General features: G+C 42.8%; 2 protein-coding genes and 1 pseudogene across 3 annotated transcripts in view; all 3 read right to left on the reverse strand.

Annotated features, from left to right (window-relative positions):
* Window positions 1-1,202: 1,202 nt before the first annotated feature.
* HDAC1 (histone deacetylase 1) lies at window positions 1,203-44,008 on the reverse strand. Of its 2 annotated transcripts, none has more exons than XM_067460598.1 (14): window positions 43,890-44,008; window positions 27,845-27,957; window positions 26,338-26,455; window positions 23,238-23,312; window positions 20,988-21,126; window positions 18,639-18,780; window positions 18,434-18,526; window positions 17,044-17,152; window positions 14,983-15,123; window positions 13,277-13,385; window positions 13,057-13,187; window positions 10,593-10,739; window positions 5,425-5,473; window positions 1,203-2,468 (listed from the first exon to the last, which is right to left on the reverse strand). In XM_067460598.1, exons 1-14 carry the CDS (start codon window positions 43,936-43,938, stop codon window positions 2,438-2,440), a joined length of 1,446 nt encoding a protein of 481 aa, XP_067316699.1. In that variant the 5' UTR covers window positions 43,939-44,008; the 3' UTR covers window positions 1,203-2,437. The 2 variants fall into 2 exon arrangements, with proteins under 2 accessions (XP_067316699.1, XP_067316698.1); XM_067460597.1 differs by having other exon boundaries at window positions 1,203-2,471; window positions 43,890-44,007.
* On the reverse strand, window positions 8,535-8,629 carry LOC137095030 (U2 spliceosomal RNA; annotated as a pseudogene).
* Window positions 44,009-47,467: 3,459 nt separating the features above from the next.
* Window positions 47,468-72,089, reverse strand: part of LCK (LCK proto-oncogene, Src family tyrosine kinase) — a 28,211-nt gene continuing 3,589 nt past the window's right edge. The window contains exons 3-12 of the mRNA XM_060784141.2: window positions 69,785-69,875; window positions 68,085-68,183; window positions 59,373-59,476; window positions 58,244-58,393; window positions 56,896-57,048; window positions 55,552-55,731; window positions 50,731-50,807; window positions 50,324-50,477; window positions 49,688-49,819; window positions 47,468-48,195 (exon numbers count right to left, since the gene is read on the reverse strand). Coding sequence (XP_060640124.2) covers window positions 47,993-48,195; window positions 49,688-49,819; window positions 50,324-50,477; window positions 50,731-50,807; window positions 55,552-55,731; window positions 56,896-57,048; window positions 58,244-58,393; window positions 59,373-59,476; window positions 68,085-68,183; window positions 69,785-69,875 — 1,343 coding nt within the window. The 3' untranslated portion in view covers window positions 47,468-47,992. The remainder of the gene's footprint in view (window positions 48,196-49,687; window positions 49,820-50,323; window positions 50,478-50,730; window positions 50,808-55,551; window positions 55,732-56,895; window positions 57,049-58,243; window positions 58,394-59,372; window positions 59,477-68,084; window positions 68,184-69,784; window positions 69,876-72,089) is intronic.

Genomic DNA, 72,089 nt, shown 5'->3' on the forward strand with positions numbered 1-72,089 from the left:
ACTAGAGCAAAATGTGCTGCAGGATGTCCACATTAGGTTTTTGCAGCTTAATAAATATTTCCCATGTTTTTATGATTGAACCAATTAGGAAATGGCATTTATAACCCAGGAATAAAAATGTTACATTGTGCAATGTATTGTTATCTATATAAATAAAAATGTAATGTTTGTTTGTGGGATTAACAGAACTCAAAAACCACTGGACGAATTGTCACCAAATTTGGATGCAATACACCTTTCAGGCCATCGAGTGACCATCACTCATAAAAACACTGAAAAACACAACAGAAGAGACTTAGAAAGCTAAAATAACAAAAAATACATTACAACGCATGTGCAAAACCACATATATACACAAACACACAAATATATACACAAACACATACACAGAAAGGGAGAAGGAAGGAGAGGAAAGAGAAAAAGAGGGAGAGAAGGAAAGAAAGAAAGGTTGAGAAGGAAGGAGAGAAGGAAATAAAAAAGGAAGGAAGGAATGAGAGGGAAGGATGGAACCAAAGAGCAAAAGGAGGGAGGAAAGACACAGGTAGAGGATGAAGAGAAAGGAGGAGAGAAGGAAAGAAAGAATGGTAGAGAAGGAAGGAAGGAAGGAGAGAAGGAAATAAAAAAGTGAAAGAAGGAATGAATGAGAGAGGGAAGGATGGAACCAAGGAGCAAAGGAAGGGAGGAAAGACACCGGTAGAGAAGGAAGAAAGAAGAAGAGAAGGAAAGAAAGGTAGAGAAGGAAGAAAGGAGAGAAGGAAATAAAAAAGTGAAGGAATGAGAGAGGGAAGGATGGAACCAAAGAGCAAAAGAAGGGAGGAAAGACACAGGTAGAGAAGGATGAAGAGAAAGGAGGAGAGAAGGAAAGAAAGAATGGCAGAGAAGGAAGGAAGGAGAGAAGGAAATAAAAAAGTGAAAGAAGGAAGGAATGAGAGAGGGAAGGATGGAACCTAAGAGCAAAGGGAGGGAGGAAAGACACAGGTAGAGAAGGAAGAAAGAAGGAAAAGAAAAAGAGGGAAGGAAGGAGAGAGAGAGGGAAGACTGGCCACAGCAACACGTGGCAGGAACAGCTGAGGACCACAAAAAGTGCATTTTAAACAACTGCCATTCTTTTAACCTCTTAGCAAAATGCATCAAAAAATGTCGACTTGCAAGCGTTGGATCAGCTTCCATTCTCCCAAACTGTCAAAAAGGCACTCTTCAAAACCGAGAAACAGACCCATTTTATTACAAAGATTTTCCTTTCCAAAAAAACCAACAAAAATAAAAGTCCATCTTTTTGTTGCATTTTTTTAAAAAACAAACACCACAATATATATATCTCCCCACCCCACCCCACCCCCCAAAAACCACACAAATGCAATGATCCATCACCAAGACTAGTATCAAAGGGAACAAGGAAGAACCATCTGGAACTTGCATTGGAGAGAATAGAAAACGGCAAAGACTGAGAGAATTACAAAAATAAAAGGCCTTTTTACCCCCAAAACCCACCATCCCCACTCCCAAAAAAAGGCATGGCTATACTGGGCCTCTCACCCCCCATAATGTCCCCTATGGTTACTCGCTGGGGCTTCTGGGGGTTGAAGTCCACAATCTGGGAATCATTGTTTCCCAACTCTAGTTCTATAGCTTTTTGGACTTTAACTCCCAGCAGCCTCTATTGCTTTGTCCAGTGATTGAGGATTCTGGGGATTGAACTCCAAAACCCCAGTGTTTGGGAAGCTCTGGATGCAACTGTGGACAGACTTCACATTGATGAGCACTCAATCTTGTTCAAACTGCACAGCTGTAGCACTTTCATCCCACTTTAACTGTCTATAACATTCAGGGTTTTGTGATATTCAACTCTCCAACAAAGAAATCTGCGTTTCTCAAGTTAGATCAAATTGTAGGATTTCTGTGCAAGTTAGGAAGTGGTGCCCAAATGCTGTAACTGCATAGTGCGGATCCGAAAACGTTGATCGTGCTATTAGTCGGCTGCATTTTAGGAGGCCGACTAATTGTAAACAAGGTGAATCCTCTCATAGGTGCACAACTTTCAATTCTATTCTCCCCCTCCCCCCAAAACCCTAAAAACCCACATATTTCCCCCAAAGTTTTATGGCTGTATCCATACCTCAGGAAGACTAAGGAAAAAGCAGGCAAAAGCCCCATAGAGAGTGTCCTGAGGGAACGGGAGTCCTTGGAAAAGAAGAGGAAGGGAAAAGGAGACGGTTTAAAATAACTTTTTTCTTTTTTTAAAAAAAAGCAATGGCCGCCGGAAGGAAGTCCCTCCGAACCGTCCCAGAGGGATCCCGCCTGGTCCCACTGCCTCCAATATATTTATATAGAAATATTTACAGAAAAGTACAAAATAGAACTCTCAGAACATGAGGAAGGGAGGCAGAGAGAGCGAAGTCAACGTTCGGGGAGGGTTGGGTGGCCAAAGGGTGGCCTTCTAGGTTGACTTTGTCTCCTCCTTGATGCTGCTGCTGCGAAGACAGAAAGAGAAGGCATGTTAACAGCGGGGTCTTGCCAAGCTCGAAAGCAAGGAAACAGCTGACATTTCGAATCCCCCTTCCATCCGTTTGGAAAGTTTGGCTGGTTTGGTCAAGGCCGAGCAATAGAACCAGCTAAAATCTCCCAAAAGACAGAGAAGTGTTCTGCATTTTGCAGTCCTATCTCCAACACAGGGTTTCCCATGATGCTGCCCAGATCTCTTCCCAATAGTCCTTCATAGAATCATAGAATCAAAGAGTTGGAAGAGACCTCATGGGCCATCCAGTCCAACCCCCTGCCAAGAAGCAGGAATATTGCATTCAAATCACCCCTGACAGATGGCCATCCAGCCCCTGTTTAAAAGCTTCCAAAGAAGGAGCCTCCACCACACTCCGGGGCAGAGAGTTCCACTGCTGAACGGCTCTCACAGTCAGGAAGTTCTTCCTCATGTTCAGATGGAATCTCCTCTCTTGTAGTTTGAAGCCATTGTTCCACGTCCTAGTCTCCAAGGAAGCAGAAAACAAGCTTGCTCCCTCCTCCCTGTGGCTTCCTCTTACATATTTATACATAGCTATCATAACTCCTCTCAGCCTTCTCTTCTTCAGGCTAAACATGCCCAGCTCCTTAAGCCGCTCCTCATAGGGCTTGTTCTCCAGACCCTTGATCATTTTAATCGCCCTCCTCTGGACACATTCCAGCTTGTCAATATCTCTCTTGAATTGTGGTGCCCAGAGTTGGACACAATATTCCAGGTGTGGTCTAACCAGAGCAAAATAGAGGGGTAGCATTACTTCCCTAGATCTAGACACTATGCTCCTATTGATGCAGGCCAAAATCCCATTGGCTTTTTTTGCCGCCACATCACATTGTTGGCTCATGTTTAACTTGTTGTCCACGAGGACTCCAAGATCTTTTTCACACGTACTGCTCTCGAGCCAGGCACCCCCCATTCTATATCTTTGCATTTCGTTTTTCCTGCCAAAGTGGAGTATCTTGCATTTGTCACTGTTAAACTTCATTTTGTTAGTTTTGGCCCATCTCTCTAATCTGTCAAGATCGTTTTGAATCCTGCTCCTGTCCTCTGGAGTGTTGGCTATCCCTCCCAATTTGGTGTCTGCAAACGTTGCCCCTCTTCTCTCTCTGGATTGTGAGAATGAAAAACTCAGGGTTGCAAGAGGGCCATTCCGCCTTTCTTTCCAAAAGGATGGAAAGGATGGTGGCTTTCAAATGCTCAAGGCACTCTCTTTCCTTCCTCTGTTTCCTTCACACGCATATTCCCTCTCCTATCCTTCCATCTTCCCTTGCTTCCCCTCACACACCCCCTTTTCTATCTCTTTCCCCCTCTCCCTCCTCCTTTCTTCTCCCTTCCTTTCTCTTCCTCTTTTTCCCCCTTTTCTTTCTTTCCCTCCTTCCTCTCTCCCTTTTTTCTTTCTTCTCCTTTTTCTCCTTCTTTCTTTCCCTCCTTTTTTGCTTTCCCTCATACACTTTCCTGTCCCATTACTTTCTCTTTTCCTTCCCTCCCTTCATACCTTTTCCCTTTCCATTCTTTCATACTTTCCCTTCTTTTTCTTTCTTCTCCCTTTTCTCAGTCTTTCCTTCCTTCTTCTCTTGCTTTCCCTCATGCACCTTCCCATCCCATTTCTTTCTCTTTTCTTTCCCTCCCTTCATACCTTTTTCCTTTCCTTCCTTCCTTTCTCACTTTTATTTTCTTCTTTTCCTCCTTCTTTCCTTCTTCCCTTGCTTTCCCTCATGGACCTTCCCTTCCCATCCCTTTCTCTTCTTTGCCTTCGCTCCCTTCATACTTTTTATCCTTTCCATTATTTCCTTCCTCTCTCCCTTTTCTCATTCTTTCCTTCATTCTTCCTTTGCTTTTTCCCCATGCACCTTCCTGTCCCATTACTTTCTCTTCTTTTCCTTCCCTCCCTTCATACCTTTTCTCCTTTCTATTATTTCCTTCCTCTCCCTTTTTCTTTCGTCTCCCTTTTCTCATTCTTTCCTTCATTCTTCCTTTGCTTTCTTCCATCCTCCTTCCCGTCCCATTCCTTTCTCTTCTTTTCTTTCCCTTTCTTCATATCTTTCCCCCTTTCTGTTCTTTCCTACTTTTCTCTCTCCCTTTTTCTTTCTTCTCCCTTTTCTCATTCTTTCCTTCCTTCTTCCCTTGCTTTCCCTCATGCACATTCCCATCTCACTCCTTTCTCTTCGTTTCCTTCCCTCCCTTCATACCTTTTGCCTTTCTTTCCTTCCTTCCTCTCACTTTTATTTTTTCTTCTCCTCTTTCTCCTTCTTTCCTTCCTTCCTTCTTCCCTTGCTTTCCCTCATGCACATTCCCGTCTCATTCTTCTCTTCTTTTCCTTCCCTCTCTTCATATCTTTCCCCCTTTCTTTTCTTTCCCACCCTTCCTCCCCTCCTTTCTTTTACCTTCCCTTCTTTTTCTTTCCTCCCCCCCCCGATGCCTTTCCCTTCTTTTCTTTCCTTACCCCCCCCTTGATGCCTTTCCCCCCTTCTTTTCTTTCCTTCCTTCCTCTCACCCTTTTTTCTCCTTTTTTCCTTCCTTCTCTTGCTTTCTCTCATGCACATCCCCTTCTCATTCCTTTCTGTTCTTTTCCTTCGCTTCCTTCACACCTTTCCCCTTTCTTTCTTTCCTTTTTCCTGCCTCTCTCCTTCTTTCTTCTCCTTTCCTTTCTTTTCCTTCTTCTCTCCCTCCCTTGCTTTCCTCCTTCATACTTTCCTCTCTCATTCCTTTCTCTTCTTTCCCTTCCCTTCCCTCTCTTTATACCTTTCCCCTTTCCTTTCTTTTCTTTCTTCCCTCCTTCCCCTCTTTTTTTCTTTCTTCTTCCTTCCTAGCAGCAGCCAAGCTGGAAACTGACCCCAAGGGTCCTTTTGTGGCCCAAAGAGAAGGACAAAGGTAAGCGACATTGATGGGCTCCAGGAACAAAAACCTCTCACCCTTTGGGCTCCACTGTTTCTTCTTTTGCTTTATCTTCTTCCTTGACTTCTGGAAGAGATTGCAAAACACAAGAGGTTTAGCTGCAGAAATGTTACCTGGAGATACATTTATTCATAAACTCTAATTTCCTCTTGTTATTTCATAGTGTTCCCCGTTGTTTCTTGTTACCCCCCTCCTAACCCACCATTCAAGGTTATGGAAATGTGGAGAATCTAGCAGCAAATGACATTTAAGCTTCCAATTAAAAAAAGAGGAAAGTTCCTAGTCTTCCTGGGTATACCTGAAAATAATAATACTGATAGTAACAACAACAACAACAAGAAATATAATAATAATATAATACTAACAATAATAAATATAAATAATAATGAAAATAATAAATGCAATAAATATGTTTATTATTACATGTATTATGTTCATTATTTTCATTATTATATAATAATAATGAATATAATCTATATAAATAAAAATGTAATGTTCGTTTGTGGGATTAATACCCAATATGTCCAAATTTGAATACTGGTGGAGTTGTGGGGGATTTATTTTGTCATTTGGGAGTTGTAGTTGCTGGGATTTATAGTTCACCTACAATCAAAGAGCATTCTGAACTCCACCAATGATGGAATTGAACTAAACGTGGCATACAGGACTCCCATGACCAACAGAAAACACTAGAAGGGTTTGGTGGGCATTGACCTTGAGTTTGGGAGTTGTAGTTCACCTACATCTAGAGAGAACTGTGGACTCAAACAATGATGGATCTGGACCAAACTTGGCAGGAATACTCAATATTCCCAAATATGAACACAGATGGAGTTTGGGGGAAATAGACTTGACATTTGGGAGTTGTAATTACTGGGATTTACAGTTCACCAACAATCAATGAGCATTATGACCCCCACAAACTGCTTGCCCACAAGCATAGAGAAATTACATATATTAAAAACCAACACTTTCTCATTACTTTATTTTCGAGATCACCAGACTGGGCCACAGCAACGCGTGGCCAGGGACGGCTAGTAATGAATATAATAATAAATATAAATATAATGATAATAATGATGATGATAATGCTTTATCATGTGATCTTTTCATTCACTGGGAATGAAGGTCCCACGCTTCAACTTTATCTGTCCTTAGTGAAGTTGTAAAGCAAAACTGGCAAAGATAAGGATATAAATAATAAAAAAAAGTTTTTGTTTCATTCATAACTGTTGCTGGTTAAAGAATCGCACTGTTCCTGATAAAGAATATCAGTTGGCAAAATGTACCCAAAAGCCCAGCCTCAAAAGCAAACCTCCACAAAGAAAAGTAAATACCAGATAATGGGATGGGAAAGCTGTTACCCCAGGATCTAAAACTTTGGTCATTGAATCCCCCCAAAAAACCTGCAAATCCTAAAAATTGATCTTTTAATTAGTGTTTTTGGAGTGACCCTTCATTAGAAAACTAGGGAAATCTATTAAAAACTGATTGGAACTGCAACCTACCAACTCCACTCAAATCTTGAAGATTAAAGATAAAGGACCCCCATGAAAAGTGGGGAAAACACAATAAAATACCTTTTTTAAAACCATAGTGAACATAAGAGTTTCTATAAGAGTTTCTAGATCAGTGGTTCTCAACCTGTGGGTCGCCAGGTGTTTTGGCCTACAACTCCCAGAAATCCCATGCAGTTTACCGACTGTTAGTATACCTTTCCTCCTAGGGTTTGTTTCCAGGCTTTCAGGATAGATAGATAGATAGATAGATAGATAGATAGATAGATAGATAGATTTATCTATATAAATAAAAATGTAATTTTCGTTTGTGGGATTAACAGAATTCAAAAACCACTGGACGAATTGACACCAAATTTGGACACAAGACACCTAACAATCCAATGTATGTCCTTCACTCAAAAAAATTGATTTTGTCATTTGGGAGTTGTAGTTGCTGGGATTTATAGTTCACCTACAAAAAGAGCATTCTGAATCCCACTAACGATGGAATTGAATCAAACTTGGCACATAGTTCTCCCATGACCAACAGAAAATACTGGATAGGGTTTGGTGGGCAGTGTCCTTTGGTTTTGGAGTTGTAGTTCACTTACATCCAGAGATCACTGTGGACTCAAACAATGATGGATCTGGACCAAACTCTACACAAATACTCAATATGCTTAAATGTGAATACTGGTGGAGTTTGGGGGAAATAGAATCTTGACATTTGGGAGTTGTAATTGCTGGGATGTATAGTTCACAAAGCATTCTGAACCCCACCAATGATAGAAATGGGCCATATCTCCCACACAGACCCCCCATGTGGGCCACAGCAACGCATGGCAGGGGACGGCTAGTATATATGTATAATTGGAAGCTTTTGAAAGAGTTGGAACAGCTGACGATTCCTTTAGTTTTAAACTTTCTCAAGACTTCTGAAGATGGTACAGGCATTAAGTAACTAAGCTTCTCAGTCACATGTAGATTTCCGCGTGATGCCGATTTTTATTTAAAGCGACATCAAGGAGACAGAACTGTCAAATTGCAAAAGCTGCGAAGACTCACTTTGCTGTTGCCCTGAGAACCAGGAAGCAACAGATTGAGGATTTGCAGGCAGACGGCGTCTTACGAAATGACATGTCCACACACTTAAAAGTTTACATAACTTGGGATACTGGGACCCCATTTTCTCAGAAATGTGTCCCCAAATGGTTGGATTTTGAATAGGTTGAGACTGAAAAAGGAGTTGCATGGATGACTCAGTTTGTTTTCTGCTACAGTTAATATCTAAGATACTAACAAGATGAGACTTTGAAGCTACTCCCCCGAATGTGTAAGAATACAGAGATAGGGAGACTGGGAACTTGAAGACAGACACACTTTGCACATGCTCAGAGCACTCAATGCTACTGGATACATTTCTAAGGTCTAGCTGCGGTTCAGATTCCGAGAGCAGCTTCTCCACAACAGCAAGGAATATCCCATTTACTCAAATCTAATGCTCACCTTTTTTGGGCTAAATGACCCCACCAAAATTAACCTTGTCTCTTTTTTAATGGCCATGGCTCAATGATATGTGATCCTGGGATTAATAATTTGACAGTGTAGATGCATCTTAAATGTGTGGTTTAAGGTATTCTGGCTACATGTGTATGTATATATATATATATGTAATATATATGACATATTACACTTGATCTTAGCCAAAAGGCTGAGAAGCGATATATATGACCTATATATGATACAAGGGCCCCCTGGTGGCGCAGTGGCTGAGCTGCTGAACTTGCTGACCAAAAGGCTGGCAGTTCAAATTCAGGGAGTGGGGTGAGCTCCCACTGTTAGCTCCAGCTTCTGCCAACCTAGCAGTTTGAAAACATACAAATGTGAGTAGATCAAGAGGTACCACTTCTGTGGGAAGGTAATGGCTCTCCGTGTAGTCATGCCGGCCACATGACCTTGGAGGTGTCTACAGACAATGCCGGCTCTTCGGCTTAGAAATGGAAATGAGGACCCAAGAGTTGGACACAACTAGACTTAAGGTCAGGGGAATGTTTTACCTTTACCTATATATATGATATATGTGTGTGTATATATCTATATATCAATATATCGAGATATATATATATATATATATATATATATATATGTTATTTCCCTCCACTGTCAAGGGGTGCATCTATACTGTAGAATGGATGCAGTCTGGTGCCACTTTCATAGCCATGGCTCAATGGAATGGCATAGCCGGAGCTGTAGTTTGGCAAAACAGCAGCACTGTTTGACAGAGAAGTCTCAGGATATCAAAGAAACACAGATATCTACAACAATGATAAAATTCAAGTTGCAAATTGTTATCCAAACAAAACTATGTTAACATAAACTGTGTAAATACACTGCATATAAACCACACAAAGAAATTACAAGTCTAAGTGCTACTTGGTTATCTCGTAGTCCTTGAAAAAGGAAACTGTCTTCAAAATGCAGTCCAAATAAAGTCCAAATAGTACACATTCTTGTCCAATTCAAAATATTATCCAAATTATAATACTTGCTGCCCAGTTCAAAATGTTATCCAAATTATAATGTGACAAGGATCCCCGGGTTGAGGTTGCCTTGTCCCCTGAAACAAGGCAACCTCAACCCGGGGATCCTTGTCGCATTATAATTTAGATAATATTTTGTATTTTGTCAGAGAAGTCTCAGGACCCTGTGGAACTACAACTCCATAGCATTCCATAGCATTGAGCCATAGAAGCTAAAGTGGTGTCAAACTGCCTCAATTCTCTAGTGCAAATGCATCCTGAGATTGTGTTGGAAGGGGACACATAATCTATGAGCATAGATAGTATGGGATGGATCGATTCCTGAAAGCAACCCATAAGAAAAAAGATAAGATTTAGCAATTAACCGTTATATATTTGAGTATAAGCCCACCCAAATTTAAGCCAAGGTACCTAATTTTACCATAAAAACTGGAAAAACGTATTGATTCGAGTATAAACTGAGGGTGGGAAATGCAGCAGCTACTGATAAATTTCAAACTAAAAATAGATAAATGACATTAATTAAGGCATCAGTGGGTTAAATGTTTTTGAATATTTACATAAAACTGTAATTTAAGATAAGACTGCCCAACTCTGATTAAACCATTATTCTAACCTTCAATGTAAATTTGCTTACATATAATAAAGTAAAATAATAGAGTAAAATAATAAATGTAATAAAGATAATAATAATAATAATAGAGTAAAATAGTGTAAATGTAATAACAATAGAGTAAAATAATAAATAGAGTAAAATAATAAATGGAATCATAATAATAATAAAACACCACACAGTCCTAAACGCTTGGGAAGTGTTCAACTTGTAAATTTGTGATACAAAATCCAGCATATATATCTTGTTTGCTGTGTCATACTGTGTTTTTGTGTCAGTAAAATAATAATAATAATAATAATAATAATAATAATAATAACAGAGTAAATTAATAAATAATCTTGACTCAAGTATAAGCCATGGGGGGCTTTTTCAGCCTTTAAAAAAGGCTGAAAAACTTGGCTTATACTCGAGTATATGTGGTACTTGTTTTTCTTTTTCTCTCTTTTTGCAAACATACGCAAGGGTTTGGAACTGGGAAACTTTGCTCTTCCTGCAAAATAAGAACTGTGCAAGTAGCTTGAGTTCCCCACCTTTCTTCTCCTCCTCTTTCTCCTCCTCCTCGGTCTTTGCACGCTTGGCCTTCTTAAAGTTGGCCACGTTCTTGCGCCCACCTTCACCCTCGTCCTCGGAATCAGAGAATTCTTCATCACACGCAATCCTCTTATCCGAGGAGCGGACTGCAAGGAAAATGGAGAGAAAAGGAGTATGTATCAGAAGCGCTAAGTTTCCAGGTAGGGAAGGAAAATGAGGGTCAAATCCTGAAAAGCCTCGCAAAGTCCTCAGCTCTAATACAGAGCTTTCCAAACTTTTCATATTGCTGCCAAGCTGTTGTGGCAAGCCTCCTTTTGTAACATGGTTATTCAGTCAGAGGTTAAACCAACCCTTAAGAAGAGTTTCATACCATATATATATATATATATACACACACACACACACACACACACACTAGCCGTCCCCTGCCACGCGTTGCTGTGGCCCACATGGGAGTTCTGTGTGGGAGGTTTGGCCCAATTCTATCTTTGGTGGGATGAAGAATGCTCTGTGATTGTAGGTGAACTATAAATTCAAGTAACTACAACTCCCGAATGTCAAGATTCTATTTTCCCCAAACTCTACCAGTGTTCACATTTGGGCATATTGAGTATTTGTGTAGAGTTTGGTCCAGATCCATCATTGTTTGAGTGCACAGTGATCTCTGGATGTAGGTGAACTACAACTCCAAAACGAAAGGACACTGCCCGCCAAACCCTTCCAGTATTTTCTGTTGGTTATGGGAGGACTGTGTGCCAAATTTGGTTCAATTCCATCGTTGATGGGGTTCAGAATGGTCTTTGATTGTAGGTGAACTATAAATCCCAGTAACTACAAATCCCAAATGACAAAATCATTTTTTTGAGTGAAGGACATACATTGGGTTGTTAGGTGTCTTGTGTCCAAATTTGGTGCCAATTCGTCCAATGGTTTTTGAGTTCTGTTAATCCCACAAACGAACATTACATTTTTATTTATATAGATTGTAACACTATGTAAACCATTTTTATTCCTGGGTTATAAATGTCATTTCCTAATTGGTTCTATCATAAAAAACATGGGAAGAGTTTATTAAACTGCAAAAACTTTGTGCAGGAGGGATATCCTGCAGCACATTTTGCTATCACTGAATCTCAACCAATTCAACATAGTTTGTGGCAGTCACAAAAACAAAGTTTCTGGAATATAACAGCTACTTTCAAAGTAGGTCCTTACTTTGAAAGTAGTTGTTACACTCAGAAACTTCATTTTTACGGCTGCACAATTAAACAGAAAATAACACTTTCAAAAAAGAACAGAACATTTTTCAAATTTTGTTACATAGTGTAATATACCCTATTTACTCAATTCTAATGTTCACTATCAACTGGAGCTGACAGAGGGAGCTCATCCGTACTCTCTTTAACCCACTGCACCACCGGGGGCTCCTTATTATTATTATTTATAATTCAATATGTCATGGAGCCCCCGGTGGCGCAGTAGGTTAAACCCTTGTGCTGGCAAGACTGAAGACCGTCAGCTCATAGTTTCGAATCCGGAGAGAGCATGGGGACGAGAGAGAGGGCCTTTTTGGAGGTGGCCCCTCAACTCTGGAACTCACTCCCTAAGGACATCAGGCATGCCCCATCTTTGGCAATCTTTAAGGGGAGCTTGAAGTCGTGGTTGTTCCAGTGTGCCTTCCCAGAATAATGATCCCATAGCACTTCATCCTCCAAAGCACTTTATACTGTTTTAGGTTTGCTCGTATGTTCCCACAAACTGCCCCATCATTTTCGTCCATGTCCAGCATTATTTTTTAATATTTTAAATTTTAATTACATTTGGCCTACCCATAGATTTTAAAGTGTATTGTCCTATTGATAATGCTTATGTTATTGTTTTATTGTTTTGTTGTTTTTAAATTGCTTGTATTGTTATTGTTATTGCTTGTATTGTATTTTGGGCTTGGCCTCATGTAAGCCGCACCGAGTCCCCTGGGGAGATGGTAGCGGGGTATAAATAAAGTATTATTATTATTATTATTATTATTATTATTATTATAGCATGGATGAGCTCCCTCTATCAGCTCCAGCTCCTCATGCAGGGACATGAGAGAAGCCTCCCACAAGGATGGTAACACATCAAAAAAACATCTGGGCATCCCCTGGGCAATGTCCTTGTAGACGGCCAATTCTCTCACACCAGAAGCGACTTGCAGTTTCTCAAGTTGCTCCTGACACGATTTTAAAAAATTCAATACATCTATGGGGAGGGTTTATAATATGAGCGTTATGCTAGGGCTTATTTTCCAGCTAGGGCTTATTCTGGGGGAAACAGGGCAGAAAGAGGCTGATTTGTCTTATGCTCCTTCTGAGAAATAGAGAGCGACTCCCTGAGAGATGCAGAGGAGAGCAATGGTCACCAAGGTTTGCCTGCCTTTTCTTCCAGTAATAATCCCAACAAGCATGTGTATTTGTTACTCACTGGAAATCCGCTTGTCGGGATCTTCTTCCTCTTCATCCACACTATCTTCTGGCACAGCATCTTCTGGAATGGGTTGCATCTGGACCCCCGGAGCGTGAGGAAGCATCCTCAGGTTCTCAAAGAGACGCTGCCTGGCATGAAGAAGCCACAGAGGCGTCAGATAACCCAAAAGGGACAGCGACAAGACAGTAAAACCTCCCTCAAGACCCACAGGACTCACTTAATCTTCTCCAGATACTCGTTGGTGTTTTGGTTTGTCATGTTGGAAGGGCTGATGTGGAGTTTGAAGTCTGGGCCAAAGTATTCAAAGTAATCGTTGTAAGGAAGCTCTGCGGGAGAAATTTTACGTTCTTTTAAGGGAGTCGGAACACTTGTTTATTAGTTTGTGCAAATTTCACATCCCACCAAAGGACCCCAAGGCAGAGAATAACATTTCACAGAGACTAAAAGAAAAGAGCAAAAGTTTTGAAAGAAATTAAGCAGCAACATTATTAAAAATAGAGTTAAAACCCATTTTAAAGTAGCTTTGAAATGCCATTTTAAAAGAACAGGGTCACCCCAACGATCAATACTATTTCGCTATTACTGTTACTAAAATAATATATAATTTATTTATAACCCGCCCTATCTCCCTGAGGGGATTCAGGGTGCTTTCCAGAAAAATAAACACAATGGCAAACATTCAATGCCATGGCAGCAATAACAAATCAAACCAATGGATAAAAACAGACTCAATAAAACTTATAAAATAGCCACTTAAATAAACAGACATGATACATTACTATTATTACTATTATTAATAATAATATTTCACATTTTTCACTCTAAAAAAGAGACCCAAAATGGCTTTCAAAACCAATAAAATACAATTAAAAGCTACAAATATTAAAATGGAATTAAGCATGAACAGTATGAAAAATAAACAGTTAACATCCATTAAACCAATTAAAAACCTATTCATAGCCAAAACTGCAGTTATAATAATGATTATAATTAAAATGTATTATTGTTATTATATGTAAAATGTATTATATTATTAATATTATTACTATTATTATATTGGCCATACATTTTCCAAGTGGGAAGGCCAAAACTCTTTAATCTTATACATTATCCTATGGTCCCTTGTTGTTGTTCCTGTTGTTGTTAATTGACCATACATTTTCCAATCAGCAGGGCTAGCACCTTTCATCTTATCCCTAACCCTATTGAGTTGTTGTTGTTATTATTATTATTTGATACACAACAAGATTAGTACACAGCAAACAAGATCACTCTGCTGACTTTTGTATTGGATCACACATCAGACACTTCCCAAGTGTTTAGAACTGTGTGATGTATCGGAAAATAATGCATGCAGATCCCAGTAGAGTGGCCTTCTGTAGCTGACAGATGATAATTTTGTCAGTGCCGATTGTGTTTAAGTGCAGGCCAAGGTCTTTAAGCACTGCACCCAGTGTGCCAATCACCACTGGGACCACCTTGACTGGCTTGTGCCAGAGTCTTTGCAGTTTGATCTTTAAATCCTCGTATTGTGTCAGCTTTTCCAGTTGTTTCTCTTCAATCCTGCTGTCGCCTGGGATCGCAAACTCAACTATCCATACTTTGTTTTTTAACATGATCGTGAGATCAGGATATTATTTTTGTTGTTGTTGTTAATTATTATTTGACCATACATTTTCCAACAATGAGAGCCATCACCTTTTAATCTTATCCCTTATCCTATTAGGTATTATTATTTTAATTTATAAAATGCTTGTGTAATAAAAGGTCTTGGCTTGTTGGAAAAAAGCAGGGAGGGCATTCCACCAAGCAGTCATTAACAAGGCATTATTCCATGTCCTCGCCCATTAAGTGTGGGGTTCTGATGGGACCTGCTTCTACATCAATCAGGTGTAAATCAGTATCGAATAAGCACTACTTTACCATTTGGGATCTCCGTGTTCAGGGCCACGGCGGTCTCGTACGTCCAGCACCGGGCCACATTGCGGATGGTGTAGCCGCCACCTCCCAGCATCAGCATCGGCAGGTTAAAGCTTTTTATGAACTCTACACACTTGGCATGACCTGGACGCGAAGGAAGAAGAGAGCAGCAAATGAAGGAAGGAGCATCAAGTTGATGGGGAGAGGAGTGGAGGAAGAACTGGGGAGGGCTGGAGAGACTGGTCCCAGAGACAGAGACCACTTCAAGAGACATTTTGGAAAAAACAGCTTAACAGGGTTTGTTTCTGGATCTTGCACAGCTCTATATAGCACAACAAGGCGCAACTTATAAGACTGCACCCATCAGTAAAGGACCCCAAAGTGGTACACAGTGAAGGAATGGGGCAGGAGAGAAGATGATCTAGTAAAGTGTAAAATAAAAGGGTAAAGGTATCCCCTTGACATTACATCTAGTCGTGTTCAACTCTGTGGGGTGGTGCTCATCTCCATTTCTAAGCTGAAGAGTCGGCGTTTTCCCTAGACACCTCCAAGGTCATGTGGCTAGCATGACTGCATGGAGCGCCATTACCTTCCCGTAGAAGTGGTACCTATTCATCTACTCACATTTGCATGTTTTTGAATAAAAAAATTACTTTTATTGTTGCAGGTAATCCATCTCAGAACAATGAGTAGACAGAGAAAAGAAAGTTACATAAATTTCGCAGAACAGTCCCTAAAGATGACCCTCAGGTCTCTGTGAATGTTGAGGCCGAAAAAGGACTCCTGACACTCTTTTATTTTTTTAAAAAAGGCAATAAAGCTCTAAAGACAACAGGAAAGAAGGGAAAATGACCTCTCCATGAAGGCAGGAAGTAGAGTGTCACCTTGAGTGACATAGACCTAGGAAGGAGAGGTCAAAACAAGGCAGCAGACCTTCACCACAGGGCTCTCTCTGCCCTCAACGGCTCTATATCAGGCCTCTTAAACTTGCGTCCCTCCAGGTGTTTGGGCCTCCAACTCCCAGAAGCCCTAGCCAGCTTGTCTATTGGTTAGCAATTCTGGAGGCTGAAGTCCAGAAGACCTGGAGGGCCGCAGGCTGAAAAGTGTTGATGTTTCTTCCAACACTTCATCGGATCAATGTAGGGCAACTTTCAAGGTATTTATTTGTTTACTATATTTCTACCCCACTCTCCTCACCCCGACGGGAACTCAAAGCTGCTTACAATTACGGTAAAAGTCAATGCCGCATTATAAATACAAAACAAAACATTTATGACATATTGAGCAATAAAATCAATAAAGCATATAATGAAAAACAGATTAAAACCGGGTCCTCAAACTTTTCAAACAGAGGGCCAGGTCACAGTCCCTCAAACTATTGGAAAGCCAGATTATAATATGAAAAAAACATGAATGAATTCCTATACACACTGCACATATCTTATTTGTAGTACAAAAACACTTTAAAACAATACAATAATTAAAATGAAGAACAATTTTAACAAATATAAACTTATTAGTATTTCATTGGGAAATGTGGGCCTGCTTTTGGCTGATGAGATAGGATTATTGTTGTTGTGTGCTTTCAAGTCGTTTCAGACTTAGGTTGACCCTGAGCGAGGGCCGGGTAAATGACCTTGGAGGGCCGTATCCGCCCCCCCAGGCCTTACTTTGAAGACCCCTGGATTAAAACATCATACCTAGTCTAATAGTTGTTATTCGTGGTGCTGCAAGTCCAATTCCATATTACACTACTCCCCGAACACCTTATTCCAGAGTCAGGTCTTTAGCTTTTTCCTGAATACCAGGAGAGAGGGGGGCAATCTAATGTCACTGGGGAGGGAGTTCCACAGCCGAAGGGTCACCACTGAGAAGACCCTGTCTCTCATCCCCACCAGTCGTGTTTGCAAGAGGGGTGGGACCGAGAGAAGGGACTCCCCGGCAGATCTTAGTGTTCTAGTTGGTTCATAAAGGGAGATATGTTCGGACAGAACTGTTTAGGGCTTTAGGTAAAAGCCACTTAGGGCACATACAGCACATACAGCCGACCCACCCCTCTTTTACCTTTAATGGTCAGATTGAAGCAGCCCAATCTATCCCCCGACAAGGAGTCGGAACCACACTGCAAGACCACTGCGCTCGGCTGGAACGTCTCCATGACTTTGGACATCACCTGATCAAGGCAAACAAGAGGGCAGTTTCAGCATCTGGCTCAGGTATCACTGCTGCAAGTGTAAGAGGATCCAAGGTAGGCAGGCACCAGGACAACCTTTCTTCAAAGCGTGCACCAAGACAGTTCTATTTGCAGCTTTGGACTTTGAGGCATCACACTGTATTATCCATGTGAAGTCAAAAATTGCTTCCATTCCAACTTTTGGGGAAGGGGCTTGTTCTATTGTCTGCATTTGGGTTGAGAGTGGCAGTATATAAATATGGTAAATAAATAAAATGTCTGCAAGTCGCTTCTGGTGTGAGAGAAAGACATGCCACATTATCACAGGATGTCTGCGCCCCACACCACAGGAGAAATTATAATGTTTAGCAGGTATTGTACCACCTGACATCCATCGGGAAGTAGCCACCAATACTGAAAGTACCAAGGCATTGATATCTCCGGCCCATCCTCCGTTCGGATATGAGCCAGCAGGCAAGTGCCTTAAATCAAGAAACAGCTTCCTAAGATCCACAGAGTTACTCGCTGGAACACCTCAGCAAGCGAGAGTCCAAAAGTGGCAGGCTAAAAATCCAGCACCTCAATCAGTGGCTGAGATTGAATGAGTAACTCCCTCCTGGGCACGCAGAAGACTGGGCGACTTGGAAGGCACAGAACAGGCTGTGCTCTGGCACCACGAGATGCAGAACTGACCTTAAGAAATGGGGCTACAAATGGAGTCCATGACATGTGAGTGTGGAGAAGAGCAAACTACAATGCAACCTAAGCAACATGCACAATGGGGGACCCTCTCACAGAGACACCAGAGTGGCCAGCTTCTGATCAAAGGACATTTAGCACAATGCCAAGTTTTCTTAATTTTTGTGTTTTTAAGTACATGTTAACTGTATCCCCAACTCGCTTCTGACACAATAAATAAATTGTTCAGACAGCCACCCCATCTTCATTCAGAAGCCACCCCCATCCTTTCCCAGCTCCCAAGTTCCTTTTTTGTGACACAACGATACCACTATGATCGGACATGGATGAAGTGAAGGAAGAGATTGGAGACAATAGCTACTTGGAGTGAATATATGTTGTCTGCTCTTCCTCCCCTGGTAGCACTGCGAAGGGACAGAATTCCAGCCTAAAAGTATTTTTCCAATATTCGTTAGCGTGTGATGAGACACTCACCACAGAGAAGCAATAAGAAGCCTGAGTAAATCTACGTCCTCACAGTAAATGCCGCTCTGGAGGCCAAGGAGTACCTCAGGGAGGCATAAAAAGAAAAGGGGAGCGTACCGGCTTGAAGATGGCTTCGTAGGACTCGTCATCGATCCCGTCCCTGAGAGGGTAATTGACGGCATAGTACTTCCCTTTGCCTGCACCAATGTCCTAGAGAAGGAAAGGAAAGGAGGTGCACTGTGGAAGGACAGCCAGGGTGAAGTGGGTGGCTGGGCTTCTCCGGGGAAAGCGGTGGGGGTGAAGCCGGGGCCTCCGTTCTCACCCGCAGGTCCCCTGTTCCAGGGAAGTATTCGCCGTATTTATGGAAGGATGCTGTCATCACGCGGTCTGTGGTGTAGAACGCCTCCTCCACACCGTCACCGTGGTGGATGTCAATGTCCACATACAGCACTCTCTGGTGGTACCTGGGATTGGGAGAAATAAAAGGTCAGGATGGAACAGGGAGCCGAATCGTCAAAAATGCTACTTGCCGGCCCAGAAGCTCAGACGTAATACTCTTTCTATTTTAAATATTGCAGGAAGACCAAGTTTCTCAAGCTTTCCAAACCCTCTCGCTATCAGCAGGTCAAGCTAAGGAAAAGAGCTACTTCAAAGAATAGCAGAGTTAATCCTGTGTACATCCTCATTGTTGATCCACTTGAAACCTAACATCTTGGAACACTTGACTATTGGCTGCCCCAAGTAGGGGAAGGCCAGAAAGAAACTATGCACAATTGATAGGATTCAATTTCCCCATAACACATTTCGCCCAGATTCAATACTAAGTCTTGGACTTTCCTGTAGGCCCCTTAATACAGTTCCTCGTGTTGTGGTGACCCCAATCATACAATTATTTTCATTGTGACTTCATAACTGTAATTTTGCTACTGTCATGAACTGTACTGTAAATATCTGATATGCAGAATATATTTTTGTTCACTGGACCAAATTTGGCACAAATAGCCAATACGCCCAAATCTGAATATTGGTGGGGTTGAGGGAGAGGTTGATATTGTCATTTGGGAGTTGTAATTACTGGGGTTTATGGTTCACCTACAAACGAAGAGCATTCTGAACTATAACAACAATGGCATTGAACCAATCTTGGCACACAGAATTCCCATGATCAATAGAAAATACTGGAAGGGTTTGAGTGGGCATTGACCTTGAGTTTTGGAGTTCTAGTTCACCTACATCCAGAGTGCACTGTGGACTCAAAACAATGATGGATCTGGACCAAAGTTGGCATAAATACTCAATATGCCCAAATGTGAACACTGGTGGAGTTTGGGGGAAATAGACCTTGACATTTGGGAGTTGTAGTTGCTGGAATCTATAGTTCACCTACAAAGAGTATTCTGAACCCCACCAACAACAGAATTGGTCCAAACGTCCCACACAGAACCCCCATGACCAACAGAAAATACTAGAGGGATTTGGGATGAATTGACAGTGATTTAGGGGAGATGTAGTTCACCTACCCCCAGAGAGCACTATGAACCCAAATGACGATGGATCTGAACCAAATTTGGCATAAATACAGGGTGAGGCAGCATAACTTCCATTTTTAAAATGTGCGTCATTCAGTCGGTTGAAGAAGTAGCGGAGCGCAAGTGGTCTCGTTCGAGAGGCAGGAGTATAAAGTTTTGTCCTGACACAGTTCAGTCGCCATCATGCGTTGGAACAGTGAGGAGCGTGCTTTTGCCATTGAGGCCTACTTTTCGAGTGGATTTGGAGTGGCTGGCCCGCTCTCCAGATTTGGCCCCTTGTGATTTTTTTCTATGGGGTTTTTTGAAATCCCGTGTTTATGTCAACCGTTCAAGGACCCTACAAGATTTGAAGACCAACATCCAAGAAGCAAGTGCCAACGTAACGCCTGCTATGCTGGCAAGAGTCATGACAAACGGCAGAAATCGGTTTACTCAGTGTATGGAGAATGGGGGACGTCATCTACCTAATCTGATCTTCAAAACTACGTAAAACAAAATTTTAGGTATGCGCCTACATTACAAAAAAAAATTCTGATTCATACAATGGGTTTTATTAAGTTTTGAAAAAAGGAAGGTATGCTGCCTCACCCTGTACCTGATAAGCTGAAATTTGAATACTGGTGGGGTTTGGGGGGAATTGATTTTGTCATTTGGGAGTTGCAGTTGCTGGGATTTATAGTTCACCTATAATCAAAGAGCACTCTGAACCCATTCCACAATGGATCTGCACAAAACTTGGAACACTAACTACATGGCCAACATTGAATACAGGTGGGGTGGGGCTATTTCTGAATTCTGTGAATTGTAGTTCAGCAACACTCAGACAGCACTCTGAGAAACACTGCTATAGGCCATAGATTTATGAAGGGAATTGTAAAAAAGGAAACACGCACATAGCCAGAAGAAGTAATACTTAGGAAAAATGTTTGCCAAAGCTGATCTTCATGAGATAGCAGCAGCCCCAGGGCAGACGCATAAAGAACATCTCATCCAGTGGAGATAAGCATGACCTATGTAATTAAGGCCTAAAAGCTGCTGTGTTGAGAAAGTAGTACAACTAAGTAATGATGTTGAGGTTCAGGAACATTAGAAATGGCCACTTCTGCAGGGGATGGAGCTTAGAATCTTGGGATCCAACTTACTTGAGCAACTCCAAGATGGCCAAGACAATGTCGTTGACGTAGCAGAAGCCCGAGGCCTCTGATTTCTTGGCGTGATGCAAGCCTCCTGCCCAGTTGACCGCTATGTCCGTCTGCTGTTTGTTCAGTTTTACTGCACTGGCTGCGGAGAGAATACGAGAATGGTGAGGCAAAGCAAGAGAGCCCAGAGGAATGGGTCAGACCACTTTTTGAAAAAACCAAGACTTTGCTTGGGATGCCTACGTTCTGCAATTGCAGGATTCCTGTAAATAGATAGACTTAACATCCAAAGTTTCCAAAACCCAACACTCAAAGTCCACTAGGTTCACTCTCATGGTGTGGCAACCTTTTAGCATCCAATTACAATAAGCTCTCCAATTTCACGGTAGTCAAAGAGCACAGGAAAATCTATGTATATAATAAAGGTGAAAGTTTGTATGGGGAGGGCAAAAGTGTGGCGGTGCGACGGAGGAGTATGTGCCAGCGTTTTGATTGGCCAGCCTGAAAGTTCCAACATTCTGATTGGCTGCCCCAGTGGTGCTATTTGCATATGGTCACTGATTGGCCAGCTTCAATAGGAGCCCCTGGTGGAGAAAAGAGTTCAGGGCAGAAACGAGGACATGAGAAGGAAATTTGCATATGGTCTCTGATTGGCCAGCCTCAATTCCAAGATTCCGAGATGGCAAAGAGAGGAAAGGAAAAGGCCAGAGGGGGCTGCGTCAGAAAATTACCAATACAGACCAGACTTGGCACACAGAGCCTGCAAGACCAACTCGACATCCTACTGCAGTTTGGAGGAGGATGAACCATGGATGATGGGACTTGCAGTACCATCACTCACATTCTGAGACCGCTGTTAACCTCATCCAATGACTGATCAGGACCAAACTTGGCACATAGACCTCTCATGACCCACTTTACGTCCTGGTGTGGTTTGGCCGGGGATGGACCATGGATTATGGGACTTGCAGTACCTTTGCTCAATTCTTGAGACCACTACAACCCTCATCCAATTACCGATAAAGACCAAACTTGGCACACTGAGTCTCCATGACCCACTCTACATCCTGGTGCGGCTTGGAGGAGGATGCACCATGGACGATGGGACTTGCAATACCTGCACTCCCTTCCTAAAACCATTATAACTGCCAACAATGATGGATCAGGACCACAATTTACACAGAGAGCCCGCATAACCCACTCTACATCCTGGTGCAGTTTGGAAGAATTTGACAATGGATAATGGGACTTGCAGTCAATTCACTCACTTCCTGAGACCACTGAGACCCTTGCCAATGACTGATGAAGATCAAACTTGGCACAGAGAGTCCCCATGACCCTCTCTACATCCTGGTGTACTTTCGAGGAGGACAGACAATGGATGATAGGACTTCAAGTACCTCCACTCTCTTCCCAAGACTGCTGCAACCCTCATCTAATGTCCGAACAAAACCAAACTTGGCACACAGAGCCCCCATGACCCACTCTACATCCTACTGCGGTTTGGAGTAGGGCATACCATGGATGATGGGACTTGAAGTACCCCTACTCGCTTTCCGAGACTGCTGCGACCCTCAACAATGACTGAACAACACCAAACTTGGCACATAGACCTCTCATGACCCACTTTACGCCATGGAGTGGTTTGACTGTGGATCGAGCATGGATTATGGCACTTGCAGTTTCTTCGCTCAATTCCTGAGAGCACTGCAACCATCATCCAATTTCCAATAAGGAGCAAACTTGGCACAACATCAGTACTCTACATCCTGGTGCGGTTTGGAGGATGATGCACCATGGATGATGGGACTTGCAGTTCCTTCACTCACTTAGTGAAACTACTGAGACCCTCATCCAATGACTTGCCACACAGAACCCCCATGGCCAACTCAACATTCTGGTGAGGTTTGGGGGAGAATAGACTATGGATGATGGGACTTCAAGTACCTCCACTCCCTTCCGAAGATTGCTACAACCCTCTTCTAATGACCAATCAAGACCAAACTTGGCATACAGAACCGCCATTACCCACTTTCTCTAATAACCCGGGCAGCGCCGGGTCCCCAAGCTAGTCCAGAAATAAAAATTACTTTTTTCTAACCTAACACTTCTTTAGGAATCTCTAGGACCTCAAGGGGTGACTCTATGGCAAACAAGCACTGCACTATCCAGTTAAATTAGCCTACCTCCGAAGAGGAAAGAGATGTAAATCTTTCATGCTTTAATACATTTCTCATGTGAATTGTCACTTACCAACTGAGCCTCCTGTAGAAAGCTGACAAAACTCAAACAAGCCGTCAAAGACAGGACAATCCTCTCCGACGTTGACTTCAAAAAGAAAACAAGAAGAAAAGATTGTGGAAAAAACAAATATTTATTGAAACGCACAAACAGAATCATCAGGACAGAGAAAGAGAGCTATTCAGATTTTGAAATAGATTTTGTACCAAGGCAACACCACTTTGGGGGAGAAAGCAATATGAAAGCTAAGCAACGATGACAAGATCTGATGGAAATGTGCAGAAATCTGAATTGCATGAACACAATCTTCCCTCAAAATTAGTTCAGGTAATCTAGATATGTTGAGCACAAGCAGAAAGGAGGAAATCCTGCTGCTTCTCCCCCCCACCCCAAGCCAGCTAAGAGGAAGAAGGGGACTGAGGAAGAGACTTTAAAAACACCTGTCTCCTGGCTGTTGCTTACTACATCTGCCTGCCACCTCAGGAGGAGAAGGAGGAAATACTATTGCTACTCTCCCTGTTACAACTCAGAGTAGGCTTCACCTTGCTTCCACACACCACCACACAAGAGCTGTAGTTTTACAGTTTATTGAGGGAAAAAACCAAGTCAAAAATACAGAATAAGCATTGCAAAGCTCCAAAGATTAAGGTTAAATGTAGGATACAGTTCCAAAGAACTTCAGGTAAAAGCAGGAGACATACTCCTATTGGCAAAGTTCAAACCAGAGTCCCAGGTACAAGCAAGGAAACATTTGGCCCAAGAATCACAATGCAAGAAATCCCAAGCGTACTACTTTCCAGGCTAAGGTTATTCCATGAAGTTTTCAGGCTAATAAGCTACGTTGAACTGACACTTTCACAGAGTTTCCAGAAGGCCTAAATACCGTCCCAACATCAAAACATTAAGCTCTCAGCATCATAAAAGCATTACGACGACCTTGCACCGGGCTAGCCTCCCGTCTGCTTGCCAGACGCGAACTGCGCCTGACCTGGAGATCAAGGCGAGCTTCTTGGGTCAAATCCTTATCTATACTTTCTGTATCATCGTGGGAAGGCACCTGGTCACTATTTCCTTCGTTAAAATTCCTTTCTGGTGAAAACAGCTGTGTTGATACAGCACTATCTGTGGGAGCCTCGGAAGCAGGCTCAGAAATTTGAGGCACAGACAAAGAGCCAGGAAGCTGAAACCCAACAGGAATCTGAATCCCATCATCCTCATCGTCAGAAACTAGCTCAGCCACAACACTCCCCCTCCCAAGCCAACTAAGAGGAGGAAGGGGACTAAGGAAGAGACTTTAAAAACACCTGTCTTCTGGCTGTTGCTTACAACATCTGCCTGCCACCTCAGGAAGAGAAGGAGGAAATCCTGCTGCTACTCTCTCCCCCAAGCCAGCTATGAGGAAGAAGGGGACTGAGGAAGAGACTTTAAAAACACCTGTCTTCTGGCTGTTGCTTACAACATCTGCCTGCCACCTCAGGAAGAGAAGGAGGAAATCCTGTTGCTACTCTCCCCCCAAGCCAGCTATGAGGAAGAAGGGGACTGAGGAAGAGACTTTAAAAACACCTGTCTCCTGGCTGTTGCTTACAACATCTGCCTGCCACCTCAGGAGGAGGAGGATGAAATCCTGCTGCTACTCTCCCCCCCAAGCCAGCTATGAGGAAGAAGGGGACTGAGGAAGAGACTTTAAAAACATCTGTCTCTATGTAAATATTCAAAAACATTTAACCTACTGATGCCTCAATTAATGTAATTTTATTGGTATCTATTTTTATTTTGAAATTTACCAGTAACTGCATTTCCCACTCTCGGCTTATACTCGAGTCAATACGTTTTCTCAGGTTTTTGTGGTAAATTTAGGTGCCTCAGCTTATATAAGGGTTGGCTTATACTCGAGTATATACGGTATGTTAACCCTGTCAGTATGTAATGTTATATGGTATGAAAATTACTTATAGTTTAAACTGTGTGATTTCAGAAATGCATGGGTTAAAACATAGAAATGTGTAGTACTGGTAGAGTGTCACTTTTGGAGCTTCCTGTGCTTACCGGATGAAGAAGCTCTGATAAGAGAGAAATGTGCTTCTCGCAGTGTGCTGAGATGTGAACGGGCATGATCAAAGGTTGTCTTGTATATTTTGTAAATAATAAAAGATAAAGTGGCGCTTTCGGTGAAAGCTGATTAAGGAGTCCAGTATCTTTACCAGTTCATGCCTTCAAGTAGAACTTGTAAGGTCAGAGCAGTTCAGATAAGGAAGTTGATTTATCTCAATTTACTAACGAACTCTTCCCTCAAACACATTTGGAAGAAAACGCAGAGGGAGAGACCACCAATGTGGACATCAGAAATGAGTAGGAAATAACACAACCATTCATTTGGGGAAGATACATGGAAATGAATGCAAGAGCTCAGAGTTTTCCAACTCTGTTTCCAAGCAATCCTACCGACCTACGGATCATCTAAAATGCTTCACATGTATTGTCTCAGTTTAGAGGCAGTTATTTTTGGGGAGGATGGTTCCATTGCTGATTGAAGGCTTCTGGGAGCTATTTAAAAAAAAACACACACACAACTTTCTCAGATCTTGGCTAAGACATAATAAAGCAAGATTATTCTTGCAATATTATTATTGCAAGGCCAATTTTAAGCTCCTTTTCCAATGTCTCTATTTCCTCCCTCTCTTACTCACAAAGAAGGAAGCGCAACTGCTTCAAGTTGGGTGAAAATATTGGTTTGCTCCTAAACCTAAGCAGCAGTTCCTTTGTTCATCCCCGCAAGTGCAAAACAAGCATTAAAGGGGAGAAGGAAACACCGACCCTTGAGGCTCAAGGTTCATAACTACAAGCCACGTTTTGTTGTTATGTCTGAATACAGCCACTATCTTCCTATCACAGGAAGATGGGTTTTCTTCATAAGGTTGGCACAAGAGGCAACACAAAGTGTGCTGCCAAGAAATTATACTTTCGCATTGCCATCTGCCTTACTTTGCGTTCTGTCACAAATGTCCTCCAACTATTTTTTATTTTTATTTTGTGTGTTTTGGAAACAAGATATTAATGCTGGGAAGGGTCATTTTTTACCCAAGAAGAGACCCTCCTACCCATCAAAGCTTACATCGTTGCATCTGCTTGCTGTATTCGGACATATTGTCTGGGCGAATTGAGCGCAGGAATTTGATGTAGTCGTCGCTGTGGTATTTGGTCATTTCTTCAGCACTGGCTTTGTAGGGCCTCTGGAATGAGACAATTTGGGGGAAAAACATTTTAAACACACTTCCAAGACCAACATCCTTTCCAATGGGTTTTATACTCAGGAGCCTAAGCAGGATGGGAAAACAAGAGGCAATGAGAGGGCATAACTTCCATTTCTTTCATTTAATGCAATCAGGAGAAATGGTTTAAAAGCACAAAGAATTTGAGGTCCCGTCTAAGAGGTAAGGTTTCCCCTGACATTAAGTCTAGTCGTGTCTGGGGACTCAATTTCTAAGCCGAAGAGCCGGCGCTGTCCTTAGACACCTCCAAGTTCATGTGGCCAGCATGTGGCTGTTACCTTCCTGCAGAAGCAGTTCCTATTGATCCATTCACATTTGCATGTTTTCGAACTGCTAGGTTGGCAGAAGCTGGGCATAACAGCGCGAGCTCATCCCATTCCCTGGATTCGAACCACCAAACTTTCGGTCCGCAGGTTCAGCAGCTCTGTGGTTTAACCCACTGTGCCACTGGTCTACATTGCCGTACATGATCATTGTAGACTCACACTTCAATGCATTATAGGCCAGCGTAGATAGGACAAGGACACATATTTTTAATATTTTGTTAATGAGAAGCTTGGAAATAAATTAAAATGGCTGATATAGAGTAAACCCACTATACCAGAACCAGTGAAATTAAATGGCTGCCTAAGCAGCTCCATTTATTTCAATGGGTCTGCTCTAATTTTGCAACTCGAAAGACAGTTGCATCTGTCAAGTAGGAAAATTAGGTACCACCTATGTGTGAGGAGGCTAATTTAACTAATTTATGAGGCCATAAAAAAAGACACCAGCAAAGCACTCCAGCAAAAGCATGAGGGGAATGCAGAAGTACTTCATCAGTGTCGCAGATGGACGATGAAAGCGACAGCTCCCCTGGCGGCCAGAAAAGTTAAATAGCCTCTGACGTCTGTCTGTAACTGTTGTGTGTCTTTGGCATTGAATGTTTGCCATATATGTGTACATTGTAATCCGCCCTGAGTTCCCTGCGGGGTGAGAAGGGCAGAATATAAATACTGTAAATAAATAAATAAATAAATTGGGGTCAAACTGGACGCACCAAAGACATTGCCTTCTATGGAGTTTAAAGAATATTTACAGCAACCAGTTTTGAAACATAAAAGCTAAAACATAAACACGAATACATAAAGTGAAGACACTTTTAGTCAAAACAGATCTGGAAATCTGTTATACCGTATATGTGTTTTGACTATAGTTTTCTCTATGTCGTACATGTTTTGCTAACACTGTTCTGGTTTCCATAGTTCTATACTTTCTATCTTGCGATTCCCTGTCCTTTAGTCGCATCTCCTTATGTTTTCCAACAATGTAGGCTTTAAAAGGAAGACAACTCTGCACTTTTCAACTTACATAGATCTCCATTTTCCTATAAAGGCCGTAGTTCAGGAGGAGGTTGTGGGTCATCCTAATCCTGTGGGGCTTCATGGGGTGGCCTTGGCCATAATAGTAGTTTCCAATGTCCCCTAAGAAGGAAAAGAGAAAGATGAGACAAAACTTGCATCACGCTGAGGACATCTGAAACACCGCAGAAGATAATAAGGACCAAACAGGAGCAAAAATAGGAAGGGGACATTCTAGTACGGTGGTTAAACCCTTGTGCCAGCAGGACTGCTGACTGAAAAGTCAGCAGTTCAAATCCAGGGAGCAGGGTGAGCTCCCGTCTGTCAGCTCCAGCTTCTCCTGTGGGGACATGAGAGAAGCCTCCCACAAGATGGTAAAACATCTGGGCGTCCTGTGGAAGCCTCCCACAAGATGGTAAAACATCTGGGCGTCCTTTGCAGATGACCAATTCTCTCACACCAGAAGCGACTTGAAGTTTCTCAAGTCACTCCTGACATGAAGTGGCAAAATCCCTGCAATGAATGCCAAAGGTTTCAGATACATTCTCTGGCATCTTTAGTTAAAGGGGTTTCAAAGAACAAGTAGAGAAATGTAAACTTTTGAGATAGTGAGGTAACTATTTTTAAGACGTGCTTTTATAGATATACTTAAGTAAGCTGTGCTCTGCCTCAAGCCATAAAGAGAGGCAGGTAATACATTTAAAAAATATTATTATTATTATTATTACTATTACTATTATTGTTGTTATTAGAAGCCCCCGGTGGCACAGTGGGTTAAAGCGCTGAGCTGTTGAGCTTGTTGACCGAAAGGTCGCAGGTTCGATTACAGGGAGCGGCGTGAGCTTCCGCTGTCAGCCCTAGCTTCTTCCAACCTAGCAGTTCAAAAACATGCAAATGTGAGTAGATCAATAGGTACCGCTCCAGCGGGAAGGTAACAGCGCTCCATGCAGTCATGCCGGCCACATGACCTTGGAAGTGTCTACGGACAACGCCGGCTTTTCTGCTTAGAAATGGAGATGAGAACCACACCCCAGAGTCAGACATGACTGGACTTAATGTCAGGGGACAACCTTTTTATTGTTGTTATTATTATAGAATGAAGAAACTGTCTATGTTTGAGAGATTGGTGGGATAACCATAATATTTTCACAGGGTGCCTTTGAGCTAGGAAGCCCATATAATTATTTTATGATTTTGAGTATTGTATTTAGCAGGGAGGATGGGAAGAGTTAGCTATAATTATATATGATGGTTTAGGTTGTATTTGGGGAAATGGTTGTCTTTACAAATTGAAGAAAAACACATTGTTGAAAAATAAATAATGTATAGATTAAAAAAGAGCAAATCACATGACTCCCAAGCTGTTGCGTGACTGCACTTCCCAGTTCATGTTTGTTTTACAATTTTATGATTTTGAGTATTGTTTTTAGTGGGGAGGTTGGGGAAGTCAGCCTTCATTGATGCAGAAATAGATACAAGTCATATATGGGGAAAGTAGTGTCTTTACAAATTATATAGTAACACTTAAGATTTCCGGGGGGAAAAAACAGATTTAAAAAGTGAGAATCAAATGGCTCGCAAGCCGTTGTGGGACTGCTCTTCCAAGTATGTATTTGTTTGATAATTTTATGATTTTGAATGTTGTTGTAGTAGGTTGGGGAAGCTAGCCTTAATTGGATGCAGAAAGAGATATGGGTTACATATAGGGAACTTTACAAATTGTATAAAGATAAAGGTTTCTCCTTGACATTAAGTCTAGTTGTGTCAGACTCTGGGGGTAGTACTCATCTCCATTTCTAAGCCAAAGACCTGACGTTGTCCGTAGACACCTCCTAAGTCATGTGGCCAGCATGACTGCATGGAGCACCGTTACCTTCCTGTCGGAGCGGTACCTACTGATCTACTCACATTTGCATGTTTTCGACCTGCTAGGGTGCCAGAAGCTTGGGCTAACAATGGGAGCTCACCCTACTCCCCAGATTCAAACCGCTGACCTTTCAATCAGCAAGGGCAGCAGTTCAACAGTTTAATCCACTATGTCACCGGCAGCTCCAAATTATACAAATTGTATACTAACACTTAAATTGCTGAAATAATTAAGAATAAAGGCAAAAGATTTATATAATCTGAAGAGAATATGTTTATTCTTATTTTTTTAAAAAATAATTAAGAATAAACATATATTTTTTTAAAAAATGAATCATCTACCTCCCAAGCTGTTGTGTGACTGCAGTTCCCAGTATTCACTGGCTACAAAGTGCTGGATAGTGCAGTCCCAAACCACCTAAGGAATGCACACGTCCTACCTCTCCATTCAATGGAGCTATGCCTTGACTCAAAATGAATCACTTTCCTAACTTCTGAATTTCGTCCAGCTGCGGATGAAAACTGGAATGGCAAGTGCTGGAAGATTAGAACTGGGATGGGCAGAAAGGGTGCAAAGCACAGGCCTCTCAGTAGCCCAACCGCCCACAGCGCCCACTTGTTGCTCAAGGGTTGTTCCAACGTCACGTCAGGGATGTGGGCGTTGCAAAAAATAAAATTAAAATAAAAACAAAGCTGTGTGCCTCCAGAATAACGTACAGCAACATGCTTCTCAAATAAGAGAAAAAGAGCAGCGAGAGTTGCCAAAAAGGGCAACCATATTATCCAGGAATTGCGTTCCAGAAAGCAAGATGAGCCAAAATCACACAGAGGTGAACAGGTAAATGATGCGGAGGTAGCAACACCAGACAAGAGACTCGCAAAATGATTGTAGGTTGCCCAAGGAAACCAATGAGTACTGTTTTCAATTGGGGTTTTACATTTATTTTTCAGGTTATTCAAGCCCCCAGAGAGGTGTTGCGGTTTGAATGTTGGATTAGGAATCAAGATTCGAGTCTGAGCTACAGAAAACCTTGTCAGGTGATCTTATGCAAGTCTCAGAGGAAGGAAAGGGCAAAACCCCTTCTGAGGAAATCTTGCCAAGAAAACGTCATGACGGCCTTTGATAGGGTCACCTTTAACTTGAAGGCACAATATCAATACAACTATTAACTTGAACATACAGAGAAGAAGGTGTTATCTGCAGGCAGGTAGAAAAAAAACATTTCTTCCCATGATGCTTAAGTAGCTTATGGAAGTTACTTTAGCTCAATCGATAGGTTGATAGATATATAAGATAGGGTAGATAGATAGATAAGGTGGGTGGGTAGGTAGGTGGGTGAGTAGATAAGACAAATAGACAGACAGACAGATAAGATAGCAATGGTAGATATAAATATTTGGTGGGTAGGTACGTAGATAGGGAGATAGATAGGGTGGGTAGACAAATAAATAGGGTAGATCAGGCATGGGCATATCCAAGTCCAAGTGTTTTGGACTTCAACTCCCACAATTCATAACAGCTGATAAGCTGCCCAGAATTTCGGTGAGTTGAAGTCCAAAACACCTGGAGGGCCAAGGTTTGCCCATGCCTGGGGTAGGCAAGTAGATGATGTTGTTGTTGTTTATTTGTTCAGTCGCTTCCGACTCGTGACCTCATGGACCAGCCCACACCAGAGCTCCCTGTCGGCTGTCACCACCCCCAGCTCCTTCAAGGTCAAGCCAGTCACTTCAAGGATACCACCCATCCATCTTGCCCTTGGTTGACCCCTCTTCCTTTATCCTTCCATTTCCCCCAGCATAATTGTCTTCTCTAAGCTTTCCTGTCTTCTCATTATGTGGCCAAAGTACTTCATCTTTGCCTCTAATATCCTTCCCTCCAATGAGCAGTAGGTAGCAGATAAGTAAGTAGATAAGGTAAGTAGATAGATAGATAATAATAATAAACTTTATTTATACCACGGCACCATCTCCCAGGGGGACTCGGGGCGGCTTACAAAGAACTCAAGGTGCAAACACATAAAACACAAAAATTGCAGAAACAATAACATAAAACAATAACAGCCAACATAAATATCTCACTTCACAAAATCTGCTGGTTAAAATCTGTAAAATACAGCAATAGTTGCTTGAATAAAACAACAATAATCAATCTCAGTCATAGAAAGATAGGGTGGGCAGGTAGGTAGATAGGGTTGGTGGGAGAGAGAGAAAGAGAGAGATTGTGTGGGTAGATAGATAGATAGATAGATAGATAGATAGGGTAGGTAGATAGCTAAGTACATAGGCAGGTAGACAGGATGGGTAAATAGTTTATTGTGTTTTAACTTTTGTTTTATATATTTTAATATGTACTTTTGTGGATGTATTTTAACTATATTGTGCCCCACCTCACACTGTAAGAAGAGGCGGGTCATAAATTATTTATTTATTACTGTTACGGCTACAATATAGGGAAGCCATTAGGGAAGCACTTAATGGAAAAATGCTCATCATTCCCATTAGAAAAACTGAATTATATTCAACTCTCTACCTTTGCAGGTGTAACTTTTGTGGATTTCATCACTCGCCGATTTGATAAACACATTCTCTGCGTACACTTCCTGACAGGAGGAACAGTGAAAGGAAATGGAAACTAGGCCAAGGAATGAGACCCACAGCTCTCAGGAGAAGACCCCCGGGGAACATGCAATGCATGCACACATTATAAGTCCACAAAGCATCCCTGTCATCTCCTCCTTGCCTCAGGTTTAGGAGGTTTAGGAGGCGGCTCCAGCAAGGAAACCCAAAGCGGAAGTGGCCCCAAGGGGAGAAACTGTCCCTGGGCTTGAAAGCAGCTTGCAAAACCAGCATGTACTATGCTTAAGCAAAAAAAAAGTGGCATCCATAGATATAGGATGATGAAACCTGACTTGAAAACAGTCAATGGAAAGAGATCTAGGAGTCTTAGAAGACTACCAGCTAAACATCAGTCCACAGTGTGATGTGGCAGCGAACAAAGCCAATGTCATTCTCAGCTACATCAATAGTATAGTGTTTAAATACAAGGAAGTCCTACTCCCACTCTCTTCTGCTTGGTCAGACCTAACCAGAACCTTGTGCCCAGAACCTAACCAGAACCTTGCACCCAGTTCTGGGCAAAAGCAATTCAAGAAAAATATGGAGCAGATGGAAGGAGTCCAGAGAAAAGTCGCCAATGGAATGAAAACTATAAATCCCTTTGAGGAGTGCTGAAGGAGCTGGGGATGTTTTGCTTGGAGAAATGAAGAGGAGATGAGGGCCAGGTTTAAATACTGGAAAGGGTGTCACATTTTGAAGGTGATACTATTGATTAATGCTTAGAACACGGGTCAGTCACTTTCACTCAGATAAATACAATATGTAAAAAGGCAACAATATAAAAGAGCAACAGGATAAAAGGACAGCAATATACAACATCATAAAAGTACTACATAAAACAATGGGTCTACAGGTCTTGCCTATTAACATTCAAAACCATTAGAATACAATATAACATCTATATAAATAAAAAATGTAATGTTCATTTGTAGGATTAACATAACTCAAAAACCACTGGATGAATTGACACCAAATTTGGACACAATACACCTATCAGGCCAACGAGTGACCATCACTCATAAAACACTGAAAAACACAGCAGGAGAGACTTAAAAGACAAAAAACAAAAATACATTACAACACATGCGCAAAACCACACACATATATATGAAAACACACACATATACACAAATATATACACACACAAAACACATATACACAGACAGGGCCACAGCAACATGTGGCAGGGGGCGGCTAGTCAAGGATAAAATTCTTTAGCTGAGACTGAGCATCCCCATAACAGTCAAGTGCAATGTCAGCAATAAGTTTAGCCCAAATTAGGATGTCCCATTAAGAAGGGGGAAAGCTTGGCTTCTGCTGCTCTTGAGATCAGGACTCAACGGAATTAAATAGCAGGAAATGGGATCCCACCTAAACATTAGGAAGAACTTCCTAACAGAGATGTTTGACAGTAGAATGTGTTGCTTTGGTATCTCCTTCTCTAGAGGTGATGAAACAGAGACTGGATGGCCATCTGTCGGGAGGGCTTTGTGTCTTCCTGCATGGCTCAATGGGGTTGGACTGGAAGGCCTTTGGGGTCTCTTCCAACTCTAGGATTCTATATCACTATCAGGATTGGGGAGGTTGCAATCCTTACCACTCTTACTCCATTTAGAAGAAACTTCCTTCTTTCCCCAAGCCAGGTGGCTTGTCCTCACCTGACCCTGTTCAAGCCTGTCCTTTCCACCCAAACCGCATTGTTTTCTGTCTTTCAGTGTCGCCCTTCGGGCCAAGAAAACACACACAGCTTCCGAGGCTAAACACCCCGAGCTTAGAAAAACCCCATACGTCCCTCTCCCTTGCGAAGAAACGAAACTAACAGCAATACAGGCACACACACCCCCAAGTTACGAACAAGAGAGGTTCTGTAGGTTTGTTCTTAAGATGAATTTGTTAATAAGTCAGCAGAGGGACTTTTTAAAGTCTACTCCAGCCAATTATATTAGCTTTGGATAGCATAGTGAAGGGCTTATCTAACCCTGCCACTCTGAGTCTCTTTTGAGAGAGAAAAGTGTGTCCCCTGCTACATCACTGGGAGATCTCTTAGACCCAGCGAGACCCTGGTGTTGACAACAGCCTCTTCCAATTTACACCTCACGCTTTCGAGGGAAGGCTCCTTCTCTAGGGTTGCACCTCTAATATGGAATGTCCTCCTAGAAGAGATCAGATCTGCCCATAACCTGCTCAGGTTCAGAAAAAGTCTCAAAACACCCCTTTTTAAAAAAGGAGTCCAGAGAAGAAACTGTCCCTGGGTTTATTGGATTTATTGATACATAAATAATAATAATAATAATTATTATTATTATTATTATCATCTTTATTTGTACCCTGCTAGCATCTCCCAAGGGACTCGATGCGGCTTACAAAGGCCAAGGCCTCAAAACGCAACATAACAATACAAAACCTAAAGCAAATTAAAAACAATTAAAGCAATATTAAACACAAAGCAATAAACAATACACCAAGAAACAATAAAACTGGGCCGGGCCAGAGTAATGGGTACAGAATTAAAAGTGCTGATGTGACAGGTGATATGTAAGGATTATAGGGTAAGTGCAGTGTGTAGCAATCTTAATTCTAATAAAGTGCTTCTGGGACTTGTTATTGGAGTTTTCCTATTCTGGAAAGGCACATCGGAAAAGCCAGGTCTTCAAGTTTTTCTAAAGACTGCCAATGTAGGGGCCTGTCTAAGATCTTTGGGGAGGGTGTTCCAGAGTCGGGGGGCCACCACAGAAAAGTCCCTGTCTCGCGTCCCCACCAAACACGCCTGCGACGCAGGCGGAATCACGAGCAGGGCCTCTCCGGATGAACGAAGTGAGCGCGTGGGTTCATAAACGGAGATGCGGTCACGCAGGTAGGATGGTCCCAAACCGTTTAGGGCTTTGTAGGTAAGCACCTGCACCTTAAATTGGGCTCGGTAAATAAACGGCAGCCAGTGGAGCTCCTTGAACAGGAGGGTTGACCTCTCTCTGTAAGGAGCACCAGTTAACATCCTGGCCGCTGCCCGTTGGAATTTCCGAGCCGTTTTCAAGGGCAGCCCCACGTAGAGCGCATTACAGTAGTCCAATCTAGAGGTGACCAAGGCATGGACCACCGCGGCCAGATCAGACCTTGCTAGGTATGGTCGCAGTTGGCGCACGAGTCTCAATTGTGCAAAAGCCCTCCTGGCCACCGCCGACGCCTGAGCCTCGAGCGTAAGCGATGAATCCAGGAGAACTCCCAAACTGCGGACCTGTGGCTTCAGGGGGAGTGTAACCCCGTCCAACACAGGTTGCCACCCTATACCCCGATCCAGTTTACGATCGACCAGGAGGACCTCTGTCTTGTCAGGATTGATCTTCAGCTTGTTCCTCCTCATCCAGATAGACACAGCGGCCAGGCACTCGTCCAGCACCCGAGAGGCCTCCTTGGAGTTGGGTGGAAATGAGTAATAGAGTTGTGTGTCATCTGCATAGAGGTGGCACCCAACTCCAAAACTCCAGATGACCTCTCCCAGCGGTTTCATGTAGATGTTAAAAAGCATGGGAGACAGAATAGAGCCTTGCGGGACCCCGCAGGTCAAAGGCCAGGGGTCCGAGCAGGCATCTCCCAGCTTCACCATCTGGGATCGTCCCTCCAGGAATGACCGGAGCCACGACAAAACCGTGCCCCCAAGACCCATCCCAGAGAGTCGACCCAGAAGGATACCATGATCTCTTAGATCCAGTGAGTCCCTGGTGTCGAACAATGGCACTCAGATGGCTTTTAGGAACCCCTGCTTTGGGATTTTTAGTTTTATGTTAATACATAGATTTTAACCTTTTTCAGTACTGCCGAATATTTGGTTTTATTGTGTAGTATGTATTGTTTTAATGTTTGTACTGTATTTTATAAATGCCATTAGTGACCTTGAGCCCTTTAGTGGGGAAAGGCAGACTAAAAAATCACCTAAATAAATAAGTGGGCTATAAATAATAAATATGATCTTTTAGCAAGTTTGTGCAGGAAATTGTATTGCCTATTGAACTATCAGGAAGCTAAGGTGACACTCTCTCAGCCCCAATTATTTCGTATTTTGGAGCACTTCGGATTTGGGACGCATGGAGAAGGGATGCGCATCCATTATTTATATTATTAATAATATTGTAAATTTTATTGATTAGCCCATCGGCCGTATCAAAACACTTGACAAACACGTTTAACACATAGACATACAGCATATAACCCACATTACAACAAAATTTAAAATAAATGAGGTATTAAAAAGGGATCAAGATCTTGATTCAGATCAAATATCTGCTCCAGATCAAATATCTGCATCACCCCCACAGTTTACTTCAATTGACTGCAATACTCAGCTGAGTTGCTTTATATAGAAAACGGGCCGTTTTGTATGTTATTTTAGCCTTCCAGACGGCTAATAAAAATGCAGTTTTAATATAAGAATCCCAGTGTGTCTTTTGTATAATGGATGTCCCGAGGTATTGGTTTCTCTCTTTCTTATACAAGTTACAACAGTACATGTATGATATCTTCTACCTCTGACGCGCCAGATACAAAATCATTCATTGTATGGAACTTGGTTAAACCTTCTATGTTTGACCATTGTGTCCAGCTGTTCAAATCTAGTTCTAGTAAACACCCTTCTAAGGTGTTTAGATATTTAGATATTGGGCTATTCGAGAATTATATTTAAAAAAACTTAGACATTTCAATGAGCCCGCTTTACTTTGGGCAGCAATGTCCTCCTGAGCGTCTATATCCAGTATTAATAATAATTAATATGAATTATCAATAGTATTAATATATTTCTAATAAAAATGCTTGAGCACCCCTACTCCATTATTGTTACATTTATTATACACTACTTATTATTATGATGTTTATTCATTCAGTCATTTCCGTCTCTTCGTGATCTCATGGACCAGCCCACGCCAGAGCTCCCTATCAGCCATCGCTACCACCAGCTCCTTCAAGGTCGAGTCCATCACTTCAAGGATAACATCCATCCATCTTGCCCTTGGTCAGCCCCTCTTCCTTCCCCCCCAGGGTAATTATCTTCTCCAAGGTGTCCTGTCTTCTCATTATGTGGCCAACGTACTTCATCTTTGCCTTTAATATCCTTCCCTCCAGTGAGCAGTCGGGCTTTCTTTCCTGGAGTATGGATTGCTTTGATCTCGCAATCCAAGGCACTCTCAAAATTTTCCTCCCACACCACAGTTCAAAAGCGTCTATTTTCCTTTGCTCAGCTTCCTTATGGTCCAGCTCTCACATCTATAGGTTACTACGGCAAATATCATTGCTTTAACTATGCAGACCTTCGCTGCCAGTGTGACGCTTTAACAATTTTATCATAGAATCAAAGAGTTGGAAGAGACCTCATGGGCCATCCAGTCTAACCCCCTGCCAAGACGCAGGAATACTGCATTCAAATCACCCCTGACAGGTGGCCATCCAGCCTCTGTTTAAAAGCTTCCAAAGAAGGAGCCTCCACCACACTCCGGGGCAGAAAGTTCCATTGCTGAACGGCTCTCACAGTCAGGAAGTTCTTCCTCATGTTCAGATGGAATCTCCTCTCTTGTAATTTGAAGCCATTGTTCCGTGTCCTAGTCTCCAGGGAAACAGAAAACAAGCTTGCTCCCTCCTCCCTGTGGCTTCCTCTCACATATTTATACATGGCTATCATGTCTCCTTCTCAACCTTCTCTTCTTCAGGCGAAACATGCCAAGCTCCTTAAGCCGCTCCTCATAGGGCTTGTTCTTGAGACCCTTGATCATTTTAGTCACCCTCCCCTGGACACATTCCAGCTTGTCAATATCTCTCTTCAATTATGGTGGCCAGAACTGGACACAAAATTCCTGGTGTGATCTAACCAAGGCAGAATAGAGCATGGGTAGCATGACTTCCCTGGACCTAGACACTAGACTCCTATTGATGCAGGCCAAAATCCCATTGGCTTTTTTTGCCGCCGCATGACATTGTTGGCTCATGTTTAACTTGCTGTCCATGAGGAATCCAAGATCTTTTTCACACGTACTGCTCTCGAGCCATGCATCCACTTAAAGCAGTACCTATTTATCTACTCACACTGCTGTTTCGATTAACTAGGTGACCAGAAGGTGGACTGACGGCGGGAGCTCACCCTGACCCAGGATTGGACTGCCAACCTTCCAATCAGCAAGATTTTCTACAGCTGGCGGTTTAACCCACTGTGCCAAAGTGCAGCACAAATAAGTAAGATGCTTGCGCAGCAAGGCTGATATAATTCAAAAGTATATAGAGAATTGCTACTACACCACAGTTCTTTACCACTGCTGAGGCCTTTGTATAGTTCACTGGGATTAATGGGAAACTCAATATTGTTCAATGGGTAGTGTATCCTTCACTGTTGTTCATTCATTCAGTCGCTTCCGACTCTTCGTGACCTCATGGACCAGCCCACGCCAGAGCTCCCTGTCAGCCGTCACCACCTCCTGCTCCTTCAAGGTCAAGCCAGTCACTTCAAGGATGCCATCCATCCATCTTGCCTTTGGTTGGCCCCTCTTCATTTTTCTTTCCATTTTACCCAGCATAATTGTCTTCTCTAAGCTTTCCTTTCTTCTCATGATGTGGTCAAAATACTTTGTCTTTGCCTCTAATATCCTTCCCTCCAATGAGCAGCCGGGCTTTATTTCCTGGAGGATGGACTGGTTGTATCTTCTCACGGTCCAAGGCACTCTCAGAACTTTCCTCCAGCACCACAGTTCAAAAGCATCTATCTTCCTTCGCTCAGACTTCCCTATGGCCCAGCTCTCACATCCGCAGGTTACTACAGGGAATACCATTGCTTTGACTATGAGGATCTTCGTTGCCAGTGTGATGTCTCTACTCTTCACTATTTTATCGAGATTGGTCATTGCTCTCCTAGCAAGAAGTAAATTAAAATTTGTGTGCCAGCTGTGCCCGTACCTTGGGAAGTCAGACTTAGCCACGGTGGTCCACGCTCTTGGTACATCTAGGATAGACTACTACAACGCACTCTACGTGGGGTTGCCTTTGAAGACTGCTCGGAAGATTCAAATAGTCCAACGAGAGGCAACCAGGTTAATAACTGGGGCGGCACACAGGGAGCATACAACTCCCATGTTACACCAGCTCCACTGGCTGCCAATTTGTTACCGGGCACAATTCAAAGTGCTGGCTTTGGCCTATAAAGCCCTAAACAGCCCCGGCCCAAATTACCTCTCCGAACGCATATCCCCCTATGAACCATCGCAGAAATTAAGATCCTCCGGGGAGGCCCTGCTTTCCGTCCTGCCATTGTCACAGGCACGATTGGTGGGGACGAGAGACAGGGCCTTCTCGGTGATTGCTCCCCGGCTATGGAACTCCCTTCCTGGTGAGATCAGGTTGGCCCCCTCCCTCCTGTCCTTTAGAAGGATGGTAAAAACTTGGCTGTGGGATCAAGCTTTCGGGACAGGGCAATAAAGCGGTAATAGGAAAGATGACCTGGCCAATTAGACTTGACGCAGATGACGAGGACGGTTTTAAACGGTGTATTTTAATATTTGGATAAATGTTTTTTTAATATTTATGTATGTGAATGTGAATTTGTGTCCCAGCATTGAATGTTTGCCGTGTATATGTTGTGCTCCGTCCTGAGTACCCTTCGGGGTGAGAAGGGCAGAATATAAATGTTTTACATCTATAAAAATAAAATGCTCGTTTGTGGGATTAACAGAACTCAAAAACCACTGGACGAATTGACACCAAATTTGGACACAAGACCTAACAACCCAATGTATGTCCTTCACTCAAAACTTTTTGATTTTGTCATTTGGGAGTTGTAGTTGCTGGGATTTATAGTTCACCTGCAATCAAAGAGCATTCTGAATCCCACCAACGATGGAATTGAACCAAACTTGGCACACAGTTCTCCCATGACCAACAGAAAATACTGGAAGGATTTGCTGGGCATTGACCTAGACTTTGAGAGTTGTAGTTCACCTACATCCAGAGATCACTGTGGACTCAAACAATGACAGATCTGGACCAAACTCTACACAAATACTAAATATGCCCAAATGGGAACACTGGTGGAGTTTGGGGAAAATAGAATCTTGACATTTGGGAGTTGTAGTTGCTGGGATTTGTAGTTCACCTACAATCAAAGAGCATTCTGAACTCCACCAATGATGGAATTGAACCAAACGTGGCATACAGGACTTCCATGACCAACAGAACACACTGGAAGGGTTTGGTGGGCATTGACCTTGAGTTTGGGAGTTGTAGTTCACCTACATCCAGAGAGCACTGTGGACTCAAACAATGATGGATCTGGACCAAACTTGACACAAAAATCCCATATGCCTAAATATGAACATAGATGGAGTTTGGAGGAAATAGACCTTGACATTTGGGATTTGTAGTTACTGGGATTTATAGTTCACTACAATTAAAGAGCATTCTGAAACCCACAAACGACAGAAATGGGGCAAACTTCCCACACAGAACCCCCATGATCAACAGAAAATACTTAAGACCATCCAGTCCAACTCCTTCATCAGGGCAAGAAAATGTAATCGGAGCCCTCCTGACAAAGAGCCATCCAGTCATAAATATAGATAGATATGATTCTCTCTCACACACACACACAGATATAGTATCATAGATTTGAAAGAGACCCTTGAAGAAGGACTATGATATATTACATGTTCCAGAGTAGGCAAACCAGACACTCTCCACACCAACACTGACAAAGAAACAACAAGAAATATTGTTTACACACAAGCATAAAGGACTTATATATATTAGAAACCAACACTTTCTCATTACTTTATTTTCCAGATCACCAGACTGGGCCACAGCAACGCGTGGCAGGGGACAGCTAGTAAATAAATAAATAAACGTTTTCTGATTTCCTGGCTGCAGTCTGGGTCTGCAGTAATCTTTGCACCTAGAAATACAACGTCTGTCACTGCTGCCATGTTTTCTCCCTCTATTTGCCATTTATCAATCAGTCTGGTTGCCATAATCTTGGTTTTTTATGTTTAACTGCACCCCAGCTTTTGCACTTTCTTCTTTCACTTTGATTAGAAGGCTCCTCGGCTCCTCCTCGCTTTCGGCCATCAAAGTGGTATCATCTGCATATCTAAGGTTGTTAATGTTTCCTCCAGCAATTTTTACCCCAGCCTTGGATTGGTCAAGCCCTGCACATCACATGATGTGCTCTACATACAAGTTGAATAGGTTGGGTGAGAGTATACAGTCCTGTTGCACGCCTTTCCCAATCTTGAACCAGTCTGTGGTTCCATGGTCAGTTCTTACTGCTGCTACTTGGTCCTTATATGATTTATTTATTTATCGTGTCATCAGCAACCATACCATTGTATTACATTTCTAACAGAACAAAACAAACACACAGATTAAAATAAACAAAAAAAAACACAGATTTTGCAAACTTGGTAGTTGGTTAAATGTCCTTTGACCAGTATCTGGCCACTTGGAGTGCCTCTGGTGTTGCCACAAGGAGGTCCTCCATTGAGCATGTGGCAGGGCTCAGGGTGCATTGCAGCAGGTGGTCAGTGGTTTGTTCTTCTCCGCACTCGCATGTCATGGATTCCACTTTGTAGCCCCATTTCTTAAGGTTGGCTCTGCATCTAGTGGTGCCAGAGCGCAGTCTGTTCAGCACCTTCCAAGTCACCCAGTCTTCTGTGTGCCCAGGGGGGGGGAGTCTCTCATCTGGGGGGGGGGGGAGTCTCTCATCTGGTATCACCCATGGATTGAGGTGCTGGGTTTGGGCCTGCCACTTTTGGACTCTCGTTTGCTGAAGTGTTCCAGCGAGTGTCTCTGTAGATCTAAGAAAACTATGTCTTGATTTAAGTCATTGACGTGCTGGCTGATACCCAAACAGGGGATGAGCTGGAGATGTCTCTGCCTTGGTCCTTTCACTATTGGTTGCTACTTCCCGGCGGATGTCAGGTGGTGCGATACCGGCTAAACAGTGTAATTTCTCCAGTGGTGTGGAGCGCAGACACCCCGTGATAATGCGGCATGTCTCATTAAGAGCCACATCCACTGTTTTAGTGTGGTGAGATGTGTTCCACACTGGGCATGCATACTCAGCAGCAGAGTAGCACAGCGCAAGGGCAGATGTCTTCACTGTGTCTGGTTGTGATCCCCAGGTTGTGCCAGTCAGCTTTCGTATGATATTGTTTCTAGCACCCACTTTTTGTTTGATGTTCAGGCAGTGCTTCTTGTAGGTCAGAGCACGGTCCAAAGTGACTCCCAGGTATTTGGGTGTGTTGCAATGCTCCAGTGGGATTCCTTCCCAGGTAATCCTCAGAGCTCGGGATGCTTGTCTGTTCTTAAGGTGAAAGGCGCATGTCTGTGTTTTAGATGGATTAGGGATCAGTTGGTTTTCTGTGTAATAGGCAGTAAGAGCACCTAGAGCTTCAGAGAGCTTCTGTTCAACCATCTCAAAGCTCCCTGCTTGAGCAGTAATGGAACGATCATCAGCATAGATGAAACTCTCTGTCCCTTCTGGCAGTGGCTGGTCATTTGTGTAGATGTTGAACATGGATGGAGCGAGCACGCTCCCCTGAGACAGGCCGTTCTTCTGTTTTTGCCATCTGCTTCTCTGGCCTTGGAACTCAACAAAAAAGCTCCTGTTTTGTAGCAGGTTTCCTATGAGGTGGGTGAGGTGGTAGTCCTTTGTGATATTATACATTTTTCTCAGGAGGAGGCGGTGGTTCACAGTATCATAGGCTGCTGACAAGTCTATGAAGACAGCTCCTGTGATCTGCTGCCTTTCAAAGCCATCTTCTATGTGCTGAGTCAGGTTCAGCACTTGCGATGTGCAGCTTTTGCCTTTCCTGAAGCCAGCTTGCTGTGGGATCAGACAGGGGTCTATATTTTCCATAATTCTATGCAAAATAAGTCTCTCCAGAACTTTGTAGAGGTGGCACAACAGGGAGATTGGTCTGTAGCTTTTTGGGTCATTACGGTCTTTGCCTGGCTTCAAGATGGCGATGACTCTTGCTTTCCTCCAGATTTTGGGGATCTGACAGGATGCAGTGCAGTTGTTCATCAGCTCCAGTAACCAGCACTTTGCTTTTGGACCAAATTTCTTGATTTGTTCCATCCGTAGCTCATCCTAGCCAGCTGCTTTGCCATTCTTACATTTGTTGAGAGCCATGTCCAATTCAGTAGATGTAAAGGTGTCCTTACATCTACCTTACAGTAGATGTCCTTATTCTAACACCACAATATACCACCAAAGAAGATTCTACTCTGACTTGGTCTCCCCATACCAGTAAGAACTTGCCACAATTTATTATGATCCACATAGTCAAAGGCTTGAGAATAGTAAATACAACAGAAATAGATGCTTTTTCTGAAACTCGCTGCCTTCTTCCATAATCCATCCTGATCCAGAGAGTGGCCTGCCTCACAGGGCTGTTGTGGAGAGGCCTGAAAGCACGGCTCTCCCACCTCATCCTCCTCGCCCCCTCCCACCTTTCCTCCCTAGCCCCGCCCCTTCCTCCAGAAGCCCCGCCCCCAACCGACCACCGCCCCCTCCTCACTCTTGCCCGCTCACCCTTCTTTCCTCTCACCGTCATAATAGTAGCAGACTTTCCGCTTGGTCCCCTGAGTCAGCGCCATCTTCCTTCTCCCGCCGCCGCCTCCACAGCCCGGGCCCGAATGAGTCCCGCCACGCAACCGAGCCAGCCTTCACCACCGTCCCCGCCCCTTTTGAACCACCTCAGCCAATCAGAAGTGGAGAAGCTTCTCCAACGGCCAATGAGAAACTTCTGGAGGCGGGCGGTTTTGAGACAACAAGTTAGATCGAGCAGCGAGGAGTTACTTGGACTGTACCATTTCCCTCCCAAAAGGGGAGATATAGATAAAGAGTGTACCATTTCCTCTCAAGACCACAAATGACTTTGCTCCCCCCCACTAACGAAATGGAAGCTCCCACAAAGACTGAGTTATTGAGACGGAGCGTACCATTATTCCTTCGGAGGTGGGTGTTAGTAAAAACTTGGGGGACGTCCAGCATGCCTAATTATGGGCCTTGTAGTCCCAAAATAACTTATTTTGGATGGTTTGAATCTAAGTTTTACCTCAGTCAAATGTATTTCAGCACCCAAAAAAGTGGATTTTTTTAGGATTATGGAAAACATACCTTTGAAATGATCAAACCAGGTGAACTCCAGCTCTCAGGATCTCATAGCATTGAACCATAGCAGTGGAAGTGGTATCAAACTGCATTAAGTCTACAATGTGTAAATGCACGCTTGATCTCACCCCAGAGAGCAACATTTAAAAAATAAGGAGAGAAAAAAATAATTCATTTTTTATTAATTTTCCAAAAAATGTCACTGAAATCTGACAAAAATAATAAATTTGAATAGGAAAAATATAAAATAAAACCGGAGGGATGTATGCTAGAAGCTGCAAGCTTCGTGGAGAACGAGCATGAGCAGAGTGCATTTCCATGGTTAAGTCTTGGTAACGAAAGTGGCATTTTACACAACATCATTTACACACTTTAGAATGATAGAATCATAGAATCGAATCATAGAATCGTAGAGTTGGAAGAGACTTCATGGGCCATCCAGTCCAACCCCCTGCCAAGAAGCAGGAATATTGCATTCAAAGCACCCCCGACAGATAGCCATCCAACCACTGCTTAAAAGCCTCCAAAGAAGGAGCCTCTACCACACTCTAGGGCAGAGAGTTCCACTGTTGAACAGCTCTCACAGTCAGGAAGTTCTTACTAATGTTCAGATGGAATCTCCTTTCTTTGCAGGAGAGATTTGCAAACGTCTACATATTGGCATTAATGCAGTGTGACATCACTTGAACCAAGATGGATCAAGTCCATGGGATCTTGAGAGTTGTAGTTTCACAAGGTCTTTAGCCTTCCCTGCCAATGAATACTGGTGCCTTCCCAAACTACAAATCCCAGGATCCCTTAGCATTGAGCCTTGGCAGTTCAAGTGGGTCAAACTGCATTCATTCTGCAGTGTAAATCAGTCATGGGCAAACTTTGGCCCTCCAGGTGTTTTGGACTCCAACTCCCACAATTCCTAACAGCCGGTAGGAATTGAATCCAGGGAGCTTGACACTAGTTGTAGCTTGACACTAGGATTGGGCAAACTTTGGCCCTCCAGATGTTTTTGGACTCCAACTCCCACAATTCCTAACAGCCGGTAGGAATTGAATCCAGGGAGCTTGACACTAGTTGTAGCTTGACACTAGGCATGGGCAAACCTCGCCCCTCCAGGTGTTTTGGACTCCAACTCCCACAATTCCTAACAGCCGGTAGGCTGTTAGGAATTGTGGGAGTTGAAGTCCAAAACACCAGGAGGGGCAAGGTTTGCCCATGCCTAGTGTCAAGCTACAACTCCCTGGATTCAATAGCATTAAGCCACAGCAAGTAAGGTAGAGCCACACTGCATTCATTCAGCAGTTTAGATGTACCCAGTCTAAATATATATATTTAAGTCAAAGTATGTAGCTATGTATGTTTACATGTTTGTACCACAAAATTTGTTGCTAGGTGAAGTGGCCCCCTGTGATGTCACTGGACTGGCTCCTGCTAGGTGAAGTGGCTCTCTGTTATCACTGGGAAAGAAAGGTGACATGTATATAGGGGAAGGGAAGAAGGAAGGAAGAAAGGAAGGAAAAAGAAAGGAGAAGAGAGGGGGAAGAAGTGAAAGAAGAAGAGAGGGAAGGTAGAAGAAAGAAAAAGGAAGCAAGACAAAAAGAATGAAAGGATAAGGAAGGAAGGGAGAGGGAAGAAAGAAAAATGAAAGAAGAGGGAAAAGGAGGTAAAGGGGAACAAATGGAAGGAGAGGGAAGAAAGAAAACGGAGGGAGGGAGAGAAAGAAAAAGGAATGAAGGAAGAGAAAAAGGAAAGAGGCAGGGGAGAAATAAAAAGGAAGGAAGAGAAAAAGAAAGAAAAGGATAAGGAAGGGAGGGAGAGGGAAGAAAGTAAAACGAAGGAAGAAAAAAAGAAGGGAAAGGGGAACAACTGGAGGGAGAGAGAAGAAAGAAAAACGAAGGAAGACAAAAAGAAGGACATGGAGAAGGAACGGAGGGAGGGGGAGAAAAAGGAATAAAGGAAGAGAAAAAGGAAAGGGTCGGGGGGGGGGAGAAAGAAAAAGGAAGGAAGATAAAAGAAGTGAAAGGAGGAGGGAAGAATGAAAAAAGAAGGAAAAAATAAAAGGAAAAGAGAAGCGAGGGAAGGGAGAACGTAAAAGGAAGGAAAATAAAAAGAAAGGAAAAAAGAAGGGAGGAAGGGGGAAGAAAGAAAAGGGAAGAGAAAGGAAAGGAAAGGAGAAGCAAGGGAAGGAGGGGGAGGAGAAAGTAAAAGGAAGGGAGAGAAAAATAAAGGAGAGGGGAAGGGAGGGAGAGAGGGGAGAAAGAAAATGGAAGGAGGAGAAAAAGAAAGGAGAGGGGAAGGGAGGGACTGAGGCTGAAGAAAGAAAAAGGAAAGAAGGAAGATAAAGCAAAGGAGAAGGGAGAGTGGGAGAAAGAAAAAGCAAGGAAGAGGAAAAAAGGGAAAGGAGAAGACAGGGAGGGGGAAGAAAGTAGAAGGAAGGAAGGAAGGAAGGAAGGAAGGAAGGAAGGAAGAAAAAAGCAAAAAAGCAAAAAAGCAGACGAGATGGAGGGGAAAGAAAGAAAGAAAAAGGAAGGATGGACGGAAGGAAGGAAGGAAGGGAAAGGAAAAAGGAAAGGAGATGGCAGGGAAGGAGTGTGAGAAAGAAGGAAGAAGGAAGAGAAAATAAAATGAAAGGAGAAGAGAGGGAGGGGGAAGAAAAAAGAAGGAAGGAAAGAAGAAAAAAGCAAAAAAAGGAGACGAGATGGAGGGGAAAGAAAGAAAAAGGGAGGGAGGGAGGAAAAAAAGGAAAGGAGATGGCAAGGAAGGAGTGTGAAAAAGAAGAAAGAAGGAAGAGAAAAGAAAATGAAAGGAGAAGAGAGGGAGGGGGAAGAAAGAGAGAGGAAGGAAGGAAGGAAGGAAGGAAGGAAGGAAGGAAGGAAGCAAGCAAGCAAGCAAGCAAGCAAGGGAAGAAAAAGGAAAAGAGGGAGGGGAAAGAAAGAAGAAGGAAGGAAGAGAAAGGTAAGGAGAAGGGAGGGAGTGTAAGAAAGAAAGAGGTAGGAAGAGGAAAGGAGAGAAAATAAGGGAGGGAAGAAAGATAAGAGAAAAGAAGAGAAAAAGAAAGAGGGGAAAGAAGGCAGGGAAGGAGAGAAAGAAAGGAAGAAAGGTTGGATGGATGGAAGGAAGGAAAAGGAGGGAAGGTATAAGGGGAGGAAAGAGAAAGAAGGGAAAAAAGCAGCGAAACCTGGGCAACACTAAAACATTACTAAACTATAACTCTCAGGACCCCGTAGCCATGGCAATTTAAGCAGGGTCAAACTGCATTCATTCTACAGTGTAGATGTACCCAATCTTTCACCGAACGAGAAGTCCCAAGACCCTATTAAGCATTGAGCCATGGCAGTGAAAGTGGCATCGAACAGCATTCATTCCACAGTGTAAATGCACCCTAGGACCAAGAGGATGGGCTTCCTGCCCTAAAAGATCCCGTCCGCCATGGGTTCCAGATAAATGGGTTCCATCCAGCATCCTTTCAATGATGCCATCCCAGGAGGGAGCAGATGATGGGGAAATGTTGTCTTAAGGTTCAGGCAGTGGCCCTCCATCTGTTCAGACCTGCTGCTCATATTGCCCTTCAGTGGCAGTGAAAAAGTCTTCCAGGACCCCTTTCAGGAACTCAAAGGTGGGCCGCTGCTCGGGGCTGTCCTTCCAGCACTGGAGCATCAGCTGGAAAAGCTCAGGCGGGCAGTTCTCCGGGGGTGGCATCCGGTAGCCCCGCTCCAGGTTCTGGATGACCTCTGGGTTGCTCATCCCTGGAGACACAAGGAAAGGATAAGGAAAAGTGCTGGAGGCAAATACAGGTCATCCCTGAGTTACAAACATCTGACTCCTAGAGAAGAACAGGGCTGGGACAACATGAAGTGAGAGACATCTACCTCTCAAAAGGAAAATCAATTCCTAAAAGAGTTATTATCAGGGGGGGAAGGGGTCTCCACTGAAGCTTTAGGGTCAGTCCTTGTTTCCACAACAAGCCACATTTTCTAAAATCCAATTCTCACAGGGACAGAAAATAAAACAGAATCTGTTGCAGTAGTTCTCAACCTGGGGTCCCCAGATGTTTTGGACCTACAACTCCCAGAAATCCCAGCCAGTTTACCAGCTGTTAGGATTTCTGGGAATTGAAGGCCAAAAACATCTGGGGACCCCAGGTTGAGAACCACTGACCATGTAAAAATCAGTTGGTGAGTGTGTTAACTGAAAAATGCAAAGCATGGAGCTGATTGGTTGGGCTACACCGAAGAAACTAGCTGAGCCTGGGAGTTTTGGCAACAGCTACATATTTAAGCTGTTAGCTGTGCAAGAGCTTGCAGAGAAACAGATTTTGCTTCTGAGTTGATGGAAGAGGGTCACTTAAGGACCATTTTGAATCTCTCTCACAGGACATAGTGTGAGTCAATGCAACTGTTTACACGACTGTATATATGTTGTTCTTTACTGACCATCTGCATGACATATCTTTTCTCTGGCAAGACAGCATTTGGACTGGTAAAAAGTGAACTACGCCTGATTTTCATTCCACCACAGAATCTTCTGAACAGGGGCACAGACAGCAAAGGAAACACCACAAGAGTGTGAACCCTTCCAAATGTGATCCAAAGCTTAGATAGATGTCTAGATAGATAGATAGATAGATAGATAGATAGATAGATAGATAGATAGGCAGGCAGGCAGGCAGGCAGGCAGGCAGGCTGGGGTTACACTTACAGAATGCCCCTGTTCCAATTTACAAACTAATTCAACTTAAGAACAAACTTACAGAACCTCTCTTGTCTTTAACTTTGGGACTGCCTGTACAGTAAACACTCAGGCCCCTTCTACACTGCCATATAAAGTCCACATTATCTTATTTGAACTGGATTATATGGCAGTGTAGGCTCTTTCCACGCAGTTGAATAAAATCCCACAAGATCTGCTTTGAACTGGAATATATGGCAGTGTGGACTCAGATAACTAAATTCAAAGCAGATATTGTGGGATTTTTTTTGTCTCGATATTCTGGGTTATATGACTGTGCGGACGGGCCCTCGGGCCCCTTCTACATTGTCAGATAATCCATATTATCAAGTCAGATAATCCACATTATCTGCCTTGGTCTGTATTATATGAGTCTACACTGCCATATAATCCAAAAATTGATCATCTGGATTTTATAGAGCAGTGTAGATCCAGCCTCTCAGGCCCCATCTGCATTGTCATATAAAATCCAGATTATCCGCCTGTGTTTTACTGCTGAAAAGGTCCAACCTGGATAAGGAATCCGGCCATAAGTGATGATTTCGGTCAGCAGGATCCCAAAGGACCAGACATCAGATTTGATGGTGAACGTCCCATAATTGATGGCCTCCGGAGCTGTCCACTTAATGGGGAACTTGGCACCTGGAATAAACAAGATTGTTAGTATTATTATTATTATTATTATTATTATTATTAAAAATGAATTTTGTATTCTACTCTTTTTGAATTCTGGCCACAAGAAGGCACTCTGTCTCCATCAGATTACACTAACTTTCGAACTTTTCTATGGCCCAGGAGGGAAAAATATATTGTTTTGCATATCCTTATGAAAAGTGTCACAATCTGAGCAAAAAACCCCAGTTGTATTGTTGGGAGATGGTTTTGGAACAACTCAGGTAACTTAGGACAGAATAAATTAAATGCCTCTGGGCACAAACAGAGTTCAATTAATGCAGTTTGGCTCTGCTTGAACTATTATAACTCAATGCTACGGAATCTTGGGAGCTGTAGTTTTGCAAGGTCTTCTGCTTTCTCTGCCAAAGAGGGCTGTTGCCTCATTAAATTCCAATTCCCAGGCTTCCATAGCATTGAGCCCTGGAAGTTAAAGTGTGGTCAAACTGCAGTAATTCTATAGTGCAGACCCACCTTCCTGCGCCGTGTATTCATCATCCTCGATGAGCCGGGCCAATCCGAAATCGGCAATTTTGCAGCAAATCGCCTCCGACACCAAGATGTTTGCAGCTCTTAGATCCCGATGGATGTAGTTTTTCTTCTCCAGGAAAGCCATGCCTTCTGCAATCTTTATGGGGAAAGAGGGTGGCTTGTTGAAATAACCATATTTTTACAGTCTCAAAAGCCCTCCCAGGAATGTGTAGCTCATAATGAATGTTTGGTTTGATTGAAATGATGGGGTGAGAACTCCCATTTTGAGATGGGGGATGTGGCTGATGGACACTGTAGTCAGGAACATTCAGGCAAACTAGGCAAACTTGCTCCCCCGTCTCAAAAAAATGCTGACAGAAAAGAGTCCGTCTACACTATAGAATTAATACCTGAGCAGACATGTCCAGCAGTTTATAGATGGTCAGCCGGCTGCCTTCGGGGCCTTTGAGGAAATCCACCAAGTTCCCTATGGAGAGGGAAAGAAATCATATAGTAAAGTGAGTAATACAGGCATGGGGGTGTCCACAATTCCTCTAAGCAAATGCAGAGTGCTTTTTATAAAGCTGACATCGCCAAGAGAGTTTAGTTTATTTTGGGGAATGCAACATGAGAAATGTAATAATATGAATATTAACGACAATCCATATTATTATTATTATTACGGTATTTATATCCCGCTTTTTCTCTCCATGCAAGACTCAAAGTGGCTCTCAATTAAAAGCATTGCAGTACAACTTAAAATATACAAATATATATACACTATTAAACATCATCAATATTAAAAACAATTCAGGTTAAAACCATAAAAGCATTGTAAGTTGTGATGCAGACATGGGGGTGTCCACAGTGCCTCTGAGCATATGCAGAGTGCCTTTTATATAGTGGTGGGTGTTGGAATTCAAACCCACACTGCCCAAGTCTCAAGTCGTCAACAAGGAGCAGTTAGTTAGTTTAGTATAGGCTGAAGGAATCTAAGTCAACAAGATCTTAGTTTCTTTTAAGGACTACGCATTTAGAAATGCAATAACAATAATAACAATAACAACAACTATAATAGTAGTAGTAGTAATAATAATATGGTCCATAGCATTGGAAGTTATGATGCAGTCATGGAGGTGTTCCACAGTGTCTCTGAGCAAATGCAGAGTGCTTTTTTATAAAGTTTAAGTCAACAAGAACTTAGGGTTTGTTTTTTGGGGGGTGGGGTGGGGGAAGACTACAACTCTAGAAATGCAATAATAACAATAACAACAATAGTAGTAGTAGTAGTAATAATATGGTCCATAACATTGAAAGTTTTGATGCAGACATGGGGGTGTCTATTGTGCCTCTGAGTATATGCAGAGTGCCTTTTCTAAAGCAATGGGTAAGTCACAGGCCCTTTCTATGATGTCATATAATCCAGAACTGGATTATATGGCAGTGTAGACTCATGCAATCCAGTTCGTATCAGGTAATGTGGATTATCTGCTTTGATAATCTGAACTAGATGACAGTGTAGATGCAATCATAACAATAACTATAATAATAATAATAGCAGTAGCAATATGATTCATAGCACTGGAAGTTAATCTGCATCAATTCTATTATTATTATTATTATTATTATTATTATTATTATTAGACATAGGGACTCATGGCGGCTCACACTAACAAGACACAATAGAATTTAAAAACAAAGTGAATACAGTGGGTTGTTGTAGGTTTTTCTGGGCTATATGGCCATGTTCTAGAGGCATTTTCTCCTGACGTTTCACCTCCATCTATGGCAAGCATCCTCAGAGGTAGTGAGGTCTGTTGGAACTAGGAAAAAAAGGTTTATATATCTGTGGAATGACCAGGGTGGGACAAAGGACTCATGTCTGCTGGAGCTAGGTGTGAATATTTCAACTGACCACCTTAATTAGCATTTGATGGCTTGGCAGTGCCTGGGGGAATCTTTTGTTGAGAGGTGATTAGATGTGCCTGATTGTTTACTCTCTGTTGTTTTGCTGTTGTAATTTTAGAGTTTTTTTAATATTGGTAGCCAGATTTTGTTCATTTTCATGGTTTCCTCCTTTCTGTTGAAATTGTCCACATGCTTGTGGATTTCAATGGCTTCTCTGTGTAGTCTGACATGGTGGTTGTGAGAGTGGTCCAGCATTTCTGTGTTCTCAAATAATATGCTGTGTCCAGGTTGGTTCATCAGGTGCTCTGCTCTGGCTGACTTCTCTGGTTCCTGAAATGTCAGGAGAGAATGCCTCTAGACCATGGCCATATAGCCCAGAAAAACCTACAACAACCCAGTGATTCCGGCCATGAAAGCCTTTGACAATACATTGAAGTGAATACATCTCGATCTAAATGTTTCTGCCAGGTGTATAAAAGTTAAAAAAAATGAAGTAAAATGGTATTAAAAGCACATTTAAAAACTAGATAGCCCCCTCTCCCAGTTTATTGCACCCCGCACTAAATGCCAGTAATAATACATTTAGAGGAACTCGTATATTTCTGGAACTAGTGGCAATGGAGCCCAGAGTCTTTGAAAGGCAGGAAACCACTCCCGGATCCCCATCTATTTCTGCAACTTTGCAGCGATGTGTCACAACAGTCTTTCACTTCCTTCACTTCCTCTGCTGCCCTGGACCAAGTTCAGCAAAATTGGGTCCCGGCCTCTATTTGGCAAAGATACTTCCAAAATAACTCTCTTGGCTCTTGATGGAGGAAGAAGAGCGGAAAATAGACCATTATAGGTGCATCTACACTGCAGAATTAATGCAGTTTGATAACCACTTCAACTACCATGGGATCCTGGGGCTAGATCTACACGACCATATGATCCATTCTATCAAAGCAGATAATTCCGCATTATCTGCTTTTAACTGGATTATAGGAGGCCCCATCTACACTGCCATATAGCATCCAGATTATCTGCTTTGAACTGGATTATATGGCAGGGTAGACTCATATAACTGAGTTCAAAGCAGATAATGTGGATTATATTGCAGTTTAGAAGGGGCCTCATACCATCCAGTTCAAAGTAGATAATGTGGATTATATGGCAGTGTAGAAGAGGCGTCATAATCAAAGCAGATAATGTGGATTATCTGATTTAATAATCCAGATTATATGGCAGTGTAGATCCGGCCTGAGGCCCCTTCTACATTGCCATATAATCTAGATTATCAAAGCAGATAATCCAGATTATCTGATTTTAACTAGATTATATGAGGCCCCTTCTATACTGCCATATAAAATCCAAATTATCCAGTTTGATCTGGATTATATGGTAGTGTAGAAGGGCCTGAGTCTAAACTGCAAAATAATCCAGTTCAAAGCAGATAATCTGGAATTTATGTCAGTATAGCAGGGGCCTGAGTCTACACTGCTGCATAATCCAAATCAGATAATCTGGATTTTATATGGCAATGTAGAAGGTCCTGAGTGTACACTGCCATATAATCCAGTTCAAAACTGATAATCTGGATTTTATATGGCAATGTGCAGGAGCCATAGATACTGCCTAGGTTGACTGTCCCAACAATGAAAGGGGAACCAGTCACCACTGATAGAGACACACAAATCTAATTCAAGCTTAGCACCTTGGATGGATCCAATAAAATTCAGATTAATGCCCAGAGTAGGTTGACCACCCCAAAGCCTAAAGGAGCATTATTCACCATTGATAGAATTGCCTAAAACTATTACCAGGCTCGGTGCCTAGAATCACAGAATGGAGTTGGAAGAGACCACAAGGGCCAACTAGTCCAGCTCCCTGTTGGGATGGTCAGTCCTGGATGGATCCATTCCAATTTGGACTTATGCATGGAGTGGGTCGGTTGTCCCAATGACAAAAGGGCACCAGTCACCATTGCAAGAGACAAGCAAAACTTTGTGAGGCTCAACACCTTGGGTGGATCCATTAAAGTTCGGACTAATGCCTGGAGCGGGTTGGCTATCCCACCAACAAAGGGGATACCAGTTGCCATTGTAGAGAGACACAAAACTATTACACATGTCACACAATTTGAAAAGAATTCTGTTCCTGGTTTAAATGTGTTATTTCCTGTTTAATTGTGCAGGCCTTACTTGACAACGTCTGTGTGCATTCAGAAGATCTACAAGCCACTCTAAACACCTTCGCAGAAGCATACGAGAAGCTCGGCCTGCCATTGAACATTGAGAAAACCAAAGTGCTGTTCCAGCAGACACCAGCCAACCCCTCTCCAATGCCAGCGATACAGCTTAATGGTGTAACATTAGAAAATGTTGACCATTTCCGCTACCTAGGCAGCCACTTCTCTACCAAAGTCAACATCGACACCGAAATACAACACCACCTGAGCTCTGCGAGTGCAGCATTTTTCTGAATGAAGCAGAGAGTGTTTGAGGGCAGGGACATCCCTAGGGATACCAAGGTGCTTGTCTATAAAGCTATTGTCCTCCCAACCCTGATATATGCCTGCGAAACGTGGACTGTCTACAGACGTCTCATGCAACTCCTAGAATGATTCCATCAGCGCTGCCTCTGGAAAATCCTGCAAATCTCTTGGAAAGACAGGGAGACAAACGTCAGCGTGCTGGAAGAAGCAAAGACCACCAGTATTGAAGCAATGGTCCTCCGCCATCAGCTCCTCTGGACCAGCCACGTTGTCCGGATGCCCGACCACCGTCTCCCAAAGCAGTTGCTCTACTCCGAACTCGAAGAACGGAAAACGGAATGTTGGTGGACAGGAAAAGAGATTGAAAGATGGGCTCAAAGCCAACCTTAAAAACTCTGGCATAGACACTGAGAACTGGGAAGCCCTGGCCCTTGAGAGCTCCAGCTGGAGGTCAGCTGTGACCAGCAGTGCTGCAGAATTTGAAGAGGCACGAATGGAGGGTGAAAGAGAGAAACGTGCCAAGAGGAAGGCGCGTCAAGCCAACCCCGACTGAGACCGCCTTCCACCTGGAAACCAATGCCCTCATTGTGGGAGAAGATGCAGGTCAAGAATAGGGCTCCACAGCCACCTACGAACCCACCCTCAGGACAACGAACTTGGAGGGCTATCATCCTCGGACTACGAGGGATCGCCTAAGTAAGTAAGTAAGTACTTGGGTGGATATATTCAAGTTCAGACTAATGCCCAGACTGGGTTGGCCATCTCAACTATGGAAGGGACTCTGGTCGCCATTGCTAGAGTCACACAGAACAGACTGCAAAAAGTAAGAAATGTTGTTTGATCGTGTCACCTTTCTCCATGAACTCTGTGATGATGTACATGGGCCTCTGGGTGACCACCGCATAGAGGCGCACCAGGCGCGGGTGACGCAGCTTCTTCATGAGGTTGGCCTCTGCCAAGAAGGCTTCAGGGGACATGCTGCCCTGCTTCAGGCTTTTGATGGCCACCTTGGTGTGGCCGTTGTAAATCCCTGCCAAGGAAGACAGAGCAATCTGGTCAAACATTGGAAGAGAAGAAAAACGGTATTTTCTAGACAAGAGACACCACCAACAATCCATCAGGATGACAAAGGCCCCTTCTACACAGTTGTATAAAATCCCTATAGAACTGGATTATATGGTAGTGATGACGCACATAACCCAGTTCAGAGCAGATATTGTGGATTATCTGCCTTAATATTCTGGGTTATATGGCTGTGTGGAAGGGCCCTTTGATGATCTAGATTATCAAAGCAGACGATCCACAGTATCTGCTTTGAATTAGATTATATGAGGCTGGGTCTATACTGCCATATAATCCAGATTATCTTTTTTTTAAACGAATATTTATTTTTACAGTACAAAAAATACATACAGTGTACACACAAAACATTTACAATTCCCACCACCAACATGAGGATTATTATCTTCCACATATTCATTTCTTTTTGAGACAATCATTATATCTTTATCTTTATACATTTCCATCCTGTATACTATAACATTTGTATCTTATTTCTTATGGCTTGATCTCCGGAATGATTCATAATACAGTTCTTTACCCTTATCCATCTATCTTCCATTTCTCTCATTCTATTTTCATTTATTTTTAAATCATTTAATTTCACATTCATAATTTCAAATTCCATTTACTTCACCATATATTGGTACCATTTATTTACTGTCCATTTTGATTTATCTTTACACTCTAATACTATTACTGCTTGTGCACATTCTATTATTGCTTCTTTTATTTCCCTTTTATTTCCCGTTTCCTCTCTTTTCCCAATATAATCCAGATTATCAAAGCAGATGATCCACATTATCTTTTTTGAACTGGATTATATGAGGCCTCTTTTTCGCTGCCGTATAATCCCAGTTATTAAATCAGATAATCCACATTATCTGCTTTGTACTAGATTATATAAATCTCTACTGCCATATAATCCAGATCAAACTTGACAGGAAACATCTGCAGTGTTCTCCCAATATTCGGACACCCCTGGTTTTGTATTGGGTGGATTTAAGCTGCATTTTTTTTGTTGAAAATCTTAATTTAGAAATCACACATGTGGAGGGACAACTGGATTTACTGTATGCTGGGTCTCAAATGGGATCCAGTCCCCCAAAGAGCAAAACTTTTGTGCACAACTCACCTTTCCAGACCTCTCCAAATTGCCCTGCTCCCAGCTTCTCCTCCAACTTGAGGTTCTCTCGGGGCACCTCCCATTCGTCCTGCCACCAAGGCTTCTGGGGCTTCTGGGTCTGGCAGGGTTTGCCCAGCCGGGTGCAAAGACCGTCTGTGTTTCCTGCAAAAAGGGTCGAAAGAGATGCTTGAGAAAGAATGCACCAAAAGTACTTTTTGAACTCCTGCTTAGATCTGGTTCTTATTAGAGTGGAAATCAGTTTTGCATTTGAATTCGATTTGCGGCAATGGAAAAAAGCTGAGGAAGAAGCGGGAGGAAAGAGAACCTGGGACATTTGAAAGGCACCTGAGAAAATGGGATGATAGAGGATTCACCAGGACTATTCCACCCAAATGTTTTAATATATGTATTTTATGGTATGTGTTTTCGACTATGTTGTACCCTGCCTTAAGGAAAAGTGGCCAATTTATTATTATTATTATTATTAGAAACACCACAAGATGAGTCCACAGCAGACACTTTGCGGGCTGTTGTATTGAATTACACGTCGGACACTTCCCAAGTGTCTAGGACTGTGTGATGTATCGGTGAATAATGCGTGCAGATTCCAGTAAGGTGGCCTTTTGCAGCTGGCAGATGGTAATTTTGTCAGCGCCAATTGTATTTAAGTGCAGGCCAAGGTCTTTAGGCACTGCACACACCAGAAGTGACTTGCAGTTTCTCAAGTCGCTCCTGACACGACAAAAAAAAAAAAAACCCAGTGTGCCGATTACCACTGGGACCACATTGACTGACTTGTGCCAGAGTCTTTGCAGTTCGATCTTTAAATTGTGTCAGCTATTATTATTATTATTATTATTATTAATAATAATAATAATAATACACTATGTACCAAAATTTGAAAACAATTCTGTTCCTGGTTTGAAAGTGTTATTCCTGTTTAATTGTGCAGTACTTACTTTGCAAGTAGTTGCTGTACTCCAGAAACTTTGTTTTTGTGCCTGCCACAATTAAATTAGGTTGCATTGGTTGAGACTCAGGTGAGATAGTCATTGAAAAACTAGAGCAAAATGTGCTGCAGGATATCCCTCCTGCACAAAAATGAAGCATTTGCAATTTAACTAACTTTTCCCATGTTTTTTATAATAAACCCAATTAGGAAATGGCATTTATAACTTGGGAACAAAATCGTGTTACATAGTGCTATTATTATTATTATAATATCAGGAAAGGCTGGAAACCACTGCTATAGACCATGCAGCTAGATGTAAAAACTGGGCATGATCTAATGGCCCACATCCCAACCCATAGACGGGGCAGAGACAAGGGGGCACATGGCCTTCTCTGCCAGCCTTACGCATATAATGCTCCACCATGTTGTGGAGGCTGTCGAAGGTGATGCGCGGGGAGATGTAGAAACCACCGTTGTCCATGTTGCGGATCTTGTAGTGCTTCACCACTTCCCCTTGGTCCTGGTCAAAGTCCCGGACAGAGAGGCTGAAGGAGCCTGAAACACACACAAAGGAGAGCATCAATGCCCTATCACTTAAACTGTATATTTTGGGGAAAAAATCTGTTCCTGGTTTGAAAGTGTTATTTCCTGTTTAATTGTGTGGTCCTTACTTTGAAAGTAGTTGATCTGCTCCAGTAACTTTGTTTTTGGGGCTGCCACAAACTAAGTTGTATTGGTTGAGACATTGAAAAACTAGAGCAAAATGTGCTGCAGGATGTCCCTCCCACAATAATGATGTTTTTGTAGTTTAATAAACTTTTTCCATCTTTTTATGAGAAAAACCAATTAGGAAATGACATTTATAACCCAGGAACAAAAATCATGTTACCTAGTGTAATACTACTACTCCTTTGGCAGAGCCAAGTAAAGGTAAAGGTTTCCCCTGAAATTAAGTCTAGTTGTGTCCGACTCTGGGGGGTGGTGCTCATCTCAATTTCTAAGCCGAAGTGCCAGCGTTGTCCATAGACACCTCCAAGGTCATGTGGCTGGCATGACTGCATGGAGCGCTGTTACCTTCCCACTGGAGCAGTACCTATTGATCTACTCACATTTGCATATTTTCGAACTGCAGGTTGGCAGAAGTTGGGGCTAACAGCAGGAGCTCACCCTGCTCCCCATATTCGAACCGCTGACCTTTCGCCTCCAGGGAGAGACAAAGTTGGGTATAAATCCTAACAATAACAATAAAAATACTACTACTACTCCTTTGGCAGATAACAAGTCAAGTATATATCCTAACAGTAATAACAACATATTATTGATGATGATGATGATGATGATGATGATGATGAGTGAGCCTTCTCGGCCTAATAGGGCCTCAAAGTACAACTCTTACAATTCCATAGCATGAAGCCATGGCAATTAAAGTGGGGCTAAACTGCATTAATTCTACTATGTAGATGCACACCTACATGTGAGGCATCAGTACATACATATACTAGTACTGGGCCTGTTTGCAATTCTCTGCTGTTACCTTTGGTCGATTCGCTCTCCCGGATGAGGAAGGCCCCGTGTGTGTTGCCCGCGGTCAGGAGCTGTCGCTCGGCATCCTTCCTGCTTAGCGCTTTGAAAAACCAGCTGCAAGAAGCAACCAACGCACAGCAATCGTCAGGTTTGGTTATTGCGACAAAACCCTTTGGGTGCAAACCCAACGGGGCCAGAAACCTATCAAAGCCTATCAAAAGCATGTAAGGTTTGCAAAGATGCATTCCCATTATAGTTGAGTCATGAATCAAAATAGAACCTTATAGAACAGTGGTTCTCAACCTGGGGGTCGGGACCCCTGGAGGGGTCGCGAGGGGGTTTTAGAGGGGTCGCCAACGACCATCAGAAAACTCAACATTTTTTGTTGGTCATGGGGGTTCTGTGTGGGAAGTTTCACCCAATTCTATCATTGGTGCAGTTCATAATTCTCTTGATTGTAGTTGAACTATAAATCCCAGCAACTACAACTCCCAAACGTCAAGGACTATTTTCACCAAACTCCATCTGTGTTCATATTTTGGCATATTGAGTATTCATGCCAAGTTTGGTCCAGACCCATCATTGTTTGAGTCCACAGTGCTCTCTAGACGTAGGTGAACTACAACTCCAAAGCTCAAGGCCAATGCCCACCAAACCCTTCTAGTGTTTTCTGTTGGCCATGGGAGTTCTGTGTGCCAAGTTTGCTTCAGTTCCATCGTTGGTGGAGTAAAGCATGCTCTTTGATTGTAGGTGAACTATAAATCCCAGCAACTACAACTCCCAAATGACAAAATTAATCCTCACAACCCCACCAGTATTCAAATTTGGTCCAGTGATGAAAATACATCCTGCATATCTGATATTTACATAATAACAGTAGCAAAGTTGCAGATATGAAGTAGCAATAACAATATTTTTTTGCTTGAGGGTCACCACAACATGAGGAACTGTATTAAGGGGTCATGGCATTAAGAAGGTTGAGAACCACTGTTACAGAACGTCTCCCCTCCAAAGACCAACCAGGGTTAACCCTGCTTAGCTTACAACTTCAGATTGGATCTGGTACATTTAGGATAACATTCTAGGAAAACACATGTTTACAAGGATGCATGTTTATTTGAACCATGAATGTGCTGTGTCTCTGTTAATTAATATCTTAAATGGAGTTTGCAAATAAGGTACAAAGAAAACCAGAGGTGGTTTAACCGGTCTTTCCTCTGAGATACAGCTAGCAGCAGCTGGGATTTGTAGCACATAAGTAAATTTGGCCATTGCATTATTGCAATGCCATGATTAAAAAAACAGTCCCAAAGATTTATAATTCACCAAGGACTCAAAAATATGAGGGTTGAATGAAAAGTAATGCCTCCACCTTTGCTACTTGGGTTTGGACGGGAATATTTTAATAAATTAAAGCAGAAATAATCCTTAGAATGTGCTCTTTAACTACCACTATTCACTTTTCGACATAATCAACAGACAATTGGATACATTTCTGCCAACGATTAACAAGTTTTCTGAAACTGTCACAAAAGAAGTCGACTCTCTGTTTCCGCAACCCATCGTGCACAGAACTTCTGATAGCCAAGCAAAGCAATAATGTGACCCACACGTTCTTGTGAAATGCCAATTATGCTTGAAATTTCTCTCTGAGTGATACAACGATCGTCCTGAATCAATCAATCTATCAACTTTTTTCTTGTGAAACTCGGTGCTTGCTGTCACAGGATGTCCAACTCTTTGTCACGCAAGTCAGATGTTCCCACCTCATCATCTTTAAACTTCCTCGTCCAAGGACACACAGTACTCAAATCAACAGAATCGAATTTCTAATTTTTATATTCTATGGCACCCAAGAAATGGGGGGAGCCCCGTCCCTGGAGTTGTATTATGAGGATGCCATATTGCTAAATTAATAGAACTGGAACTGGAAAGGGAAAAAATGGGTGAAATTAGAGAAATAATTAAATGATTGGAAAAAGGGAGGAAAAAATGATAAAAAGGAGCTTAAAAAAATTAAGAGATGGCCCCCTCCTCTCAACACTGCAGGTTTGGAAGAAATGTCAAAATAAATTACAAATAAATAAAATAGATCTCTTTTTGCTAGAAACCCTGGAAAATAAAGATAATACATTTAGGAATTTAATCAGGTCCCTGAAAGAGAATGGAGTAAAGAAGGTAGGAGACCTCTTGGAACCTAATGGAGATATTTAAAAATGGGATAAGATAAAGGATAAATGTGACTTAAAGTATTGGATAGTTTGGTTAAGCTTGTCACAAAAAGCACAAGAAATAAAAAAGAAAGAAACATCAGATGCCCCACTGGATAGAATAATTGGCTGGAAAATAGAAAAAGAAAAAGGCATTATAGGGGAAATATATAAGGAACTAATAGCCTTATCCTATAATACAAAACATACTTTAGTAGAGGCCTGGAAACAGGATATAAACTTCAATGAAAACTTAGTAAACTCCTGGATTGATAAAACCCAAAAAATTAAACATCTAAGAATAAAAGAAACACAAAAGAAAATAATTTCAAAATGGTATAGGACCCCCTCTCAATTGGCTCACATTATGAAAAACATTTCTAACAAACTGACCGCATAGGGAAACTGATGAGGAAACACAACATACAGACCCACCAAGAAAATCCAACAAATGCTACATTCAGCAAAGGACAAGAGAGATCCTCTCACCTCTGCAGGAGTCTACCGTATATCATGCAGCTGTGGACAAGTCTACATAGGGACCACCAAACGCAGCATTGCCCAAACACGAATCAAGGAATATGAAAGGCACTGCAGACTACTTCAGCCAGAGAAATCAGCCATAGCAGAGCACCTGATGAACCAACCTGGACACAGCATATTATTTGAGAACACAGAAGTGCTGGACCACTCTCACAACCACCATGTCAGACTACACAGAGAAGCCATCTACATGTCAGACTACACAGAGAAATCACAAAACAGTTGGATCTATACAGTACATTCAATTTGGCCAAATGCAAGAAATGCAAAGTTATAACATTAAACTGACGAAAACAATTTGAAACAACTGAACAAGTTAAAACAAAATCAGTTTAAGGGAAATACACAGAGAAGCCACCGAAATCCACAAGCACATGGACAATGTCAACAAAAAGGAAGAAACCATGAAAATGAACAAAATCTGGCTACCAGTATTAAAAAACTCAAAAATTACAACAGCAAAACAACAGATGGGAAACAAACAGGCACATAAAATCACTCTCAACAAGAGATTCCCCCCAGGCCCTTCCAAGCCATTGAATGCTAATCAATGCTGAAACATCCACACCTAGCTCCAACAGACACGAGTTCTTTGTCTCACCCTGGTCGTTCCACAGATATATAAACCCATTTTTCCCAGTTCCAACAGACCTCATTACCTCTGAGGATGCTTGCCATAGATGCAGCCGAAACGTCAGGAGAAAAATTGCCTCCATGGCCATATAGCCCGGAAAAACCTACAACAACCCATTTCTAGCAAATGCTGGCATAAATGCGGGGAGATTGGTACTTTTTCACACATGTGGTGGGACTGCTCTGAAATCCAAAAATATTATAATACTATTAGAGAAGTAATAGAGGAAATTATAGAGCAAAAACTACATTGGAATAAAGCTCAATTTCTGTCCCTCACCATAGAGGTAAAGGAAGGGAACAACAAATGGTCAGATATATTGAAATTTATGATAGCCGCTATACATGTCACAATTGCCAGAGGTTGGAAAGATAAAACAAGGCGGGACCTGAAAACCTGGTGGTCTTATCTCTCTGAATATTTAATTAACCATTTCATCTATGAAAAGAAAAATAAATATTTGAATATTCAGCCAAGACAAGATTGGTTTAGGAAATGGTCTTGTTTCATCGACAAAACGGAAGGAAAAGATAGGTACAGAACTTTAAATCAGGCCTTCCAGACAATTACATCAATGTATTGATTCAAGTAACCCAGATGGGGGTGGGAGGGAGGTGGGAAGAGGGTAGTAAGGGTGGGTGGGTGGGATGGGGTTAGGGTTTAGAGGGGTTAGCAATCAAGATATACGGTAAAGGGAAGCACAATTGGAACCTGTATCCTAGCCATAAAAATTGTAAGCAGTTTTTGATGTTATCTTTTAGATGGCTAAGGTTTGTATTGTATTGTATTGTTATCAGTATGAAGAAATTAAAAAAAAAAACATCAACACAATCACCATAAACAGCTTGCATTCTCTGATGAATCTCCTTTGGGGTGACACCTTCTGCTGCCAAGAATTCAATGACTGCATGTTGGTTAAGTCGCATTGACTGACTGTCTGTGCAGAGTTCCATACTTCGCACTTTTAACAACACAACCGTTCAATGCTAAGGCTTCCAGCCAAAATGGAACTGTAGAAGAGAGTCTACCGAACAAGCCAGTACCTGCCACATGCAAGTACTGCCATCTGAACCCTCCTGTTCAAGGAGCTCCACTGGCTACCGTTTATTTTCCGAGCCCAATTTAAGGTGCAGGTGCTTACCTTCAAAGCCCTAAACGGTTTGGAACCATCCTACCTGCGTGACCGCATCTCCGTCTATGAACCCACACGTTCACTTCGTTCATCCGGAGAGGCCCTGCTCGTGATTCCGCCAGCGTCGCACTTGATGGGGACACGAGACAGGGCCTTTTCTGTGGTGGCCCCCCGACTCTGGAACACCCTCCCAAAAGATCTTAGACAGGCCCCTACACTGGCAGTCTTTAGAAAGAACTTGAAGACCTGGCTGTTCCGATGTGCCTTCCCAGAATAGGAATCTCCAATTACAAGTCCCAGAAGCACTTTAGTAGAACTAAGATTGCTGCACACTGCACACTGCACTTACCCCATAATCCTTACATACCCTCTGTCACATCAGCACTTTTAATCTTGTACCCATTACTCTGGCCTGGACCAGTTTTATAGTGTCTTGATGTATTGTTTATTGCTTGTTGTTAATATTGTTTTAACTGTTTATAATTTGCTTTAGGTGTTGTATTGTTGTGTTGTGTTTTGAGGCCTTGGCCTATGTAAGCCGCATCGAGTCCTTCGGGAGATGCTAGCGGGGTACAAATAAAGATAATAATAATAATAATAATCTGTTGAGGGGTTACGAAGGTGGAAGTATTACTTTTCATTCAACCCTCGTACATATATGATTTTTCCCTTTTTTTAAAAAAATACCCTTTCCAGACTTTTGTGGGCTCAAAACATCACAAGATCAAGACAAAACCAGCAACAGCTATCATATCTAACCCTTTAATACAGTGTATCCATTCTTCATAACTTTCTATTCAACTTTTATCTTTCTGTATAATATATATTTCATATATATAAAATGTATAAACTTCTTTATCAAAATATCACCAGATAAGCCCAGAAGTATTCATCTCCCTGCTAAGAGATTTCCTGGACAGGAAGGGTGGGCCAACCCCTTGGGCCTTTTTCCAAGCCGAGACCATTAACAAGCCCATTGTTCATGTGTATAAAGAGATAGGTGATTTCCTGCCAGCCCCGAGAACCTGTTTGGCCCCTTCTACACTGCCAAATGAAATCCATATTATCTGCTTTGAACTGGATTATATGGCAGTGTAAAAGGGGCCTTAGGTTAAGATAAATATTTTCCTCTGTCATTAAGTCCAGTCATGTCCAACTCTGGGGGTTGGTGTTCATCTCCATTTCTAAGCCAAAGAGCCGGCGTTGTCCATAGACACCTCCAAGGTCATGTGGCCAGCATGACTGCATGGAGCGCCATTGTCTTCCTGCTGGAACAGTATCTATTGATCTATTCACGTTTGCATGTTTTCGAACTGCTAGGTTGGCATAAGCTGGGGCTAACAATGGGAGCTCACGCCGCTCCCCGGATTCGAACCTGCGACCTTTTGATCAGCAAGTTCAGCAGCTCAGCACTTTAACCCACTGCGCCACTGCTCCATAGAGGGGACTGCCTTAGTATAGCTATATAGTTCACACGAAGCTGAGAGATTGCTGCAAAAACAAGGGTTTATAATGTGCACGTGTTCCATCTCTTTATTGACAGCCAAGCCTTTGCGTACCCAAGATCAACCTCTCTATCTTACACCTTTGTTTTCTAATACAGTAGAGTCTCGCTTATCCAACATAAACGGGCCGGCAGAATGTTGGATAAGTGAAAATTTTGGATAATAAGGAGGGATTAAGGAAAAGCCTATTAAATGTCAAATTAGGTTATGATTTTACAAATTAAGCACCAAAACATCATGTTTTACAACAAATCGACAGAAAAGGCAGTTCAATACACGGTAACATTATGTAGTAATTACTGTATTTACGAATTTAGCACCAAAACATCACAATGTATTGAAACAGCTGTGGATCCGGGTGGGAGGCAGACGGCGTTGGATAATACAGAACGTTGGATGAGTGAAGGTTGGATAAGCGAGACTCTACTGTAGTTCCTATCTTTGACATAAAACTAGGCATTGGAGCTTATCAGAAGCCCATCTCCATATCTTTACCCTTTGTTTTCCCAGATTGCGCCCTCCCAAGGGGAATCCCTGCTGCTGATTCATCCTTCACTCTGACCAATCCCCAGCTACCATTCTCCCCTACCAGCCAATCCTAGCACAGATCCGAGCCAGCCTCTTTTCTGGCCAATCAGGGGAGAGGGAGGGAAGTCTGAACTGTATAAGACAGGCATAAGCAAACCTTCTACTTTGGGGGTTGTATGCTAGCACTTCCTGCTAAGAGGACTGGCTGACTGGTGAAGGAAGGAAGGGAGGAAGGGAGAGAGGAAGGAAGGAAAAAGAAAAGGAAGAAAAGACAAAAGGGAAGAAAGGAGAAAGAGGGAAGGAAGGATGAAAGGCTAGAAGGAAAGGATATAAGGTGAAAGAGGGAGAGAGGGAAGGAGGGGGAAAGAAGAAAGGAAAGGCAAAGGGGATGGAGGGAAGGGAAGGATGAAGGAAAGAGAGAAGGAAGGAAGGAGAAAGAGGGAGAGAGGGAGGGAAGGAAGGAAAGAAGGAAGGAAGGAAGGACGGACAAAGGGTGAAGGGAAGGATGACAGGAGAAAGAGGGGGGAAAGGAGGGACGGAAGGAGGAAGGAAGGAGGAAAAGGTGGAAAGAGAAAGGGGAGGGAAGGACGAAAGGGTGGACTGGAAAGAAGGAAGGCCAAAAGGGTGGAAGGGAATGGAAGGAGGGAGGGGAGGGAGGAAACAGAGAAGGAAAGAAGGACAAGAAGGAAGGAGAAAGAGGGAGAGAGGGACGGAGGGGGGAAAGAGGGAAAGAAAGGCAAAAGGGGAGGATGAAGGAAAGAGAGAAGGAAGGAAAGACAAAAGGGAAGGAAGGAAGGGGAAAGAGGGAGAGGGAAGGAAGGACAAAAGGGAGGAAGGGGAGGATGGCAGGAAAAGAGGGGAGAAAGGAGGGAAGGAAGGAGGAAGGAAGGAGAAAAAAGAGGAAAGACAAAGGGGAGGGGAGGACGAAAGGGTGAATGGGAAGGAAGGAAGGAAGGAAGGCCAAAAGGGTGGAAGGAAATGGAAGGAGGGAGAAAGAGGGAGGGGGGAGAGGACACAGAGAAAGAAGGAAAGACAAGAAGGAAGGAGAAAGAGGGAGAGAGGGAAGGAGGGAAGGACGAAAAGGTGGAAGAGTGAAGGAAGGAAGAAGGGGAGCAAGAGAATGGAGGGAGGGAAGGGAGAAGGAAGGAAAGACAAAAAGGAAGGAAAGAGAAAGAGGGGAAAAGGGAAGGAAGGATGGATGGAAGGGAAGAGAAGGAGGGAGAGAAGGAAGGACGAAAGAGTGGAAGGGGGAAGGAAAGGAGAAGGGGAGGAAGAGAAGAGTGGAAGGAAGCGTGGAAGAGAATGGAGGGGAGGGAGAAAGAAGGAAAGACAAAAAGGAAGGAAGGAGAAAGAGGGAGAAAGGGAAAGAAGGAGGGAGAGAAGGAGGAAGGAAAGACGAAAGGGTGGAAGGGGGAAGGAAAGAGTGAAGGAAGGAAGAAGGGGAAAAAGAGAAGGGTGGAAGAGAATGGAGGAGGGAAGGGAGAAGGAAGGAAAGACAAAATGGAAGGAAGGAGAAAGAGGGGAAAGGGGAAGGAAGGAAGGAAGGATGGAAGGGAAGAGAAGGAGGGAGGGAAGGACAAAGAGGAAAGGAAGGAGGAAGGAAAAGAGAAAAGTAAGGAAGGACAGGATGGTGAGAGAGAGGGGGGCCTGAGAAAAGAACCCAAGGGGCCACAACCAGCCCCCAGGCCCATACCTGGTATCAGATATCTTGTATTTCTCTGTATGTTTATGCTTGTACATTTTGAAGCCATACTTGCATCCCTTTTGCAAATTGAACAAACCTCTGCAGCTTGTCTTCAACTTGGTTTCTCTGTCCTGGTCTATCTGGTTTTTAGCATGCGCTTTACTAGGCACGAATCCTCTTTAACTGCGATCCTAGTTCACCGCAACAGTTTGAAATAGAGCCTATAATGCATAGCTGTTATTGGTGATCTCCCACCCAACAATGAATCAGGGTGGATCCTGCTTAGCTTCCAAGTTCAGATGGAATCAAGCACCTGGAAGTTGCCCATTGACCATGAATTTCATAGGATTCTTTTTGAATTCTATCTGTTTTGATAATCTGGATTATATGGTAGTGTAGAAGGGGTCTATGACATAACTTTTCATTGAATCCATTAATTAAAAAGGTTTGCTGCAAGTTGACTGAGGAAGAAGATTTTCTACTCACGGCTCTTGCTCCAGACTGTTCAGCTTGGCCACGAAATTGGACGGGATGTAGCCCACACTCCCTGTGGTCAGTGACTGGGCCTTCCACCACTCCCCAGCCCTATACAGGGAGAAGGAAACCTCTTTAATTCCTATCCCAAATTGTCCAAAGAAGAGGGACACTGTTTGGTCACATTTCCTGGGTCATTTTGGTGGTCAAAAGACCAATTTTGCACCACTGGAAAGACAAACGCCAACCTTTGGTTATCAAATGGAAGGGGCAGTTTAGAATGGTAATTATTGGAATATCTGAGCACAAATTAGGGTTACTCTCTAGAATATGCAACATAGAATTGTCCTTCTTTAGGGGTCCCTTTCAAATCTATGATACTATATCTGTGTGTGTGTGAATGGTATCTATCTATCTATATCTATGGCTGGATGGCTCTTTGTCAAGAGGGCTTTGATTATGTTTTCTTGCCCTGATGAAGGGAATTGGACTTAATGGCCTTAAGTATTTTCTGTTGGTCAGGGGGGTTCTGTGTTGGGAAGTTTGTCCCAATTCTGTCGTTGGTGGGGTTCAGAATGCTCTTTGATTGTAGGTGAACTATAAATCCCAGCAACTACAACTTCCAATGTCAAGGTCTATTTCCCCCAAACTCCATCTGTGTTCATATTTGGGCATATGGAATATTCGTGCCAAGTTTGGTCCAGATCCATCATTGTTTGAGTCCACAGCACTTTCTGGATGTAGGTGAACTACAACTCCTAAACTCAAGGTCAATGCCCACCAAACCCTTCTAGTGTTTTCTGTTGGTCCTGTGTGCTAAGTTTGGTTCAATTCCATTGTTGGTGGAGTTCAGAATGCTCTTTGATTGTAGGTTAACTATAAATCCCAGCAACTACAACTCCCAAATGACAAAATCAATGTTTTTCCTTAGGTTAGTAGGTGTCTTATGGCCAAATTTGGCGGCAAATCGTCCAATGGTTTTTGAGTTATGTTAGTCCCACAAACGAACATTACATTTTTATTTATATAGATGTAAAACTTGTAAAATTTGTTCCTAATAGGACTCCTAAGTGTCCCTTATTATAAGGTGTCTGCTATTTAAGGATTCGAACGCTTGTCCCTTGTACTCCCAATTAAAGGTTTTCCCCTGACATTAAGTCCAGTCATGTCCGACTCTGGGGGTTGGTGCTCACCTCCATTTCTAAACCAAAGAGCCAGCGTTGTCCATAGACATCTCCATGGTCATGTGGCTGGCACCTCTGCATGGTATGCAGTTAACTTCCCACCAAAGCGATATCTATTGATCTACTCACATTTGCATGTTTTCGGTCTGCTAGTTTGGCAGAAGCTGCGGCTAACAGCAGGAGATCATGCCACTCCCCAAATTTGCACCTGCGACCTTTTGGTCAGCAAGTTCAGCAGCTCAGCGCTTTAGCCCACTGTGCCACCGAGGGCTCCCAAGTATCTCTTATTATAAGAGATGTCCCTTATTTAAGATTGGAAAGCTGTCCCTTATAGAACTCCCAAGTGTCCATTATTGAAAGGTTGGAAAACCACGGAAAGCCAAAGACCTTGTGAAACTACAACTCCCAGAATTCCCTAACACTGAGCCATGGCAGTTAAAGTGGTGTCAAACTACATTAACTGTACAATGTAGATGTGCGTTTTGTTGACCCACAAAGGAAGCACTTTCTGTAGGGAAAGGGACTTACTCTTCCAGGACCCGCAGCTGTTCTCCCGTCCGGAGCACGAGGTCTCCTTCGTGGGTCGAGTCATAATCATACAAGGCAACCACCAGTTTATCTTTCCAAGAAAAGAAAAGAAAATTAGCATTTGCCCCAAAGGCGAAAGAGGCTTCTGTGCCTATACGCACAGTCCCCCCTCGGGGGTGAGAAGGGCGGGGTATAAGTAACTGCAATAAATAAATAAATAAAATAAATACGCTGTTTCCGATTTATAGCAACACAAAAGCAAGAAAGAAAATATATTGGGAAAGTTTGTTCAGAAGAGCTTTGTCCTTGACTTCCTTTGGGGCTGAGAGAGTGTGACTTGCTCCATTTGTTGAGGAGGATCAGAAATTGGATTACATGGCAGTTTAGATCCAGCTGTGTGCTCCATCTTCACTGCCATATAGAATTCAGATTATCTACTTTGAACTGGATTATATGGTAGTGTAGACTCTTATAATCCAGTTCAAATCAAAATCTGGATTATCTGATCTAATAATCTGGATTAGATGGCAGTGTAGATCCAGTCTCAGGCCCCTTCTACCCTGCCATATGAAATCCAGAATATCTGTTTTGAACTGGATTATATGGGAGGGATAGCCAATAGTCCAGAGGACAGGAGCAGAATTCAAAACGATCTTGACAGATTAGAGAGATGGGCCAAAACTAACAAAATGAAGTTCAACAGTGACAAATGCAAGATACTCCACTTTGGCAGAAAAAATGAAATGCAAAGATACAGAATGGGGGACGCCTGGCTCGAGAGCAGTACGTGTGAAAAAGATCTTGGAGTCCTCGTGGACAACAAGTTAAACATGAGCCAACAATGTGATGTGGCGGCAAAAAAAGCCAATGGGATTTTGGCCTGCATCAATAGGAGCATAGTGTCTAGATCTAGGGAAGTAATGCTACCCCTCTATTCCGCTTTGGTTAGACCACACCTGGAATATTGTGTCCAATTCTGGGCACCACAATTCAAGAGAGATATTGACAAGCTGGAATGTGTCCAGAGGAGGGCGACTAAAATGATCAAGGGTCTGGAGAACAAGCCCTATGAGGAGTGGCTTAGGGAACTGGGCATGTTTAGCCTGAAGAAGAGAAGGCTGAGAGGAGATATGATAGCCATGTATAAATATGTTAGAGGAAGCCACAGGGAGGAGGGAGCAAGCTTGTTTTCTGCTTCCTTGGAGACTAGGACGCGGAACAATGGCTTCAAACTACAAGAGAGGAGATTCCATCTGAACATGAGGAAGAACTTCCTGACTGTGAGAGCCGTTCAGCAGTGGAACTCTCTGCCCCGGAGTGTGGTGGAGGCTCCTTCTTTGGAAGCTTTTAAGCAGAGGCTGGATGGCCATTTGTCAGGGGTGATTTGAATGCAATATTCCTGCTTCTTGGCAGGGGGTTGGACTGGATGGCCCTTGAGGTCTCTTCCAACTCTTTGATTCTATGATTCTATGATTCTATGGCAATGTAGAATCATATAATCCAGTTCAAAGTATGTATAACTGATTTACAGTATGTGGCAATGTAGACATATGAGGGTTGAATGAAAAGTAATGCCTCCACCTTCGTAACTCCTCAACAGATGGCAGTACTGGTATGCGGCAGGTACTGGCTTGTTCAGTAGACCCTCCTCTACAGTTCCATTTTGGCGGAAAGCCTTAGCATTGAACGGTTGTGTTGTTAAAGTGCGAAGTATGGAACTCTGCGCAGACAGTCGGTCAATGCGACTTCAGCAACGTGCAGTCATTGAATTCTTGACAGCAAAAGGTGTCACGTTAACATCTTTAAACTAACTCGCCCAACGACACACAGTACTCACATCAACACAATCACCATAAACAGTTTGCATTCTCTGATTAATCTCCTTTGGGGTGACACCTTCTGCTGTCAAGAACCCTGCACAGTCGGTCAATGCGACTTAAGCAACGTGCAGTCATTGAATTCTTGACAGCAGAAGGTGTCACCCCAAAAGAGATTCATCAGAGAATACAAACTGTTTATGGTGATTGTGTTGATGTGAGTACTGTGTGTTGTTGGGCGAGTTAGTTTAAAGATGTTGAGTCGCATTGACCGACTGTCTGCGCAGGGTTCCATACTTCGCACTTTAACGACACAACCGTTCAATGCTAAGGCTTTCTGCCAAAATGGAACTGTAGAGGAGAGTCTACTGAACAAGCCAGTACCTGCCGCATACCAGTACTATCATCTGTTGAGGACTTACGAAGGTAGAAGCATTACTTTTCATTCCACCCTCGTATAATCCAGTTCAAAGCTGATCATGTGGATT

The sequence above is a fragment of the Anolis sagrei genome, chromosome X, assembly GCF_037176765.1.
Source record: "Anolis sagrei isolate rAnoSag1 chromosome X, rAnoSag1.mat, whole genome shotgun sequence".
NCBI classification, from domain to species: domain Eukaryota; kingdom Metazoa; phylum Chordata; class Lepidosauria; order Squamata; family Dactyloidae; genus Anolis; species Anolis sagrei.

What these genes read in the sequence shown, in the direction of transcription:
- HDAC1 (XM_067460597.1), bottom strand. Translation starts at nt 43,938, where the DNA reads ATGGCGCTGACTCAGGGGACCAAGCGGAAAGTCTGCTACTATTATGAC. An exon ending in GCCATCTTGGAGTTGCTCAA is followed by an intron (nt 18,781 to 20,987) that starts GTAAGTTGGATC and finishes TCCCAATCCCAG; the next exon opens with GTACCACCAGAGAGTGCTGT. An exon ending in GAACACGGAGATCCCAAATG is followed by an intron (nt 13,386 to 14,982) that starts GTAAAGTAGTGC and finishes TTTCTCCCGCAG; the next exon opens with AGCTTCCTTACAACGATTAC.